General features: G+C 48.0%; 1 protein-coding gene across 1 annotated transcript; it reads left to right on the forward strand.

The window, feature by feature from the left end:
* Positions 1–13708: 13708 nt before the first annotated feature.
* On the forward strand, positions 13709–57958 carry LOC144106885 (salivary peroxidase/catechol oxidase-like). The gene is made up of 15 exons (XM_077639832.1): positions 13709–13754; positions 33173–33327; positions 34968–35124; positions 37561–37784; positions 39792–39989; positions 43084–43236; positions 44510–44611; positions 45234–45344; positions 45749–45884; positions 46451–46654; positions 47472–47603; positions 48588–48806; positions 51512–51681; positions 53441–53549; positions 55124–57958. Exons 1-15 carry the CDS (start codon positions 13747–13749, stop codon positions 55185–55187), a joined length of 2142 nt encoding a protein of 713 aa, XP_077495958.1. The 5' UTR covers positions 13709–13746; the 3' UTR covers positions 55188–57958.
* Positions 57959–65163: the final 7205 nt, after the last annotated feature.

The raw sequence follows: 65163 nt of genomic DNA on the forward strand, positions 1-65163 counted from the left end.
ACATTTAGTAGACGTTTCTCTATAGACAGTCTGTAGACTATGAATAGACGAAAAGAAATATCTATAGGAAGGCAATAGAGTCTATAAGAAGTCTGTAGACTGTCTATAGACCATTTTTGTAAGAGCAGTACTGCAAATGGTCGTGAATAGCCAGATACCTCTGATGTTCATGTCAGAAATACTGACCCATTTTGCTAAAAACCGATTTTAGAGCGAAAGCTACTCCTCCCGTACAAAGCTGAAGGTCATGTGGCTATGAAATTTGACCTTCAAGCCAGGAGGAGCGGAGGCTTGGCTCTGACGTCATTCCACGTGACTCGCCACACCGCGCCACAACTATAAAGTCTGTAGACTCTATAGACAAACTTTAGAGAACGGTCTATAGGCAATATAAATGATATAGACTGCCTATAGACAATATATCGAATTATGGCCATTCACTTTTAGTAGACGCTTCTCTATAGACAGTCTGTAGACTGTCTATAGACCATTATTGTAAGAGCAGTACTGCAAATGGTCGTGAATAGCCAGATACCTCTGACGTTCATGTCAGAAATACTGACGCATTTTGCTAAAAACAGATTTTAGAGCGAAAGCTACTCCTCCCGTACAAAGCTGAAGGTCATGTGGCTATGAAATTTGACCTTCAAGCCAGGAGGAGCAGGAGGCTTGGCTCTGACGTCATTCCACGTGACTCTCCACACCGCGCCACAGCTGCGCGTGTTGTCGAACCACGTGACTCGCTGTGCCTCGCCACAGCTGCGTATGCGGAGGCGGCAGCACTCTCGCAACAGCCGGAAGTCGCGTAACGCGCCGTTCGCTATACAAATGCGTGCGGCGTGCGCTTATCTTCGCACAAAGCCATCCATGGATGTGCAACGTGCCCGAACTAGTGCTTCGACGATGTATAGCCACCGTCAAGCGGCATCTGATGACCTCTACGATATGGAAAGACGTCAAATTGGATAACCATGCTTAAGAGAGCTTTCGTTCGTCTAACTAGGTTCAGTCGGGTTGAAGCACAGCAATTTTTTTTATAAATGAACTCAGCGTACCTTTAGCGTTGTTTTTTGGTTCAGTCCAACCCCTTAGCTATAACGAAGCAGCGGTTACAACAAACAGTTTTCGTGCCCGCTTCGACGGCGTTATAATGAGCTCCAACTGCACTACTAACACGTGTGGCATAAATACATGCGATTTATATTGAAAGCAGGCTGATGCCGCGGCGCTAGCCGTTTTAAGCATGCAATTATTTACACTCTCATACTGAGACCGCGGAGAAGCTTACGCGAAATTCGAAGCCGAAACTTTCCGAAATATTCCAAAATTTTTCATCTCATTGTTATAGAGCAGAAAAATAAATTACTGGCGGTTTAGCGTTGCTAACCGCGAAATATTGTGCGAAAGCAGGTCTTTGCGCCCCGCCGCGGTGGCTCAGTGGTTAGGGCGCTCGACTACTGATCCGAAGTTCCCGGGTTCGAACCCGACCGTGGTGGCTGCGTTTTTATGGAGGCGAAACGCTAAGGCGCCCGTGTGCTCTGCGATGTCAGTGCACGTTAAAGATCCCCAGGTGGTCGAAATTATTCCGGAGCCCTCCATTACGGCACCTATTCTTCCTCTCTTCTTTCACCCCTCCTTTATCCCTTCCCTTACGGCGCGGTTCAGGTGTCCAACGATAAATGAGACAGACACTGCGCCATTACCTTCCCCCCAAAACCAATTATTATTATTATTAAAGCGCGTTTCATTTCCTTAAGTGACTTGCGCACTGATGAAAGGTGATGAAGACGACGACGTGCAATGCACAGCGCGAGAGTGTGTTGCAGTTTAGCTCCCCCGCAGTGGGCATGCGACATCTTTATTTAGGCCAACCAACCAATCAACCAACACAAGGCGTGATCGGCTACGGCGATAGCTTACTATGGTGCTCCCGTGCAGTGGCCAGCCAAGCTGGTCTGTTCGCGCCGCCGTGGGTTCTAAACCCAGTCGCAGCGATATTTACTTATTTCTCCAGGAAGCCCAAGGTCATCCTCGTTCAAAGTCTGGTTTCTTTCTCGTTTATTTCCCGCAACACGTGACTAACTTCAGAGGCTTCGCCACACACCGGCATTTTCCCAGTTAGGAGGTCGATAGTGGGGAAATTATTCCGGAGCCCTCCACTACGGCACCTATTCTTCATTTCTTCTTTCCCTCCCTCCTTTACCCTTCCCTTACGGCGCGGTTCAGGTGTCCGCCAATATATGAGACAGATACTGTGCCATTTCCTTTCCCCCAAAACCAATTATTATTATTATTATTAGGTCGATGGCGTTTTCGTACTAAATAAACCTTCTCATCCCAGCGCCCCAAGCAGTACTCGAACCAAAGTCGGCGCAAACAGAGCAGTTTCGCTTACTGATTCCTGTGACCAGTCGAACATCACCGCGGCGTCTCGACCTAGGTGTAATTTTTTAAAGCTGTATTTATTGCCACAGAGGAAAAGGGGGGGATGGCATACGAATAAAAATGAAATTCCTCTTTCTCCTAACTTCCTCTCTTTCTCATTATGCCTAACGCAAACACCTCGAATAATAAAAAAATCGTGATTTCGCAACCGGTAATGTGTAAAATCAGCGCCAGCTGGCGTGCGGTAATGTTTATGCACAAAAAAAAATGCAGTCTATGCGGGGTAACTCCCCCCTCCTCCTCCTCCATCCTCTCTCACTGCGCGTTCGCTCCGTTTTGCATGTCCGAGATTCTTGGACAAAAATTTTGAACATCAAAAACTGTTAGGCACCTTATGAAAATCTCGAAGGTAATTGCCCACTCCTGAGATGTGTAGCAAAATCTTTCAAAGTTTATCCGTCGCCGGCATCACGCAGTTACGACTGGCATAGAAGAGTAGTATGGATCGCTGTTGGCAATAGCAAAAACGTTGACAGCGAAAAAAAAAACGCAAGCCTGCCGACGGGAGATGTGCTTATATATTGACTGTTCTAGTGAAATCTCACAATACAAGAAAACGTGAAAAAATGCGCTCATGAAGTCTTTTCCTTTCAAAATGCTTTTGCCCAATATTGTCGGGTATTAGAGTTAGCAGGAGGGGCAAGGCACGGGCTATGTCCACGGGGTGATCACGTGATCGCGCTCCCATCGGATGGCACTCTGTGTGGGGTGCTCTTCTTGCCTTCCGTCTGCCCTTTTTGTGCCAGTCGCACTTGGCTGCATGCAGGCTTTTTGACGACAACAAACAAGAGTTGGCCGGCAGCCTCCACCTGATTAGCTGACGCTGTAAAAAGGTTTGCTAATGCAACAAAGTCTATAAGAGACCGATGATGTGGTCGCTGCATCCAGCATGCACAGCACGTAGCAATATCCGGCGAGAGACCCGCCGCACCCAGGTGCCGAATGAGTACCCCGTCGGTTTCGGTGCTGCCCATACCCTAAGTGAGTGATGAATTTAAATAAAAAATTCCCCAATTTATCTAAAACACATGTGGCGTTGTTACTTTTCAGATTTTTTTTATTGTTCCACCCCTAATGTGATAGAGCCAGATGTCTCTTTAAGGAAATCAAATAAAATAAAATAAAACTTTAGCTCGGACTTAACGGGATAGGCATACGTGACACCTGGAAAGGAGCACGACAAACCTCGGAAGTGTGGTTACTACGGAGGGAAGGCCGAGGTGAGCGCAACCATTTTAACCCCGGCCTGGATCCTCCGAAACTGATCCTTCTTTGCACTGGTAAGACCGCAGCGGAGGATGGCAGCTCTTCCACTTTACTGAAGTTTTTTTGTTTTTGTGCGCAAACCGTGTCCTCGTCACATCCTGTCAATCGGCGTCTGCCTCCTCCCATCATCATCATCATCCCTCATCGTGACCCTCTTTTTTCTCCTCTTCCCGTTCCCCAGTGCAGAGTAGCAGGCCAGATATTTATTTTTCAGGCCAATCTATCTGCCTTTCCCGTCAATAAACCCTCTCTCTCTCGCAGCGGAGGATTACTGCGCCCAGATTGGTTTTATTTTATGGGTGCTTAACGTCCCAAAGCGACTGAGGCCATGAAAGTCGCCGTAGTGAAGGGCTCCGGAAATTTCGACCACTTGGGGTTCTTAAGCATGCACTGACATAGCAGAACAGAAGGGTCTCTAGTATTTCGCCATCATCTAAACATGGCCGGGATCGAACCTGCGTCTTTCGGGTCAGCAGCCGAGCACCATAACCACTGAGCCACCGCGGCGGCTAATATTTGCGCACAGAGGGCCAACAGCACTGCCGCTACCTACCAGTTTAGAATAGATTGAAATTTTCGATATTAATGTTCACATTCTCGCGGAAAGCCACGTGAGTTGACGTGGCTTAACTCACGCTTTTTTAAGACCGAAGCGTCGACTTGTGATAAAGCATCCGCCTAGCTTTCGTGACGTGCTGGGTTCGATCCCCAGTGCCGCCGGGCACCCACCGGTTTTCTAATGGGTAGAAGATTTTCCCCGGCGTGGTGCTCGGCTGTTCTGTGGTGAGATGCTTAGGAAAAAGGGTCTTCGACCAAACCGTTGCCTTGACGGATGAGAGATAAGTTAAAGCCTAAATCCGCCTCGTTCGGTAGAAGCCCAACTTGTGGTCCTTTTCTACAAACCGCTCCTTTCTTCCCATTCGAAGCCTGCGAAGAGGGCGCTATAGCGATAATGTGCTTCGCCAACGCATGCCAGCTAACCTTAACAAGCAAGCAAATCACCTGATTTCCGCGGGATGCTCAGGATCTAATAGATGCCGGTTTCAGGTGCGGAAGGCATGTTAAAGGAGATCCTCAAGATCCATCCCAAGCACTCCACAGAAAGGAAACAGAACACAGCGGTGATGCTACTCTACATGCAAGGTGTACCTCAGGGGGTTGCCGGCCTAGCGAATGTGAGCTCGGCTTTTTCTGCCCCAGACAAGATGTCAAAGTTGCGCAAGATGAACCCATTCTCCAGCCTTTCCGGTCGGTGCAAGAAGGAACATCAGAAAATGCTGAATGCGTAGAAGATGTGGTGTAAAGGATTCCATTCACCTGTGGCAATGCATGCATTGCGCAAACCGGAAAGTGCCTAATGAAAGGCTCAAATAAACGTAAATTGAACAAGATAGAAACGGTCACGTGTCCGCGCACTGTCATGAATTTGCGAGAGCGAATCCTGCAATCCATTGTTCAGCAAATGCAGAATAGAGGCTACACTCTAAACACGAATTAGCCTAGTAGGAGTAAAAAGGGAGTATGCTGTTCACTAGCGCCCTACCTCTTAGAGGCAGGGCATGCTACCCAGCCACGATCAAGACATCCGTCAGTGAACATGCGGAATACTTACGGTTGGCAGTGAAACGAAATTGCCTCTTCAAAACACGCGAATTGCTAGCAGTTCCGAAGATATTAAACGAGGTTTCAGTCACCTCTATTTGATAACCTCCAGGCCTCCGGTGCCACGTTTAAAAGCCTCCTCCCATTGTAGTCTTCATCACGATACTATGCTTTGCAGTCGGAATATGCATCCGTTTCCAAGAGTAAGCATTTCGTAAATTGAGGGGTCCGGTATTCGGGCAGCATTCCATGTGCCCCTAAAAGGGAATGTACTAGAGGACAGCTCACTTATTTACTCCCATATAAGCTAATCCATGCTTAGAGTGTTCTAAAAGGGATCACGACAGCCGTGAGATTACAGAGGCAAATTTGGTACGCAAGAAACCAACGGAGAGAATAAATGCGGCATTGTTAATCTTTTGGATAAAATAAATATCGTTCCTAGATGACATTACGATGCGCATACGTCATGTTTCTTCTTTTTTGTATGTTCTCGGTTCTTTATATGCCTCCATGTGATGTCCCTAAGTCAAATCCTCGTCGTTTCGTTATAGCACCTTGGGAAATATGGCAAACCAACTGGCTCAAGAATCTGTTCTGTTTCACCGATCAGGTTCCCGGTTTGATTGAGGCGTAGAACTTGGGCCACGAAATGAGAACTGAGAACTGACACGCCGCCGCAGCGGCACAGTGGCGATGGCATTCGTTATTGTACAAGAGCTCAGACGCCGGTGCCTTCCCAGGTGCCGGCATTTTGATACAGGCGAAATGTGAAAACACATTTGCCACCTATTTTTCAAAAGCACCCCAGTTAGCTGAGACTAATCTTGCATCCTTCTTCGCGTCATGTTTCACACTTCGAAGTATTGCTTTGACACCTTAAAATCCGTTAAACATTAATCATTAGCCAAGGCAACCTGTAAAGTGGCGCTGTCGTTGAGGCCCAGTGCTCAGAGACTTCACTCTTGGATCAAAAACTGGTTCTGGGGGGAGAGAAAAATGAAAACTCTCCGGATAATACATACTGGCGACTGTAGAGGAAAACAAAGCAGACCACTTTGTGCGCGAAGTCCTCCTTGTGACCGCCTGTCGTTGTAAAACCCCCTTCGCGCGCGCGTGTGTGCGCACCATGAATGAAGGAGAAAAAAAAGACTCGGTTAGCACCTCGGCCACGACGACTTCGGGACGGTCAGGGCATCCTTGATGAATCCAACTGCGGGGGTGAAAGACATCCCGTGGAATGAAGTCAGAGAGCAAGCGCGAACGCGTAGCACCACTTCTTCGTCCTGGACCTCTCTGCTTTAGAATTAGGCTCACTGTAAAAACTGCCTCCAAAGAAGCTGTTCCCGAAGAAAAAGATCGAGTGGTATAAAAGCCGGAACGGCGTGGTTTCGGATGACCCATTGCTTCGTAGCGTTTTGTCTATTCCGAACAAGATTTCAGTCTGCCGAGGTCTGGCGGACGACAAATTGCCGTATAGCTTACATAGTACCAGTTATTAGTCACCTCCAGTACACTTCGCTCTTTCTCCAGTGGCTCGCAGTGAAGAAAATGTGATGTTTACATCAAAAGAGAGCTTGCAACATAGATGGCCACGCACGCAACGCTTAGCGAGCATTTACCATCCGAGCGTTGCTTGGGGCACCCCACACGTGGCGTGCACCACGCCACCGAGAAGGGAAGGGTGGTGCAGGTTTAATTAACGTCTGCGCCATTTCTGCGCCTGCATTGTTGCGCAGCACCCTGCAGGCATGACCACAGCCCTGTCGCCAAGGCCGCGAAATCTGCCGCTTCATCTGGAAAGCCAGTGGCGAACTCTTCGCCGCGTTGCATGGCAATGAAGGCAGACACTTGCTCCGCGATGCAGATCACAGCCGCGAGTCGTCTTGCCCTTTCCTTCGCTTGCGCGACCACCGTCGCCGCCCCGAAGCCTGATGTCCCGGTAGATGCCTGCAGTGCTCCGCAGTACCACGCATCTGGACGAGACAGACAGTCTCGGTTACCAATTTTCGCGAGAAGGTGCAAAGCCCAGCTAAGTCTACGACGTGGAGGATTTTTCGCGGGAAAGAGATCAAGCGTCTGCACAGTTCGCAGGCGTACTCAGTGATTTCTCAAAAAATATTTTGTCGCGTCATTTCACCGTGACTACGTACTGCGCTGGTCTTGGAGAGAATCCTGGTAACCCTACGGCTTCTGCAACGGGAGAGCTTCACGGCGGCTTCGAACGGCGTCGGATACGAAACAACCCCAGGGGTTTTGTAAAAGAGCTCTTCCGGCGTGTACATCGTGGACCTATTGCCAAGTCGTCATTGGAGTCTCTCCTCACTATCTAACGGTGCAGTAAGCGGTGGGAAACGAGAAATCATCGTCATTCCATGGACATCTCTGTCAGCCTGCACCATACTCATCTAGGAGGCTGGTTTTAAACGCCCGATAAAAAGTCGCTGCTACTGGAGGAATCTCGTTTTACGTTTACGTTTCTGAGTTCTCGGAGGTTCGGAAAATTCGTCAGCTAAATTTCCTCGCAAGGTTTTGGGTTGCGACTTCTATATGTCGTCGGGACATATACTTTGTCATCTTTAGGAAAGCCCTGAACATATTAAAACGCTCCTATACGTACAGCTCTCGCTTCTGCATTTGCTACGGGCGCAACGGCCAAGTGTGAAACGCACTTTATTTCGAGGAACTTAAGAGTGCTGCCGCAATTTGTACACAACGCATTAATGAACTGCTCGGTGCTACAAAGCGTGCTTTGCAATGCCACACTTAAAGCCTGCTCGACAGCCTCACAAGCCTACCAAAGACAAACAGCTGAATCAAGACGGAGGAATGCACAGTGTCGTCACAATTTCGTACCGTAATGGCGCGAAGGAAGCGTTCCTGTAGGTTGGTTTATTAAACTTCCGCAAGTGATGTCGGAATCCTGAAGTGATGCCGGAAACTCCAATACTCTTTGCGTTATAATAAGTGCTGCAGAGAAAACCAGTGGTGAACAGGAAAGCGGTACCAGACGCAGGTAGAGCTCATGCATGCTATCCTAGGGCATGCTAAAATGAAAAAAATTCACTTCCCTCAAGTGACTACGAATCCCAGCCAAGTACAAGCAGAAGTAGTGGGTAACCTTCTACAAGGCGTGTATATGGTGCAGTCGCACACGCGCAGCGCGTCGTAGATGTAGATGATATCGTGCTGCCAGCAGGACATTATAACACGAGTATTTTCATGTCACATTGGAGCCTTTCGAATAGCAAGTTGTTAAAATCTTGCACGCATCAGCAATCATCCTATGCTTTCCCTTTTCTCAAAATGCGGTCTTGTGCCCACAGTCTGTAGTTCGTCAATTAAACTTAGCTTATAAGGTTATGTTTTCAGCAGTGTAATCTAAGTTTTTCCTGCTTCTGCCTTGGGACGCGTTATTCAGCCAATCGTCCCATCCCAGCATAAAAAAAAAAGATCCTCTTCAAGCAGCACCAAGATGGTTTATACAATGTTTTGTCGGGACAGTGGCTATAGTTCAATAAATTTTCAGCTGGTAAATGCGCTTCCACACGAGTACGCATATTAAAAGCGCTAATAGTGGCTCATGTATCAGCAACAGCCGGACTTTGTTTTGGCAACTCACCGAGAGTCCTTTGGACATTTAAACAAGGGTCCTTTGGGCCACGTGTTGTTCAGGCGTGAAATTCCTACTTCCAGCTTCTTACACCTTGCTTGGTGCCATTCAGAACTCAAGCCCCCTCTGCAGAATCTTGACCAAAGGCTTATGAACGCGTTAAAGGATATGGGACGCTAAAGCGGATTTGAGCCCAAATTCTGTCGATTCCTATGTCAACGCTTATATATTTGAGTTGTTTGAGTGGTACCACGTTCTTCCCCGTATTCCTTCGATTTTGAATAATCCGTGACGACATCAAACGCCACGATTTCTCGAAGCTATCTGTAGATTCCGAGAATCTGATGACGCGTCTGAGATACTTGCAGCGAAAGCTGTCAGCACAATGTCAAAGGGGCGTTAAACGCGCTCAGTAAGCATGTGACAAACGCGTCAAGTAACAGTGTTGTCTCCAAAGATGCCGAGGAAGGACAGGACAAGGCAGGTGATGAGATGAACCGAGATGATCATGTCTCATCAGATGAAGACAATGAAGATGATAGCCTCGCTGTCGCCTATATCTAAAGGACGAGGAACAACTTTATTTTGAGAAAAAAAAACAAAACAAAAAGAACTCCAGGAATTTCGGGGTGGTGAGCATGCCCAAATAGTATCTCTGATAATACCCAGGCACGAAGCATACTTTACCACGGGTTTTAACAGCCTATTCAGTGGCAGTTGCAGTACCACCGTATACATTAAAAGAATAAAGTGGCTAGTGAAACATTAAGTGCCCGACCCTAGTAAAGGACTCAACAAAAGCATAAGTACTTGCAGTGTTTAACCTGTGCTCCACTGCGGCAGTAGTTCTACAAGGGCTCCACGCGATCTGTCAATGTAATTAAGAGGGTCGTGACGTCAGCATCACGTGACCACGAGTGTACCAATCATAGGACACCAGAAAGTTTGAAAATCTGAGGACTCCCAACATTTCGAAGTTAGCCAGCTCCTCAAAAATTCCAAACGGCCCCAAAAACTTTGGAAGTAGGCCCACCCCACTAAATGGATTACAGTGTATTAATTGGTCGGATTAGCATAATTCCAAATCACAATCCAATGGAAGGTAGTCGAACATTCTAGTAGGTGAGGACTCATGCATACCATATAAGGGCAATGGAACCGGTTCCAACAGAAATTTTGGCGTGAAAACCGGAAGAACATTAGGCATACATACATTGTAGGCACCATAGCAGACAATCTAAATGCTGTCGCATCTTCTTCTTTAAGAGTGTGGTAAAGAAGGCCCCCCAAGTTTTCTAGAAGATAATGGTGACATATAGCGACAGCTTTTATTTGCCACTTCCAGATGGCGCTGCCATTCTCAAGCTCCCGGAAATTGGCAACTGGGTCTAGTCACTTTCGTAGTACAAACAAATGTGCAAGTCACAGTTTAAACAAATGTGCAGCTCCCACATCATCACCGACTCGCGGTCTGCGTTTAGCTCCTTCATCAACGGCCGAATCCCCAAACATGCCCTCCGCATTTTGGGCGCCACCTTCCACCGAAATCATTCCGTCGTCTGGGCCCCCGACAACGAAGGTCTAGAACGCAGTGTCAAGGATGACACCCTAGCTCGCGATTACACCACACAAGCGGCGACTAACAGTAGAGTCATGTACTCCTTTCGACCTATTACTGTATGCGCCTTGAGACCTTACGTCTCAATCGACACGTCTAGCCTCTCCTCAGAAACACTTTTCTTCGCAAGATGCTCACATGCTCCGCCGAATCCAGACTTTCGCTTTCCCTATCCTCCACCATCTACACCGCCTCCACCCAATACCATATAGAATGCATGGCCATGGTGCGGCGCCACGCCTACATTTCTCTATATCACGTGGACATGCACCCATAAATCACACCACCTAACCAGTAGCTCCATCAGTTTTTCTCACGCAGGTATTTGTCAGCCTGCATTTTTTTACTAGTAGTGTTAATACTTATATGCTCTAAATTCTGTGTCAATGAATACAGTTCCAGACATTTCATGTGTATTTCTTTTTCGGCTTCAAAAACATAGATCAAATTAATCATATAATGCAGTCACCATTGTTCTTCTTCGCATCTTAGGGCCAGGTTGCACTGATTTTACGGAAATTTCGTATTTTCGAATACAAAGTCGCCTGGCTCTACACATCAAATTTTTAAGTTGTGGAAGCTGCAAGACTGCGCCCGGGTTTCGCTGCCACCTTGTGACGTCACGGGCTATACTTCAGCAGTCAGTGTATCACTGTGTTGCTACACAAAAACGGCATTTTTTTTCAGCAAAAAACTCTCACCCGTCGCGGTGGCTCAGTGGTTAGAGCGCTCGGCTACTGATCCGAAGTTCCCGGTTCGAACCCGAACGTGGCGGCTGCGTATTTATCCCGTGTGCTGTGCGATGTCAGTGCACGTTAAAGATCCCCAGGTGGCCGAAGTTATTCCGGAGCCCTCCACTACGGCACCTCTTTCTTCCTTTCTTCTTTCACTCCCTCCTTTGTTCCTTCCCTTACGGCGCGGTTGAGGTGTCCGCCGATATATGAGTCAGATACTGCGCCATTTCCTTTTCCCAAAAACCAATTATTATTATTTTTAAAAATGCTCCCACAGTAAACTTACATCGAGCGTGTACCAACCTGTCTGACCTCCATCTCAAGTACATGCGCCGCCGTTGAGATTGAAGCAATTTAAAAAACCAAGAACCACGAATCGTGCGTGTCTTCACGGTGCTCAGTAGAAATCAGCGACATTGCTTAAAACGTGCGCTTCGCTTGCGGACGCTTGCATCACGGCGCATCATCTCCATATAGCCTTCGCTTTACCTTCTATCTCGCGTAGTCAAGACACGTCCAGTTACAACTACACATTCTCTAAAGACGCCATCCTGTCGCCTAAACCACCGTGATCTCGCCCCACGCGCTGCCTGCCGGACGGACATCGACGATGTACGGTTCTTTCTTTCCACATTGCAGCAACCATTCGACACACTACTTTTCTCGGGACTATCTAAGGCTTCGCGGTTTGACCTTAAGACATTTTGCCAGAAAACTAACTCTAGTCAGTTTGCCCCAAACACCCGACTACGCTCGGTGCCCATAGCTAATAATTATTTCATACTTGCTTTCGCCTGCGTCAAGTGCAGTTAACTCCTCCAGCATACACTTCGGCTTGGCAAAGTCGTTTCACTTCCCCTTTGTTCGGGTCCCCGTTGTTGTTCTATCGGCGTAACCGGTTTGCATGATGGTAAAGGATTGGGATCAGTATTGGCACAACTTTCGAAAGAGATATTTTTATTATTCAATGGCGAAAGTATTTATGCAACGAATGACCGTCTTTCGCCCTACTCAGCGAATAATGCATCATCGCTCAATTCGCTTTCTTGCCCGTTATCTCTAATATACATGCGACTAGTCTAATGGTACGAACTGGGGTAAACGCAACTCAGATCCACCAGCAGTGAGTATAGAAAGTAAAAAGTAGAAAAAAACGTTATTGGCCGCATTTTCTACCACTGTGACGCAAAGTAAACCTAATACGCAAAGAGAGATTAGTTCAAATGCAGCTGACGGTTAACAGGAGATTTGTTTAAATGCAGCTGGAATTTTGCTGCAAGAAGTCGTGCCTAAATACCAGATCCAATACATTCTTAAGCACGAAACAGTGATGCAAGTATTGTTTCGGACTTCATGTCATGTTATGCTAACAGGATGAAAATAAGTCCTCAATAATGACGCGTTTTTAAAAAACGAATCATCTACTCACAAGAAGTAAATAAAGCATTTTTGAGAAATTCGCAAAAGACAAAATGTATCCTCAGACTCCGGCCATGAAGAGGCGTTGTGAATGATGATTTTGTGGCTCAGCAATGACAGATTCGGACTTAATTGTACTGAAGTGCATATCACAACAGCGCATGCAACAGGGACACCGAAAATAACACAAGGCCCACGCCTTGTTCTGCCTCTGCTTTCCTGTGTCCCTCATGCTCGAGCAGTTTTAATTTTCACTGTGGCTTATACTGGGCGCCACCGAATGCCAAACATCGTCCTGCCTTCTCTGCCGAAAACACGTGTCACCCAGGTCCTGTGCGGAGACCCTACAAGGGATTGTCGTGCTTGATTTGCAATGATTCACGCATCATTCCAGAAAGGACTATTGCGCCGATACTAGCCGAATAAAGGAGTTGAGAAATGGACCTCCCGTCGTGCTCTCTACGATCCATCTTGTAGTGTCGCAGTACTTCCGAGAATGACCGGGCAGCCCTTTTCCAATAGGAACAGCCCTTTCTAGCTACTGCACTTAAATCGGTTAGCACTCTTAGGATTAACCCCGGAAGTCACGGTTTGTGCCCGTTCCACACGGGGGACCCCAACGGATAGTACGGACAGAAGCTACGTCCGACTGGACATCGCTGGTGTGCAGCCCCGTGTCCGGACTTCCGGGCCACATGGCTGACCCTAGAGGGGCGACGCCGACAGGCAGCCGACCGCCAACGTCCGCTACCTCTTCGAGACGTCGCCCTCTCCCCCCCAGGTCTCCTTACGCGCGAGGGAGGAGGCCGCGTTTCCGACAGGACGAGGTCCGCGACGACAAGAAGGACGGCGGTCGATGACGTCCGCAGCGCCGGCGTAAGCACTACGTGGCGGAGAGGCGCCCTCCTCGTCCGGCGCTCTTGAAGCTGCAGCGGCGAAGGCCAGGGTCAAGGCTGGGAGAGGCGCTGTGCATCCTCCGACTCGCCGCGCCAGTCTGCTCGCTGGCCGCCGCTGATCCGCACCTCGACGCACCCCGTCCCGACGCTGCCATGAACAGGTGAGCACTCTTGCATCCTCCGGGCGCTCCCTCCACGCTGCGGGGGACCCAGGACACCGTGCGCTGGACTTGGACGTCGGGGACCATCGGAATACTACTGTGTTAGCGCAAGAGGTCCCAGGCCGGCTTACCACGCGGATTCGTCGGTGCCTCCTGTCGGCTCTCGGACTTTGGCTTTCGCAGTTAGTCGGAAGCGTTTCTGCGGATAACGGTTTTGTTAGTTACTACCGCGACGGGGCTTCGTCTGAATGCAAAGAGGGTCTTTGCCGTGGTCTCGACCCGCGTCTCTTCTCCTGCGGCACCGTGTGCAGTCGCACGTGACTGCTCGCTGATGCGCCCGGCGAATATCTATACTGTGGTTGTGGCGGCGAGACATCGCCTGGACATTTAGCGTTAGTGGCACAGGGACCCGAGAGGTTGTGTGTCATGATCCGTGGCTAACGGTACACTGAATGAAATATCGTAGCGCCATTCCATGCCTTCAGCGAGACCTGGGAAGACAGGCGTTATGAGAGACCCTATATCTAGGGTTCTTGTCTCGACTATAGGAAAAGAGTCAGGTCACGTAACACGAGCTCCGAATAGACTTTCACAGCACCCGCCGTGGTGGCTCAGTAGTTACGGCACTCGGCTGCTGACCCGAAAGACGCGGGTTCAATCCCGGCTGCGGAGGCAGAATTTCTATGGAGGCGAAATTCTAGAGGCTCGTGTACTGTGCGACGTCAGTGCACGTTAAAGAACTTCAGCTGGTCAAATTTCCGGAGGCCTTCACTACGGCGTCCCTCATAGCCTGAGTCGCTTTGGGACGTTAAACCCCGATAAACCAATAAACCAAACCAAACTTTCACAGCGTTCACATACTCTCGGACTTTATTTAGCGCTTCATATTCTGAACCCATGATATCGTCATGCATTAATCCATGTACTTCTTTTGAGGTGGAGGGAAGGTAAAACATCCAGCCATGTCCATATACTCGTATCTTTATTGCACCTAGAAGAAAGAAAAGATGAATGTTCCTAATTCGAACGTCAAGTACGTGACTTTTCATTACAGAAGGAGCATTTGTATGGCAGGAACCGTCAGGGACAATGGTTGTCAACCGCTGTTAAGGTCAAAACGAAAATCGCTCGTTTTTTTTTTTTGTTCAGCAAAATTCACCCAGCAGGTCAAGCTTCGCGCGGAAGTCCGACAGATGGTGCGACTTGGAAAGCGCGTCCCTAACGGGTTCTAGCGATCAGTCCAGTCTACAGCCGGCCATTCAAACATTCTCTCTCCTTTTTCCTCTCTGCCTCTCTCCTGTGCTTTTTTTACACTTCAAAGCTCTACCGCCGCTCTAGCTTATCTCATCTGCCATTTGAACTGTCGTGGTTAGAACAACCAGCCTAAGTCCCAGATAAATAACTGCCCAGCGCAGTAGCGCCCGACGCCAAGAAACCTCTGCACATCTGCAAATCCCAGCTGCTACTGCGCGTATCTGGGCTGGGATCATCTTGCAGGGGACGAGTGGGTCGGCAGAGACAGTACATACGGGCATTAGTTGATGGATTCGTTGGGGCATCGTTTAATGGAGTGCTCGACCGCCAGACGGACGATCATAGCGCAAGGTTACGGCACAGTCATCAGTGATGGCTGCTCAATCGACGGCGGATGCACAGTTATCGATGCCAATGGACACCGGATAAGCGCTCCAGACACCGGGAGGATTTTTCCCGCGTGGCCGCGATCTTCGACAAGCGTTGGAGACGCCTGTCTGACGAGTTCAGGGCGACCTAAACTTACGTCAACTTACTGTCCTACGTCCTGGTATAAAAGAGGAGCCGAACAATTAGCGTGAGGTCTCATCACTGCTTATTCCTTGCATATTCGTACAGCCATATATCCTGTAGGTCAGGCCTTTACAAAAACAGCCTGTGGGCATCTATGGGAAAACTGCTCTGTAAGCTATGTGTGTCAATGGCCTTTAAGATCATCTTTACATTACCAAAGAATTGCTTATTGCCAGCTATTGAAAAATCTGTGAAACTCAAGCTATGGTTTTTGAGCCATACAGCTATTTTTAGCTGCCTATTGAAAGTATACTCGCCTGAAACTACGACTAAAGGTGGGACTCGGAAAGACCATAGCTAATTAGGCTAATAGCCGCCAGGGTGGCTGAGTGGTTATGGCGCTCGGCTGCTGGCCCGAAAGACGCGGGTTCGATACCGGCCGCGGCGGTCGAATTTCGATGGAGGCGAAATTCTGGAGGCCCGTGCACTGTGCGATGTCAGTGCACGTTAAAGAACCCCAGGTGGTCGAAATTTCCGGAGCCCTCCTCGACGGCGTCTCTCATAGCCTCAGTTGCTTTGGGACGTTAAACCTCCAAAAACCTAAACCTAATTCAGCTAATAACTTACAGTCGGACATAGTATATTTTTGTATGGGAGCTTGCGGTGCAGCATTCTTATTTACAGAGTCATTCACTCTTTAGACTCGTCGTTCGAGCACGAGAGAGCTGTTTAATGAAGAACAGATTTTAGCCGCCGTGAATATTCGCTGGCATGCTACTCTACGTACGGGAGGGAATCGGGGAGTAAATATGAAAGAATGGTGATGGAAAAGAGTGCGGTCATTGAAGTGGGTTGTAGCGCAATAGTTCACTGGATGATGGCTTCCTTGGACGAGACCGAAGTCAAGTTCTGTGCATGTACAGCCAGTCGGGTGATCAAGTGTTCGGGCCATTTGAGTTTCTCTTAAACACCAATTGCGTATAGATAGGCAAAAAACGCTAAAGGTCACTGCGGCTACCCGCACTGGAGGAATGCGAAAGCATTGACGCCTCTTGGACACTCGTCGTCTCTGTTTGCCCCTCTTTGAGTCCATCGTCTAATTAATTAACCAATTAATATATGTAAATCACTTTTTGATCGATTAATCAGCACTCATCAAACACATTTCAATTCATTTCAAAATTAATTTTCTCTTCTTTGCATATTTTTCCACTGCTTTGCCGTCCACGGCTGTTTTCCCGCCTACTCACTATATCAACGTCCGCGCTATTTTGACGTTTTTTGGACATCGTTGGCTCTAATTAAATAACTAATAATCCTATCCACGTCAAATTTTCTGCGCATCATGCTCACATCGTCCTCTGTCGATCACAACCATTCATTTGATGCTATCTCCTCTGAGAATGTCACAATCGCTGCGGACACGTTTCAGTGACACGCTTTAGTGACACGACCCCGTCGACCTAGCCTAGAAATGCTTTCGCATTAACCAGAATTGCATTGCACATCGCTGCTCTCAGTAGCAGCCTAAAGAACCTAATATAGAGTACACGGGGAGACACGTCGTTCGCGTATGTAAACGTCCCGTGAGACAGAGCGTGAACTTATCAAACATGACCCGCCATGCCAGTCCAAGAACGCTGCATGCCGCTCTGTCTTCCACGGCGGCGGCGTTGCTCGAGACCAAAACAGCGCGGCGCCCATCATCACCTGGCACACACCGGATCTTCCGCCGTCCGGAAAGCCGAGTGATCTGCACGCTCTCTCCCTTTGCGTAACGCGAGGAGCGAGAGTGCTTTGCGGCGACACATTTTCTCCGGCGGGATATAAGCGGAGAAGAAGAAGCTGCTTTCCCCCTCCGCCATAAATCTCCGCCCCTCCAACGCTTACGCGAATCGTGGCCATAAAACCTCCATTCTGCATACCTCCATCTCCGCGTGCCTCTGTCTTCTTTTTTTCTATCCTTTTCTTATCTTTTTCCTCTTTTTTTCTTTCTCTTTCTCGATGCCTCTTTAACTTTCCTTCTCCTCGATCTGCCTCGGAGCCGGCGGTTGATAACATACCAGATTCAGCGACGGCCGCTTCTTGCTTTTTTTTCGTCTTTTTTTCCTGGATCCAGTGATTCCCATGATGAGCGGGGTATGGGGGAGGGGGGGGGGGGGTGAGACCGGGCGCTAAATGGTGCATGCAGTATTTGCCGTTCCTGCGCATGAACAGCGCGGTGGGATCTTACAGAAAAAGAATTCCCATTAAGGAAATCCTTCTCGGCTTCTCATACCATTACTCAGAAAAAAAAAAATTAAGAGTAGAGACTAATCCGTCTAGAGTGGTGGTCATGCCTGCCTTTTCTCATTCTTTCCTTCTTTCTTTCCTTCTTTCTTTTTTCTTTCTTTCTTTCTTTCGTTCTTTTGCTCTCTTTTTTTCCTGGTTTTCTTGTTCTCGCGCAATCGCCTTTGTGTTCTCGGTGATCAAAATCGCCCCTCAGCTCCGACAAGATGTTCACGTCACTTGCACTAATATTACAGGGCGATGAGCGTATAACGTAGCCGCAGGAAAGAAATAAAAAAAAAACTCTGCGGATGCAAAGAAATTTTGATCTGCCGGGTATCTGGAGTGCGCTCGGTCTTCCCGGCGGAGAGTCATTGTTGTACAATAATTGCTATTGCAAAATGGTGCGTTAAAGCGGAACGATCTGTCCCGCTATTTACCGTGCGCTGATGGCCTTCTGGCCGGAAAAAAAAGCGTCCTTAGGCTCATGTTTATTACAGCAATTTCGTTTTTTTTTTCTCTCATCTGGAATCAGAAGTTGGTAAAAAAAAGAATGTGAAAACTCGAGCGCGTCCTTTACTGGGCACACGAGAACCATTGTACCCAGCATGGTATGGACGGTGGGAAAAATGAGTTCCGCCAATGGCCAGCCTGTATTAGTGCATGGACCACATTATGAAAAGGTGTCAGTAATAACACACTATCGACACCAACATACAGTAAGAGACTTAGAACGACGCCTTTTACGTTAACCCGTACCGTATGGTCGTCATTGAAGGATAGCCCAGGGAGTGAGCGAGTAATAACTGAGTAATAGGAAGCCCTGAGAACAAGAAAACGAAAATCAATTCAAAGGGTGGCCGTGGCTGCAAGCACAAAATCTCACCGTGTACCAAACACTACCCATTGATAACTCAGCTACCTTAATTGTAATCAGTAGCAGTCAAAAGCCCCGAAATAGACGATCGTGTCTATTCTATTCACTTGCTGGCCTGTTAGTCTTTTCCTCGAAAGGAAAATGTAAGACAATCGAAAATTGTAAAACGCTACGATGTAAAAGAAAGCGTAATGGGTTCACTGTCAGATGTGCGTGCAAAGCGTTAGCGTTATCAGAGTTCAATTATTTACCCGTTTCGGGGAAAAATTTCTGAACGGCGCCATTAATATTCCATTCGTTCACGCCTCATAATTCATTGAGTGGAGACGACTGGATTTTGCGACTGAAAGAGAATTCTACAAGTGTTACGTGAGACAACACAGTGATGCCTGGGGAGATAACGCGAAAACTTATTTCGCTCACGCAGTTATGTGGACACTGTTGTGTTGAGAATTGATGGAATGCCATTTCTGCCTCGCGATTTTACAACCTCTCCGCAGTAGGGTAAATTGTTTTTTTTTCGATTTGTCAACATGACATGAAGTGCCCAACATCCAACTTTTTTTTTTTTAGTGTCAGGCGCAACACTTATTAGCACGTTTCTGACGAGGTTGGAAAAGGAGATAGATTACCGGATTACAGGCTAGGCACACAATTTATGATGAGAGCTTAATACTTGATTTTACTGGCATAAGGACGGCGTGGCCAAAGAGTATCTGGGCTAAAGTACGTGTATTTCACAAGGCGTAGTTAGGGACCCCTTTTTCTTCCGACCCTTTCTCTTCCAAGCGTTTCTCCCCAAAGAAAGTCCAGCACAAGGCCAGGGCAATGATTACCGATTACAAAACCGGAGGATATCCGCCGACACTGGGGATCGAGACAGCGCACCCGCCAAGTGCTGCGCGTATGCTGAAACCACAAGGTCACCGCTGCGGTCAGCCGCACAAACGTTCGCGACCTATGACGTTCACTCGAGGCCAGTGCCAAAGGTCGACAAACGCAAGAGCTCCATGAGTGGCGCCTACTGACCAGGTGGCTGTTTTGTTTATTTATTACTACATCCACTGTATATGGCTGAGTGTCCTGCGGTTGTGTCGCGTTTGTTTATATAAGTACTTCCAGTGTGAAGTGCCCTCTCGTGGGGAATGACAGTATCAGTTATGTAGCTACACGGGAGAGGTACGCAATCCAGAAGCCATAGATACTTGACTGCAGCCGTCTCAGTTCAGTCTCAGTTTAATGCAAAAAAAAAAACAATTTTTCAGTCGCTCCTTTTTATTCAGCAATGGGACACACGAGTAAAATTAAGCACGCCTGTATTCATGTCTATAACGCGCAGGCGTTACATTTTACATAGAAGGCGCGACTGCTCCAGCTTGTTATACGCTTCTGGCTTCGCATTTCTGAGCAGACACATAGGCTACAAAACAGAGTTGGGATAGTAGGCTAGTTCGAATAGTTCGGACAGTATGTGCCTCCGTGAAACTGGTCGCTTTCCCTGGCAGCAAGGGGCCTCAATAATGTTCTCCTGGTTTTGGAGGTAAAGACTTCCTCCGGAGTTGAAACACTTCGAGACCATTGCCTTGCACCGGCTAGCCACCTGCCATGCTGCACTAGCAGGTGCAAGGCGACTGAATGTGACGTCATGACTATAAGTAGACTCCATTGGTTGGAGGGACATCTTTTAGGGGCCTTCGCTGCTTCGTTCTTGAGTTGTATCCAACTGCAGCTCATTTCACCGACACGCTGTCAAACTCCGAGCCATGAGCATGTCAGCTAAGGACTAGCGTACCCTAAATTGAATGAACTTGAACAGCAACTGGGTTGTTTTTAATCACTGCTTCGCCTTGAAGCGGTGTACCCACCTCTACGGAGTGAAAACCTGACTAACTTTTGCGTCATGTTTAAGTAACCAGTTTGTAAATCGCAGTAATACCGCAATAGTTGTTCGGTGAGAAAAGTGCAGTTATCAGTGAACTGAAGAAGCAGCTGTAACAGGCCTTTGTTCCTGGTTTTTGTCACCATGGTATTATAATTTAGCCCCTTGTGGCCAGTGAACTAAAAAGTTTTTGAGTATATGAGGTAACAAAATCTAAGGTTTTATAGGTCATGAATCTTTAGGCGTGGTTTTTTTCTATTTAGCTAAATTAGAGAGGAGGAGCCAGCTCTCCCAAATGTGCTGACATAAGACATCTTATTAAATAAAGTAAAAAACCTAGGTACTTTTCTTTTCTTAGTCTTTTCAGGCTTTTCTGCTTTACAAGCCTCTATTTTTGCTTTCTTCGAAGCACTTCTACGGTGGCTTTAAGATTAATGAATGCCTCATCAAATTTACATCGTTCTGCGACCAGATAAATTGTTAGTGCCGAATTTCGTCACTATCTCATCGGAAAGAAACTAACCCACTCGCTATAAAATGGCTTGAAACTAGTTGGGAAGCGCTTTTTGTTACTTTATTTTTGCGTGGAAGCACTACTACCTGTATCTCCGCTATATGTACACTCGCTGTCGAAGCTTTCTGGAGCGCAACTCTGGCGAAGAAATTTTAATTTCTTTGCATTCAGGTCACTCACTGTTACCGCAGAGGTGGCATGGTGGTTTGAGCATCCACTTCGTAAATGAGAGGTACGGGGTTCGATCCCCAATGCCTCCGGTCACCCATCGATGATACAATCGGTGCAAGCGTTCTCCTGGCCAGGTGCTCAGCTCGTTCGGGGTGAAATGACTAGAAATTGGGTCTTTGATCCCACCCTGTGTATATGAAAAATATATACTGCCATGGCGCAGCATGGCCAAGCTGCCTTTGCTCCATTAAAATCCACCATCATCATTGCCAGTACTTTAACAGTTATAGATTGCATAGTTACAACCTTTAACTGTTAGAATTTTCATAGTTACAATCGGCTGCATTATGTATAAGAGCCTGCGCGCTGAGCGGCGATGAAATTAACATTTTTTCGCCACTGTTGCGTTACATAATTCATTTCACTGCGGGTGTGCTTGCTAACTTTTGTGTACTTTTTTCGCAATCATTAGCGCACGAGGCCACCCAGAGCACCACTCCGAAAGCACGGGGCAATGATAATTGGTTTTTTGGGTAAAGGAAATGGCGCAGTATCTGTCTCATATATCGTTGGACACCCGAACCGCGCCGTAAGGGAAGGGATAAAGGAGGGAGTGAAAGATAAAGGAAGGAAGAGGCGCCCGTAGTGGAGGGCTGCGGAATAATTTCGACCATCTGGGGATCTTTAACGTGCACTGACATCGCACAGCACACGGGCGTCTTAGCGTTTTTCCTCCATAAAAACGCAGCCGCCGCGGTCGGGTTCGAACCCGGGAACGGGCAGGTGGATAGAAAGATGCGCGCCCGCATAAATGACACCCAGCCAAGGGAACACCACTGCGGTAGCGGCGCATTAATTCCCCCACTTTTTTTCTCTCTTCCTATTTCATTGGGCGTCGCGACGCACAACCAGTTTCTTATGGGGCAGAGCAGTCTGTCTCCGGAGAAAACTATTGTCCCCAGCGCCGGCACCCGGCTAATTTCCAGGAGCAGTAAGACATGCATAGCCTGGCCTCCCCGTTTAAGGCTGGCGGGCCGTGCGGCGCGGACTTGGCCGCGCCGCACGGCCCGCTAGCTCTGCCCGCATCCACGTGTGCAGTGAGGCGGCCGGCGCGGTCGGCATACTGATGGCGTGCTTTTCTCCGCAAAGGCACCGCTATGTCCGAGGCGCACCGTAATCCAAGCACGAGTAAGGATAAGAAGAAAAGTATAAGGATAAGAACCTGGAATGTGAAGAGAAAGTGCGGAGCATACGAATACAGAACAGGTTACCCTTTTCCGTTTTTTTAACGATAGTTGCTTTCTTCTTTTTTTTCTCTCTGTTCTTTTGCAGTCAGCTGCGCATTTAGGGCTGTGCGCGCGCCGGATTTGCGCCGCTGTTTCTTTTCGTATTTCTTTTAATTCACTTTGCTGCTGTCGAAGCCAACAAAATACAAGGAGTCCCAAATGGAAGGCTGGGCCGTATAGAGCCGTTTTGCCACCAAAACGCGAGCGAAGCGGTAACGGAAAGTCTGGGAGCGCAACACTTTAAACAGAGAGGAGTAAAAAGAGAGTATAAGCTCTCGAGTGCACTTTATTTTATAAAACAGAGGGCGCTAGAGGACAGCTTACACCCTTTATTATTCCCATATAAGGCGTATTCGTGTTCAGAGTGTAGTGAGTGCGCTGAAACTGCAGAATTGAAGCGATCAGCGTAATAGGAGGAAGAAATTGAGCAGCAGATATTGGGCCGGATTAACCGTTTTTGAGCCCTGCGTGCTTTGCGGCCGTTGGTGAAAGACCCATTCCCTTCTCTCCGTACCACTCTTAATACGTCACAAATCCGAACAGCGTCGTCAGGCGTCGTTGCACACACTTCCGATGCGTTTCGTCCGTTTGGTTCGTCTGCGCCGCTCGGCAGACGATTTCGAAATTGTAGCGCATGCGCACTGCCACCATTGCCGGCTCTGCGTAACCGAGATGGCGCCGATCAGCCCGATTCTCTGCAGAATTTTCGTTCAGTTGTAAATATTTATTAACTTTTCTGAACAAGTTAATAGCCGTTTAAGGATGTCGCCATGATTTCAAACCTGTCGAATGCAGCTATACGCAATACAATCCTCTTTTCACTCATGTTGATGCGCATAAAGGACGACACAGTTAAACCGACACTGAGGGAAACTCCATATAATTTTTTTTTGCTCTCAGTAAGAAAATCTAATTATATGGTTCTTTCTCGGCACGTTAATATTTGTCCGGCAAAAAACGAAGCATTTATTGTCGATAGATTTTAACCGAAAAATTTCCCTGCCACTCGATTTTGTATTCGTGACGTCCACACTCTTTTGAAGTGAATGGCGGCGTAGCCAAAGCTCTGATATGCGTGACGAAAACAAAACCGTGTTGACGCGCCCAGTTTAGTTTAGAAATCAGCCGGTGATGGCGACACTTGTACTTCATTTCTTTACTTTTCTTTTAGCTTGTAAAAGCACATTTTCAGTAAAAGTAGCGCCTTTATTGCTGGAATGCGGTAATCAACAGATGCATGGCAACTATAATTTGTGTTCAGCGTTCCTTTAAGGAAAAAGAATTACCGTGTTGCAAACGTTGCATTTCAAGGGCACGCAATTTTTTTTTAACTGCGGTAGCTTTGTCGGGTATAGCCTTCCGCAGAGCACTTTCATGCTGCCAGTAGCGACGTGCTTCACGGGGATTATGTTTCAAATCCCAGCACTTAGAGTGGACCATAATTTGGCGGTTAGCTTATTATCACCGTACTAACTGCGTTCACACGGGCTGCTGGACGCGGCGCTATGCAATAATATGAAAAGGTTGCAGGGTGCCACTGATAGCCGGCAGCGCCGCTCATAGGTGGCGCCTTCGCCTGGTGGCCTTTTCTTGGGGGCTTCCGTGCGAGCTAAAGATTTTCGCGCAGGTGCAGAACTTCTTATTTTGTTAAAGTCAAGATCCTGCTTTGTTGCAAAAGTCTGATCGTTCGAGTGCAACCGCAGATATCAGTGGTTTCAAGCGTGGCTCCACTTCGCCCTGCAATAATCGTTTTCCCTGAGTCACATCGCTGTTGCTATGGCTAATGAGCAATTGTTTATTGAGCCCTCGCGTGATGCACAGAAACACGTAGAAAAGTTAGCGGCGCTTTCCTGTATTGTGCGGTGCAATCAACAGCTGTCCTTGGAGAGGTATCGCTTAGGCCTGACGCATTTTCAAAATGCCTCAAGCTGCAGACTCTGCATTTTTTTTCAAAAGTTTCTTTAGACTGTCTATAGACTGTCCATAGATCTTTGTCTATAAAGTTTATAGGCTTTCTACAAGCAAATTTCATAGACTGTCTGTAGGCAATACAAAAGATAGATAGATAGATAAAGAGGAGGAGGGAAAGGCAGGGATGTTAACCAGAAAGGGGTTCCGGTTGGCTACCCTGCACTGGGGAAGAGGGATTAGGGGACTAAAAGGAGGAAGAGAGAAGGGACAAAGGCATAACACACACACGCACAACGCAGACAATGCAAACTGTAAACTCTGTAGACAGTCTATAGACACTCTATAGATTTCTGGCCATACACTTTTAGTTAACTTTTGACTGTGGACAGTCGATTGACTACAAATATACAGAAGAATATATATATATATATATATATATATATATATATATATATATATATATATATATATATATATATATATATATAGGATGGCAACAGGGTTCATAAGGAGTCTATAAAAAGTCTATAGAAAGGCAACAGAGTTCATAAGGAGTTTATAAAAACTCTATAGACCATTTTTATGAGGATTGCGCTGGGTGAGTCACTTCTTGCTTTCATTACGTCATAAAGACGTTCCTGACGCTGAGGATGTTTTTCTAAACATACCGTAATGCATGCATTCTTCAAACATTCATGGAAATAACTAAATCAACAAGGGAAACGGACTAGTCTGCGAAGCTTACTATCAACGTGTTTCGTCAAGTCAGACCCCTGTTTCTTATGTGAACTGGTTAAAAAATACCCGTGGTCGTGCGCTAGTCGTATAGGAATGCACTGTGACGTGATACTAGAGCCGGATCTTGCTCCGCCTCTCTTAAGAAAGACCTGTTGCTACCATCCCTGCAAGAGGATGGAAAGTCGAACGAGTTGGTTGCCATTCGACTCCCATGCATGCTGAGCTCTTCTTACTGTTGTTCGACATCTTGTCGGACAAGAGTAGAACAAGACTGCGCTGCTTGAGGCAACGGAGTGCTTTGTCTCTGCTACCCGTAGCCGCCCGAACGCTTCATCATGTCGGCGGTTTGAGAGGGCGGAGGCGTTCTAAGCGCACTGCTTTCGACAGCTGAAGCTACCTGTGTTAGTCGGTGGTTGTACGTCTTCTTCTGTCAAATCATTCGTTCCGGCTCGCTACTGTGTTGCGCATTCAACGACACCTTGCAGCTTCTTCTCCTCGCAAGCGTACTCGTACATGAGCAAAACAGAAATCCTTTCTCACGCATAGATACGTCTGAGGGCGTGCCCACAGAACCTGCCCGCCTTAAGGGTCGGTTTTAATGGCAATGTCCCGGCAGCTATGTCTCCGTTCTGTTGGCAGCAGAAATCGTCATTGATAGACAATTTTCGCTTTCACACGGTGCTGGTTGCTTTCTACCCACAAAGATTAGTTCTGGAAAGTGCTACAAGCTACTGCCGTTTCTCTTAAACCTCATTTGCACTCAGTGCCAGCGTTCAGCTCTACCTGTGTCGCTGTATAAAGTTTATCGCGTTTGAGAAGCGCAGTATTATGGGAAACTAAAGAGCACGAAGTGCATTTACATAGTGTTTGCCACCTGTTTAGATATGCGGCCTCTGCGACTGGCGATACCTGGGGCTTACTAATAATGCTACAACTTGAAAAACCTAACGTGGCCAGAGCGGGCGCTAGTTGGTGTTTCGTAGTGGAGATACCGCGCTAACTTATACCACATACACAGAACAGCAACAGACGAAACGTGTCGTCTGTTCTTGTTCTGCGTAAGTGGTGTCTCAATAGGTTAGCGCGATATCTCCACTTTGAAAAACCTCTTCGTCCTAAATTTCACTGCAGCTAAAGAACTGAAAAAAAAAGACTCCCTGTTCTTGCGCTGTCCTCTTGTCCGAAGAAGTTTCAGGGAATGCTGCCGTGCCCCCCCCCCCCCTTCCTTTCGAAACTTGGATTGTGCCCAACCTCATCCCCGTAGAGTGCCCACTCAAATGCCATGCCCGCCCGGACATGCAGTCATAAAGGACACATTCTGACCCCTACTCGGCTCACCTGAATAAAAGACACATAGGACACCGAGTGAACGCGCTAGTTTTCAATCCACTGCAATTCCGTGCATAGAGTACCGCGCCAACAACACACCACCTCCCGCCCCGGCTGCATTCTCTGCCATGCACCTCTAGAGTACAGGTACACGGCACTGCATTCACCTCCAGAAATAGCAACGCCAGCGCCGCCTGTTCGCAGTCGGAGGAGCTAAAAGGAGGCTCGCCCTCAGCATTCTTGCCTTATCGAAGCTCGCATCTGTCGCGTCAGGGTGCGGCCTCAAAGGAAAAAGCCAAAAGCGCTGAGAATAGAGAGGCTTAACGTCTCTCACTCACTCCGTCTGTCTGGCTTGTGTCCGCAAACGTCGAACTGTCGCATTAACAATGAGGCGCTGTTTGCTAGCGTGCTCGTGGAAATTTTGTTACTTTGAAGAAGCGACGAGAAGATTGTGGCAGTCTCGTTCAGAAAATTTATTTACATATACTGCAGCCAAATTTTGCCGATAGAGGGAATGTGGAGAAAAAATAGCAATAATAATAGCTAAGAAGTGTCTAAGAAACAATGAGTAAAAAAAAAACTGAACCGCTATGTTAAGAAGAGGCATAACAAAACTATTCGAACCAGAGAGTGATGCAATAAAATTACAACAAAATCTCTGAGTGCACAGCGGGATCTACGGGTAAATGAATGCAACAAACCAGCTGTGACGGCCACCTGTAAGCCTTAGTTATTTGTAGTGAACTGTAGTGGTAGCGATTAGGGGTTGGCTGACTCAGACCGCAGATGTATACAGAGACCACCCACTGCATGCGAAGGCCGTGGATTCGGCCCTGGCAGTGAGCGCGGAGTCCTCCTGCTTCGATAAAGCATTAAGCGGGGTCTCAGCTTGTGACTTTACTTTGCTCGATTTTATAACGCGGCGCTTTTCATAAAGCCAAGCATTAGGCATTGCATTTTAAATGCATCACCTTCGTTTATACGGCACAACCCACTGCGGCCCTTCCATCTGGACGTTGACAAATTTGGTCGTGTACGACTTTTTTCGTTGTCATGTGAATCAAAATTAAGGCAGGCGCTGATGCACCACTCGTTGTCAGCTACAAGCTCCCCAGAATCTGACCTCGTTGAGTCCTTCTCAAAGTTGTGTGACAATTAAAGCTAGCCACATGGACAAATATCATCATCGAAACGGGCGACTATTGCTAGCGCGTACGCAGGGCTCCTAGATCGTAGCAGTTACGAAAGTCCGCTTCAACGCCTGGCTATTACCCGTGGTCACTTCGCGGATATCGTTAGGTGAAGACGCCTGCTAGGAGCGGCAGATAAAACTGCCGCCGTGTGTCGTCATTGACTTCAGAAGCGCTGAAATGTGTTACTTATTCTAAGCTTTAATTAACCTTTCCGACTGTTATACCTATGCCTTTTTGCTACTGCGTCGGTTTCACTGATTTTATTGGCGGCGTGATTATCAGTCATCGCAAGAGTCTGGAGCTTGTACACAATTTATTTACTGCCTACGGGCGTCGAGACAGAGACTAACCTCCGAGTGTTGACCCCGTAAAAACACCGCATTTCAATGCCCGAGTCTTGTGAAGAGTTTCGTACCTGTCGTGGTGAAAGGTCTGCTCCGAAGCCATCGCTCTTTTAAGACAAAACCTCTAGAGAGCATGTAACTTTTTTGCAGAAAAAAAAAAGTCTAATGAATCGAGCCTCACTAAGTTGAAAGAAGTTTTAGTGACTCGAAAGGATATATTGCAGGCCTCATTGTCATCATCATCTGCCTGATTACGCCTACTGTAAGACAAAAGCCTCTGACATATCTCTCCAATCAACCCTGTCCTGTACCAGCCGCGGCCACCTTATCTCCGCAAACTTCTTAATCTCATCCGCGCACCTTATCTTTCTGCCGCCCCTTGCTAGGCTTGCTCGCTGCTACCTTATTCCACGAGTACTTATCGACGCATTACTAATACGGAGCAGCCAATACGGACAGAACACAGGCCGAGTGCGCCTTCGTTGCCATTGTTGCCCCATTTCGGTGCGCGCTTAAGTCTTAGTTACGGTTAGTCCCATACACAGTTTAATCATTTCCTCGCTCAGTTGAAAACAGGCGTCGTCGCAAAGTCTCTGGGTCGCGCGACCACTCCTGTATACTAACGACTGCTGCGACTTACGCCGCCAGAGTCCTGGCACGAGACACAGTCAGCAGAAAAATAGTTCGCGGGCTTCGATGACGTCTAGACTGATTTATTATGCCTTCGCACAACAGCGTGCGCTCACACACACGCACGCGCTTAAGCGCACAGAAAAGCTCGCGCGAAACGTGACCGCCGCGTCAAGCCGCGCGTCGTGTTACGTCACCAGAAAGACCGGAACTCGCATAGCCCGCCGCGGCCTCTATGGCGACGGGTTCAAGGAGAGACACGCAGGTAGAGCCGGCTGCATAGAGGGGCAATGATGCCGCCGCCTCCAAACCAGGAAGTCGAGATCGAACAATTGGTTCGAGGTCATCATTACCGTCTGCCACCCACAGACGACGGCGACAAGGAAGGAGCCGAACGATAGGCCGACCCATTAACCCTCCCTCCACACCCTCTATTCTGTCCTTTAACGTCTTTCGGCAAATTCCCCCCTCGAAAAACGCGCTTACGCGCGGAATCTGCCGATCGGCGAAATCGCCGGTTGCCTAACGCCCGGACCCAATCAGCCGCGCCCCGATAATGAGGTCGACCCCGGAGTCGCAAGCTGCGACCGGCGGACGCATAATCTTTTCAACTTTTTTTCCTTCCTCCTTGACATTTATGCTCTTTTTCTCAGAACATTTCGGCTACCCCCCTCCCCAATTCCCCCCTCTTCCCGCCCAAGTGGTTGTGCTCGTGCACCTTTCGAAATACTCCTGGGGGTGCCCTTTCGGGAATCTACGTGGCATCATTTACTGGCCCCTTTCGTTACTCGACAGGCTCGCATGCGGCTCTGACCAAATTCCGCCTCGCTGTTTCTTCAACGCAACTTTCTCTTCTTATTCTTCTGCTGCTCTCACCTCGATTTCGCTCACACTGCAATCCAAACCCCGTCTTCGACGAAAGGATGCATCACGAAACGCCCCCGGCGGTATGCGTCTGACGTCAGATCACGTGACACGCGCCAAACGCGAAAAAGAAACAATGTGCAACAAGGAGCTCCTATTCCTAACCTTCCTTATCTTTCATTTCTTTCTTTTAATGATTTTTGCCGTAGTATCGGTTGCGTTTCATCACTTCGCTTGCGTCCGGGGGGAGGGCAGGGGGTATGAGGAACGGAATTCTGAGGAGCTCCGCTCCGTTCGAGAAAATGGCCTGAAGACGACCGGTGACGCAACGCGCCGCCTAACCCTTACCCAGCCAAAGAACAAGAAGGTCGCGTCGCGTCTGCGGGCATCGGAAAGCGGCCGTCTCACCGAAAAAACCATAAATCAGACGCGGGCCTGAGAGGCAGCCGTCAATTTGGCGTCGTCCGGGGCCCCCAGACGGAGCAGCAATTATGGTGCGGTCAGCGAAGTTTCTACAGCTCTTGGGGCCGGCCTGCCCGACTCTAAAAGGAAACCGTTGCTTCACGATTACCACCTCGGACCGCTTTCAATCCTCCGTGCCCTGCGGGGAGGCCTCCGGCGGAAGCTCTGCTTACCCGCTCGTCGTCGGAGGGCGGTATCTTCTGCGCATAAAAAAAAAAGCGCCAAGCACGAAGACGACGGGACAGCGAGAAGAGAGAGCAGATGGGGAGGCTGTCGTAGACATCACGGGCGACGCTGCGTTCCATTCTTCTTTTGCCGTCGCCTCTCTTCTGCGACACTGACCTTGTCTTGTCAGGGCGTCTGGAACGGCAACGCACTTGTCAGTGTCAGGGAACCATTACCGGAGATTGCTCGCGCACCACAATGAAGCTTTGAGAGAGGACGCAGACGGGGTTATCCGCGTCGAGTAAGCGGAGCAGGAAGAACTGACGCAATGGTTCAGTGGTCCAGTTACGCTCTGGGCAGTGTTCGGCGGCGGGAACGCTCCTGTCACGGGTGCACTTCAAGTGCCTTCAGGATTTGGTCCTTTCATTCGAAAAGACATGATTCGCTGCTATGCGACACAAACGTCTTCGCTTCTATCGATCTTGGGGGGGGGGGGGGGGGGGGGGGTAGCGGTTATCCGAAACCGTTGAAGCCCGCTGGAACTGCCTTTGAAATTCGGCTTTTTGGTGATAGGTGGATACCTTGATGCAAACGGATTTGAAAAGAGTCTTGTGACTGAGGCGTATTAGACTGCAATGCTTACTTGAGAAAGTAGTGACAAGGCTACTTATGCAAGTAGTGGTAAAGGGCTAATAGTTCATATACACGTCCAACATTCTTCGACAAAAATTTTGAATATTGAAAAACTGTAAGGTACTGCTATGAAAATATAAGGTAATAGTCCATTATTCCGATATGTAATAAAATGTTTCTTTTAGAGTGTTTCCATCGCTCGCATCCAGCAGTTAAGACTGCCATAGAAAACCGACGGGGAACTCTTTTGACGATAGCAGAATTGTTAATAGCAAAAAAAAAAATGCAAGCCTGCCGACGGCAGATCTGCGGATATATTGATTGTTATAGTGAAATCTTATAATATATGAAGAAATTGGGCTCATAAACTTTTTCCTGTTCAAAAATGCTTTGGTATATTTTTTTCGGATATGGGCACGGCGGAACAACTGATGATGAATTTTTATGGCGCAAGTGCAGTTTACGGAAAGGTATACTAGTAGCGACTGTAGCTTACAGAAACCTCAACCTCTAAAACTGCTGAGCACGCTGTTGACTGTGGTCGCATGCGGTCACCCGCTTAACATCGAGTCGGTTGAACCCCTCATAACCTCGAGGATGGCACTCGGCCTTAATTGAAGCATCTTCTCCTAGGCTTATTTGAAACACAAGACGGCGTGTACGTTTGACATTCTAGATGGGTTTTCGAAAAAAAAAGTCAGAACTACGGTACCCTGCGGCTATGGGCGGCGTTACTTATGTAATATCCTCGCGAATTCATCGCTGACATCACACCTGACAAAACTGAATCTGCAATATAAAGCGGAGTTATCACAGTGGCCAGGTAGGGGAGGCAGCTATGGCGTCCACGGTCATCTGCATAATACCGGCAACTCCAGGAAGCATCTTCTTCAGGTACTGCTTTAGCAGTAAAAGTCCGTGTCCAGTCGACTCATCACGAAACACTTGTGCTGGGCGCTACGGCATTCAGGCGACCAGAACTGTCGTTTCGTAACACGATCTCTCGGCCAGGACGTTGTTCATCTATGGTGCCTTATTGAGTGTTTGGGCTTATCAGGTATATCGCCAATAATGTGGCACTTCTCAGACACCCACAGCGGTGGCTCAGTGCGATTGGCGTTCGGCTGTTAAACCCATGGACACGTTACCGAGTCCCGGCCGCGGAGGCCAAATGCAAAACTTCCCTTCTGGTGTTCGATGTTAGGTTACATTATAGAAGCGCACGTAGTCAAAGTTAATCCGGAGCCCTGTACTAGGGCTACTCTTTCTGTCCCTGCTTCCTTTCACCATCTCATTCGCGTGCCTTCCTACGTGGCACGGTTGAGCTGTTCACACAGAGCGCGACAAATACTAAGCCTTTCAAAACGAACGAACAAGGCAATACATAAACCACAAGGGCTGCCACATTCATGAAGACGATGGGCCGCGACATTCGTAATAACATCGGCCCGGCCTTGGCTGCAAGAAAGCCCGGCTAGTGACAGCGCTATACGCTGAGCGATCGTAATAATGAAATCGCCTTACCGGAACTGCTCTTATTTTAAGCCGCTCCTCTGCATTTCGACTGACAAGACAGGCAGGCAGATGGACGGACGGACGGACGGACGGACGACGGACGGACAGGCAGACAGACAGACAGAAGGACGGACGGACGGACGGACGGACGGACGGACGGACGGACGGACGGACAGACAGACAGACAGACAGACAGACAGACAGACAGACAGACAGACAGACAGACAGACAGACAGACAGACAGACAGACGGACGGACGGACGGACGGACGGACGGACGGACGGACGGACGGACAGACAGACAGACAGACAGACGGACGGATCGGTGGACGGACGGACGGACGGACGGACAGACAGACAGACAGACAGACAGACAGACGGACGGACGGACGGACGGACGGACGGACGGACGGACGGACGGACGGACAGAGACAGACAGACAGACAGACAGACAGACAGACAGACAGACAGACAGACAGACAGACAGACAGACAGACAGACAGACAGACAGACAGACAGACGGACACCCACGCATGGGTGTTTGTGCGCGAGTGCGTGGCAACATCCACGTAGCTCTAACCGAAGGACTTTCCATAAAGAAGTTTCAGCACCATTTCTCACTATCTTCTAAGCATATTCACAGCTCTAAACTGTAAACCTAATGTCTATTTTGTAAGTTGCCACTTTTGCAAAAGAACAGAAATAAGGACGCTTTACCTCTAGAATGTTAATTTGTTGTTCCCCTTCAATACTGGAGCGTAATGCCCGTGCATTTATTGCCGTTAAACCCTCGGGGTCAGCAGCAACGCGTTGCTCCGCAGAGCGCCCTCTCCTCTCTCAAGCATTGCCGTTCTCTCTCCTCCGTGCATGCAGGTGGCTGCTGCTGCTCATGATCGCCGAGGTGGCGGTCGTGCGGTGGGCCGGGACCGACCGCTCCTCGGACGCACGGATTCTGCGCGAGACGGCGCAAGAAGCGGCCAAAACAATTCGCAAAAGGGCCGCCTCCACGCCGCCACCGCAGCACCCAGGTACGTATGGCGCGCCGTTGTGCGCATGCGCACACTGCTACGCCGTTCAAAGGGTGCTAAGGGCGATTCTCATGATTCTCATCACTTTGATACGATACTTTTTTTCGGTTAATTCCCTCGCTCCAGCCATCACAGTTGGTCCACTAGCCAACAGCCAGTAGATAGCTCAGGCACGTATTCAATGAGGGTCCAAGGGGGCCCGGGCCCTCACTGCCGAAATCAAATTCATCCCCCCCCCCACACACACACCTCATTGCCAGTTAGACGAAATTATTTCGACCCCTCCCGAAAAAAAATGCAGGCTACGTGCCTGAACTAGCTACTAGCGACACAGACGGTGGTAGCCGATTTCAGGGGACAGGAAAGAATAAAAATTCGACGCACCACGTCACCTGGGACTGTGAAAGAAGCCCTTTACTACCCAAGATAACTAGCCCTAGTGTAGAGCAGTAGAAGGCCTTCCTGACTGACTCCAGCCCGATCACACAACTTATGCTGGTGACGAGCGCCAAGGCGGCGGCGGAGGCCAACAGGCTCCTGGAAGACCACTGGAAGCTCCAAATCATTCTCTCCCCCACCCTCAATCCCCCAAATTTTCTCTTCCCAAATAAGTGTTTTTATTAGTACTACCAGGGCCCTTAAGGAACTTGCGTGCGAGTAATGCGAAAGCATTGTAATTGTATTCCGATTCCATTCTAAATCTATTCCGATTCTGTTCCCTTGTAGCCGGTGTAGTTGTAAGTACTAGTACTCACTATTACTGGTTAACATTTCCTATTTTCCCGCCTTTGATGGCGTCGCACCGTTCGACCAATCGCGAGATTAGTAACGACACCGCCTTTTTAGGCCACGCCGGCTTTTCCTGTCGATGAGCCGCCTAATGCCTTCGCATTAAAAATGTATCGTAACTAAATGCGGCCCCCTGTTTCAAAACGTACACACGCGAACTACCCTTGTTATAATATACCGCTGTCGAAACAACATCGTGCCCAAACGCAGTGCGGACATGGTGCCTGTGGCGAAATCTTGGGACCGTCACTGACTAGCCAGAAATCTTTCAACGTATTAGAAAACTTATGCGATGTGTAATGATTCCTGAAGGTAGATATCTTTAAACGCATTGGTGCTCGTGCAGCAAGGAGTAGTAGTAGTAATAGTAGTAGTAGTAATAGTAGTAGTTGTTGTGGTGGTTAAATTAAAATATTAATAAAAAGGAAGAAAAAGATTTTTGCTAGCCCCGGCATCTGCCGTCGATACTGAAGCACCAAAGCTGGGGCAGAGGAAATAAAGGATAGCAGGCAGAATGGAGAAATGAAATGAAAGAGGTGAGGGGACAGGAAGAGAGGATGGGGGAGAGGTAATATACACAAACTATTTACACAATAAGAAATGTGTCCAGTTTGCGCGCGCGTGATTAGTTCATGATGAAGCAGCAAGGAGTGATGTTTAGCGCATAGTTTCTTGTTATTTAGCGTTGCTTCATAGCGAGCGTGGACAGTGTTGGCGATGCTTTAGCAATGCTGCGCTCTGCTTCCTGCTTGGAATGTGTCAGGTCTCTATATCTGTTCTACACGTAATTAAGCCGGTGATAAAGCGCACGGCACATACATTAAGTGGTGTCCCTCCCCGTGTAACCGCAGTGCAAATGAGGGGCGGCTCGTACAAGGGCGCGCCCCCTGCCGGCTGTCCTGGGGCCCACATGCGTCACGTGACCAGCCGGGGACCGACGGACACCTCGCGGCGCAAGGCCCGCGCCGCCACCCTCTTCGAGGAGACCACCCGGCTGCTGATACCCAGGCAAGCTGCTCAAGCTTTCTTGTGCTGCACAGGCTTATGGACCACGAGCTATAGACAACAGAGCATAAGTCGTTACACTAATGTCGATGGCAGTGACATCATGCCCTCTGTAGTTGGTGCACAAGCGTTTAAAACGTCCCAGCCACGTTATAAAGGCAATTTCAGCAAAAAAAAAATGATGAATGTGATTACCTCAGCTAATCACGGATAAACAAAGCTAAAGCTGTCGGTGTTCATTCCGTTCATTAGCGTTGGCGTTGACAACATTCTCGATGCAGATAAATTGAGGAAGGGCGCATAACTAGCTCCCTGGGTCAGTAGACCCCTCAATCGCTCTTTGAGGTACGTGGCGGTGGTGACAGAGAAGTGGGCTGCATGAATTAGCGCTGATAACGTTGTGGCAGACACGCGGCACTGCACCTGCAACCTGAAAGGTTGGCAGGGTGGGCGCACTGCCTACCCAGGTTTTTGCAGTTGGACACCAGCGCTATGTACATGAAAGCGAGATTGAGGTGTCGACTAAACCAGAGATCTGGTTGTGCGCCTTTCCTTTCGTGAAAATTAAGTCTCTATAACGTTGTCAACGCCAAAGGCCCCAATGAACGCCGGTTTGTTTGGTTTTGTAGCGATAGCTACATTACGGTAGCATTTGAAGCCTTCAGCGTGGCGGCGCCGTGGCGGTGGCGGCGCCGCCACACTGTAACGTGGTCGGGAACGTGGTGCGGAGCAGCTGCCGGCGGCGCGGAGCCGTGGCTGATCACGTGGTTGGTCACGTGACCAGCCACGTGGTGCGGGGCAGCTGCTGCTGCCGGCGGGGCGGCGCGCCGGCGAAACCGAGCTGCAACAGCTGTGCGCATGCGCCGTGTCAAGTGGGACGAAGATGAAGAAGGAACGCCCAGTGAAACGTAGCGGTGAAAGACTGACTTTGCAATTCAACTGAGCAAGGTCCACTCGGCCAGCTGTAGCTATCGCGTCACTCCAGGTTTAACCAGAGCTAAACAACCGCCAAATTTTGGGGAAAGTAAATGGCGTAGTACCTGTCACATCTTTACGCACCCGAACCGCGCCGCAAGGAAAAGGGTAAAAGAGGGAAGGAAAGAAGAAAGAGGAAATTGAAAATCAAATAAGGTGAAAATAATTGGTTTTTTGGGGGGAATGGAATGGCGCAGTATCTGTCTCATATATCGTTGGAAACATGAACCGCACCGTAAGGGAAGGAATAAAGGAGAGAGTGAAAGAAGAAAAAAAGAAAGAGGTGCCGTAGTGGAGTCCTGCGGAATAATTTCGACCGCCTGGGGATCTTTAACGTGCACTGACATCGCACAGCACAAGGGCGCCTTAGCGTTTTGCCTCCATAAAATCGCAGCCACCGCGGTCGGGTTCGAACCCGGGAACTCCGGATCAGTAGCCGAGCGCGCGCACTAACCACTGAGCCAACGCGGCAGGTAAAAAAATGAAATAAATTAAATTTGGTTTTCAGGAAAGGAAATGACGCAGTAATTATCTCACATATCTCGGCGGACACCCGAACCACGCCGTAAGGGAAGGGATAAAGGAGGGAGTGAAAGAAGACGGGAAGAAAGAGGTGCCATAGCGGTGGACACCTGAAAAATTTCGACCACCTGGGTTTCTTTAATGTGCACTGACATCGCACAGCACAGGCGGAATTGTAACTTGGTTTTGGGGGAAAGGAAATGGCGCAGTGTCTGTCTCGCATCCCGGCCGACACCTGAACCGAGCCGTAAGGGAAGGGATAAAAAGAGGGACTTTTTGTTAAGCTCTGTAGAAATTTGCCTGGCCGGACATTCTACTTAAGGTTTTCAAGATAACAGACTGAATGACAAAAACACAACCGGGACCTTGTCTTTTCAGGTTAGGCGACGTGTTTTGCTCATGAAAGCCGCATAAATGATAACAATATATTAGAATGGAATTTGCTGTTCAGCAGATTCATCGTAATCATCATCAGCCTAAATATGTCCCCTTCAGGACAAAGGCATCCTTCCCTGACCTCCAAATGAGCGACACCCCGTCCACCCCTCCCCACTCCTCACTTACCAGGTGCCGCAAACTTATATGCGCAGACTTATTCTCATCCATCCACCTAACCTCCCGCCACCCCCTGCTGCGCTTGCCTTCTCTTGAAATACATTCCGTTAGTCTAAGGTACCATAGGTTATCGGCTCTTTACATTACATGTCCTACCCATGCTCAATTTTCTGATTAATTTTCACTAGGGCATCATTAACCCACCTTTGTTCCCTGACCCACTATGCTTTCTCTCTGTCTCTTAACGTTACCACTACCGTTTTCCTTTCCGTAGCTCAGTGAGCTGTGCTCAAATATAACATAAACCCTTTTCGCTAGCCTTCAAGTCTCAGCCCAGATTAGGAGTGACAGAAACAAGCGAGGTCATGACGCGGCTCGGTCGTGCAGGGTGGCGGGTGGCCTGAACGGACTGCAGAACCTCCAACCTCTGGTGGGCAGAGACCCCCTTCTGCTGGCGGCGCAGCGGGACTGCTCCACCCCCGCGGTGGGCTCCTGCGACCCAAACACGCCGTACCGGCGTTCGGACGGCGCCTGCAACAACCTGGCCAACCCGCGGTGGGGCATGGCCTTCTCCTGCATGACTCGGCTGCTCCCTCCTGCCTACAACGACGGTACGTGTGCTTCGTATATCCTTGGACACTTCAATCTGTTTAACCTCTCCTTGAGCTTCTTGGACTCTTCGCTTGCTTTTGTGCGCACTTGGCGTTCTTTGCGTTGTAGCGAAGCACAAGTATGGACTAGTTAGTGAAAAAACAGAGCTCAAGTAGACGCGACAAACAACAGGAGCAAGACACCCCGCGCGCTGTCTCGCAACTGAAGGTGTAATGAAAAGGCGAGGCAATATGTGCAGAGAAACCACCGGGAACTGCGAATATCGCGACCGCGTGCAGACAATGCCAAAAGAGAGGCATAAGAAAGGTTTCTAAGTAACGAAATTCTTCTTGTTGTGTAAATAGTTTGTGCATATTACTTCTCCCCCTGTCCTCTATTCCTGTCCCCTCACCTCTTTCATTTCATTTCTCCATTCTGCCTGTCATCCTTTATTTCCGTTGCCCCAGCTCAGGTGCTTCAGTATCGATGGCAGATGCCGGGGCTAGCAAAAATCTTTTCCTTCCTTATTATTATTATTTTAATAAAAACCACTTACTACTACAAAGTGGTAGAGAAGGTGGAGAAAAAAAAACAAAGATTGCTCCACTAAGTTCTCAGCTCCTTTACAGCAGGCAGTGGCAGGGTACCGCTAATTTCCCGTATGCAACTAAATCAAATAAACTAAAAATAAACTAAAAAAAATTGATTCCAAGGCTATCGCGATATCGGCCAAAACGGGCCAAATAGTGTCCACGTCATGCCTTCTTGCGCAAATAAACCGTATTACAGGGCAGTTTAGTCTGAAAAGTTTAAGCCTAAAGAGATCACTTTCAAACCGAATCAGACTCATTACTGGGGCAGCAAAGGTTTACGGAACGGGGGTGTTTTTACTGGAGTTTATTTCGGCAAAGCTCCCGCAAGCCAATCACCTAAAAAGCCAGCGATATTGAGGGGACATGCGTGTTCCACCTGCTCGTTTGAATACCTGGCGGCTTGGTCGCCGGGCAACGCTACAGTAAACGTGTTCGTGAGAAGATCGTACAACTGTCTGCCGTAAACGTTTACTGACGACTCCAAACTCGCGCAGCGACACCGAGAAAGAGCATGTTGCGAGATGTGCACGTCGTCAGTCGTCAGCACGAAATGGGACGTGCTACAGAGACTGCGAGGAACCAAAACAGCATAAATGATGAGCGGCAGGCTGAAACTGTGATGAGGGGGTGTTTGCGAAAAGAAACGATGTCTATTGAGCAGCGGCGGCCATTGGCTGATTATAACCGGTATGTATCTGCGATTAATTTACAAAATGCCAGCACTATACATGACAGAAAGAAATCGCCCGAACACAGAGCTCACCAAGGTAGTCTTTAGCCACACGCGTCGTGGTCTCCTGATGACACTGCCAAATAAGGGGGCCACCTTTCACGCCAAAGTGTTTGTTAAGATTTTCACATACGATAGCATTGAAGATAGCATTAAATACGATAACATTACAGAGTCTACCGTTATATACACCATCCGAGGTCGCGAAATTGCTCCAGAGAGGTCACGTGACCTCGTGACTTCGTCACAACCTGCCCACCGGGTTGTGAGCAGCAGTTTCTAGACAGCGACCTAGATAGCATCACAGTTCCCGCCAGGAGCAACTCGGGGCCATCCGGTGTCACAAAATTCGCTGATTGGTGGAGAGAGGTATGACGTAACAGTCGTCGAAATAAACAATCAGATAAAAAATTTCTTAAACGAAAATGTCAGCACCGTGACAGCATAGAGAATACTTGCCACTGCACCTATCGGCTCGAATATGGCGGTTGACGGAGAGATAATTTCAAAGAAACTGATGAGAACACACACAGAATCTGAAGAAAGAAGCTGAAACAAATGTTAAATCAATGCTATCACATTCCAACTTTAAGGGGGACTTAAATATTCCCAGTTTTGTTGTCTGAGCCCCGGTCTTTTCAATGACGTCGAGTGAAACTGAATTGAATGGAACTCCTTATACACTTTTCTCTTTCATGGCGTAGGCGTGAGCAGCCCCCGGCTGGCCAAGAGTGGCCTGGAGCTGCCCAACGCGCGGCTCATCTCGTCGCTGGTGCACCCGGACCGGCGGCTGCCCAGCCCGCACTTCTCGCACATGCTCATGCAGCTGGGACAGTTCATCGACCATGACCTGGCCCTGGCGCCGCTGGAGTCGGACCCCGGGGAGATCCGGAACCTCGGAAGTGCGTACAGCGTTTGAAACGCCCTCTATCGATCACTCCTTCTATGCCAAGCGTTCGACTCACAGGTCGGGCATTACGAAGTTGAAGGGGCCCGGTGATTACTTCGCTATAGACCATGCTTGCCGGCGTCCAAGGGGAATCGTCATTCCTTCGTTATATCCATTATTTCGTTACAACCGTTTCGTTATAACGAGGTGCGACTGTATATCTGTTTGTCAAAGAGTCTATCAGTCAGACCGTCGATTGAGATTCGGCGACCCGTTTTAAAAAAAGAGCTTAGGCGCTACGCGCGACACAAGACATGAAAAAAGAGGCACGCATGGATCCTGTATTCTTGCGCCGAAGATCGCTTTTAGGATGTTCAATATTCGGACTGCTTCTCCACGCTTTAAAAGTGAGATAAAGATAATTTAACGAAGGAGAGACTTTGCTGTCGGTCTGATCAGTTGTAGTCTGGCCTGCTTGCTAGCATTGGCGATAGAGAAAGGAGGAATGTTAAGATTGCTGATGGAGCAACGCAGCTCGTCGACGGAGGCACCCAATGAACTGATTATATTATTTTTATTTATTATTATTTTTCATGGCGCGCTCACTGTTGGAGCAAATGAAAGATTGCAGATACACCCCAGCTTAAAACCTGATAAATTGGAACTAAATGGAGCGCTTACCTCTCAAGATAAACGGGTGGTCTGTGCGAAGACCATGACAAGGATACCAATGATCGCCTTGCAGTTAATTTGTGATTGAGTAAGGGTCGGTCTCTTGAGGGGCTCAAAGGGGCACAAGGGCTAGTCCCCAATGGCAGAGGATTATGTCTTCGTATGCGAAATTAATTTGTTTTGCCTAATGAGCGGCGAGATCAATACCTTGTAGTCTATCAGGTACAGCGTGATGGCTGACACTGCTTATGCTGCTCAAAATCCCGTAGAGGCTCATGCTCGCGCTCTCAAGGTAGGCTGCGTACGGTCAGCGGCCGCACCCACGTAGCATACATCGATAATCTAAAAGCGCCGGTGAAAGCTTAAGCGCGTGGGCGCGAACATCTTGGAAGTCATGACGTCATTTCGTACTAAGCTTTCGGATGCCAGGCAAACATTCTTGAGCTTAAGTTTGCATATCTAGCTTTGTCCGTTTAACAAGTCATTATGCTGTTAGTGTTAGAATACTTTTTTTTTCCTTCTACTTCAGCTTGAACACGACCACTAATCCCTCCGTTTACATTCAGCACCGATTCAGGTCAGGGTATGCAGAAGAGGCTGTGCTTTCATATCCATTCGCGTTCTATGCTACAGTGAGATTGGCCGTATACGCATTTGAACAACAGGTGACGTGAGCGCAAAACAACAGCTCTTACAAACACGCTGAAGGGCTTTAGCGAATTAGGCCTTTCGAGAGCGCATTCTTGCGAACCTTTCAAGTCGTAGGCTCTCAATCTGCAGCTAGACGGACAGCCAGCGACAACCATATCGCGCGCGCAAACACACTCGATCGGCCAGCTTTATTCACACGGAAGCTCAGTGTGCTCGGGAGTAAACTATAGCCTGGATTCCGTCTTGTTGGGAAGCAAGAGCAAAACAAACAAGGCGAAACCAGAGCCAAGCCCTAATTTAATTGAGGCGCCCGACGTTTCCGAGCCGGGCTCAGATTTACCCCCTGCCGCTGCTGCCCCCAGAGACGTAATGGGCGAACGAGCCGTGCGGAGCGGTCATATGCCCTGCGCGCCTGTCAGAGTCCTCCAAGACATAGCCCCTCGTGGAAGGCTCCCCGGGGAGCTTTCACTCCTTATTCAATTAGGGTCGCAGCTTGGAGCGCCTTGCTTTTTATTCGCCAGGCTCCTTGTATGCTCAAGGCTGCGCAGCATCGCGCGTTGTACAATGAGCTTGCTGCGTTACGAATACATATAATTCAGTCCCCGAGCGCAAACATGGAAGCCATGATTTCTGATCCTTTGCAAGGATACTGAAGCCATCTGCTGCTATCGCAAGAATTACAAATTTTCTCCGTACAGATAAAAAGGTGTGAGGATATTGTGCGTGTATTCGAGATGTGGTAGACACGACATGCTTGTTTATGGCAAATGAATAAATAAAAAAATCATCGTTATAGTCATGACAACGGTCAGGATGCATTACTGCAATGCTCTAGACACTGACGCATCTCATTCTACGTACCGGTACTCTCGAGGGCTACACAGTAACTCCGTAACCGGTCTCAAACCAGTCATCTCGCACAGCAAATGAATATTAAATGAATGCAGACGAAGTAGATTCCAGCAGTAGTTATACATATAGCATTTTTCGGTGATTTCGCTTGCCTTCATAGTTAAGGCAGCGCATGATTCATATCGGTAGCCCTGTACACTAAAAAAAAGAAAAACAGGCAGAAATGACTGAACTGAACAAGGTAGTAAATAGGTCGGTACAAACATCGCAGCCTAGTCGAAACGCGGAGAGGTCGTCATGCTCGCCTCCGTCTGTGTCAAGACAGCAGCGGCGCCACACGGTTCTCTTTAGCACCGTGTTACCTTTGCACCTTTAGGATACCGTGTTACCGTTACTGGAATACCGGGAGCCCGCCCACCGCCAGTGCGGCCGCGCTGATTGGTCCCGATGCGGCAGGAGCACGCACAGCTGCCGGGCACCTAACGCCACCTGGCGCCCTCGAGGCGATATGCGCATGCGCACTGACAACGAGCGGGTTCCCGGCACTTCGGTAACGGTAACAGTAGCATGGTACGCGGTATGCTAAGGTGTCTATTGTTGAACCGCGAGGAATCGGAGAGTGACAAAGGAGGCGTTCTGTTTTCTTCTGAAATTTTCCGGGCGCTGAACTTCTCTACACACACTGACGGTTTGACTCTTGTGGGTACTTGCGTGTGTAATAACATAGGCCTGCTAGCTCACAAAGCACTGCCACACGCAGTAAGCTGTGCACTAGAAGAGGACAGTTTACTCCCTTTTTATCCCCATATAGGCGTATTCGTGTTTACAGTGTAAGGCTGCAGCGATTTTTCGACGCTACGAGAGTGCGCGGGGAGGGAGGGTTGCACTGTCGAAAGCCTGTATGCACCCAAGACGTCTTCCTTCGCCCGCAGACCCGAACAACCCAATCGACTGCTGCAGCCCCGAACGCTACGTGCTGCCAGAGTGCTACTCGATCCCCGTGCCGGAGGGAGACACCTTCTTCGGCCGCCTGGGACAGACCTGCATCAACGTGCCGCGCTCGGCGCCCTGCTCCTGCCAGCTGGGTGAGCTCTGACTCTCAGCACGGCGTATTGAGTTCCGAGACGATGGACATCCTGTCCTGGACTGTTAACAGAATACTCGCCACCACAGTATCAATTCTAACTTCGCCGGATCTGTTAGGGAAGCAAGCGAGCTGGGTTTTCTTTATTCCTTTATTTATTTGTTTATTTATTTATTTACTTCTTTCTTTCTTTCTTTCTTCAATACTGCAAAACTTGTACAGGTCCAAGCAGGATGATAAGGCTTTCGTGATGATAAAAAAATTTGAGCTAGATGTTCTAATACCGCAAAGCGTAGCAAGAGGCCCTCTTACAGGAGCCGCCTCACAGAAATTTATTGTGAAAGACTTGGTTCAGACTTAGCACAAGGACGTAGAAAGAAATCTAGTCTGCCCTCGCCGCTCCTGTTTTCTTTTTCTGTTCGTCTGCTTGTTTGAAAGTGGGAAAGAACCGATAGCGTGTAACCAGATGGAGAAAATATCTTTGAAAATAATCGATTGGGACGGATGGGAAGGGGCAGTTTGCATCAAATTACAAGAGAAAAGCAGTGTCAAGCTTTTCTGCTGCTATATATAATCATGCATACTCCACTCCCGTAGTCACCTGCTAATCTCGTATATTGATCTAACGTGAAACAGACTTGGACTTCATCATTTTCTCTTTATTCCACAGGATTATGCGAATATCCAAGAAAATCTAGAATGAGAATCAGTTATCTACAATATCCATATTCGATTTCCGAAAAATCTCAAGTGTCACAAGCATTTGTTTGTTTGTTTTTGTTTCCAGCAAGTTACATGAAAGCTCTCTGCACACTCCTGCGGCATGAAATTCAATATGGCTAGACATTTTTGTAGCACACGATGTTATTATTAGGCAGCGCGTGCTACTTGATGCCCTTTTATATCAGGATAAGTTTCCAGCTATTATTATTGTGAGCATAATTAACGTGCTCCTACTTAGACAGTTATTTAGCCACTGCCTACATAAGGCGAAAAAGATAATCGTGCTCTTCTCTCTACCACTGCACACCCAAAACCTCTCACCACGACTTTTAAAGAGCGAGTGTTAGCCTATAGACCTGTCCAATGAACACTTCCTGGGAGCCGCATATTGCTCGCTGGGCTTTTGTGAGCACCTGGCGTCAGCGTGGCGGAAGTCGCAGTGCGAACTCTTTGCACCTGTTCACAACAGTCCAAAGAGCAGGTGCTTTGAAATCTGTCTAACGTTTCCTGCTACCCGCAACCACTCACGCGATGACTCTTTCGTCCGGCAGGACCTAGGGAACAGCAAGACTCGCTCACGTCGTACCTGGACGGATCGCACATCTACGGAAGCAGCGACGAAGACACAGCCCGCCTCAGGCTCTTCCAGTACGGTCAGTGTCCTCCTTTGCGGTCTGTTCCGCCTCCTGGCGGTGCACACGTGTAAGCTGATACGCATCTGCAAGAACTTTTGAACTCTTCTGCCTCCTCTGGTGGGAAGAAGTGACAATGATTAGCTGCGTCACCCCCCCTCCCCCCCCCCCAACCCACACAGGCAGTCATACACATAAATTCCAATAGAAAGTTCAGTCCAGTCTCCCGTGGGTAGCATGACTGATCATTCATGCCTGCAGAGTCATGACTACGTATTAGTGGGCACGTACTCCATAGTCAGTCTGCACAGCATGGTCAGTGGCTAGGTGGTGAACACAGGAGTTTTAAAATCGGACATACTACGACTACGAAGACGTTTACCCCGGAGGAAAGAGAGGAAGAGAAGAAAGGAAAGGCAGAGAGGCTAATCGGTCATAATGGGTCCAATAAGGCACCCTACATGCAGGTAAAGGACCCCGTAGAAAGTGGTCTGTACAGCTGTAACCATGAATTTCTTTAAGGATATACACTCTACCATCACATGGGGAGAGACACGTTATTACTCCTACATGGTTCGCTACGACCCGGCAAGGGGCGTTTCGTCACTGCGCTGAACTCTGTTCCGCCGTCTTATTCCCGCAGGTCTTCTGCGGACACAGTCCCTGGAAGGCGAAGAGCTGCTGCCGCAGAGTTTCTTCCCAGCTGAGGACCGCTGCAGCAACCTTGAGACCGGAGAGATCTGCTTCCGAGGCGGTGAGTAAAGTTCATTTCGATTTTGCTTCCGCACATACGGCCGCTCAACCCCGTTGAAGCTCAATACTCCGTGATAGGGTATTCGAGGCTCCACCCTGGCCTTCAGTATGCGAAAAGAAACAAAGAAAGCTGCCTTGATAAGACTCCGCAATACCAGGTACTAAGATGCGAGACTTCTCAGAACTTGGCTCTTTATTCCACCACAGTAGAGCGCAGAAACTCGAAACAGGAGCAGTTCACCAAAGAGGGTAGTCTTGGTAGCCATCGTAGTGCAATTTGTAAACCGTTTAGCATTTCCATGCTTCTATTAATACAAATTACGTGACATGTGCACCTCTCTTGTCGTTGTTTAGCAGCACAGCCCTTGCACAGGGCAACAAGGAACTGACTGTGACCATACGCAGGTGACGAACGTGTCAACGAGCACCCCGCCCTTACCAGCATGCACACGGTGTGGCTGCGGCAGCACAACCGCGTCGCCCGCCGTCTCCAGCAACTCAACTCGCACTGGGACGACGAGAGGCTCTTCCAGGAGACACGGTACAGTCAGCCTACATTTACACAATGCTGGAGAGACCTTTACGTGAATCTGTACGAGGGCTCAGAAGGCCCGCGCTCAAGGCAGGCCTCGGGGGCAGTGCCCTAAAATCATGGAGAAAGTAAAGAACACGATGACACCGTAATCACCGATGACACCGATGACACAGCCCATCCGTTTCAGATTGCCCGCACTGTGTCTCGTACTGCAACTTTTTCAAGCTCATTTTTCCCCCCAACTGTTGTGGACTGGAATGCCCTACCCACCGATATCGCTGCCATCACGCACCCGTCTGTATTTTCAGATGCTGTAAACACTTATATTTCATGGCAGTGACTTGTACTTGTTGATGGATATGTTAACCCACCCCTTATGTAATACCCCCTGATGGGGGTCTTTAAGGTGAATGAAGTGAAATGAAGTGAATTAATATAAACAGCCATAAACATCAAACAAAGTTCTCAGGTGGGTTCTGCGCACACAGAGGAGGTACACTTCTGTACAAGGCCAGCAAAGGAGTCCAACGAGGTGTACTAAAGCACAACTGCAAAATCAATGCGATTCGCAGGCGTTTCGTGAACGCCCAGTGGCAGCACATCGTGTACGCGGAGTGGCTGCCACCCATCATGGGCCCCGACGCCATGGTGCGCTACCAGCTGGTGCCCACGGGCCGCAGCCGCTACGCGCCCGACGTGGACGCCACCATCCTCAACGAGTTCGCCGCGGCCGCCTTCCGCCTCGGACATACGCTCATCGACGGCGTCTTCCAGAGGTATGTGTGTGTGTGTACGGGACGCCGTCCCTATAACGTCCAGTCACCGCATGCCGCACTGCGCGTGGACACCGTCACTTGTTGTTGTTGTTGTTGTTGTTGTTGTTGTTGTTGTTGTTGTTGTTGTTGTTGTTGTTGTTGTTGCTGTTGTTGTTGTTGTTGTCGTTGTTGTTGTTGTTGTTGCTGTTGTTGTTGTTGGTTCAAAAGCGATGGCACATGCCCACGTTGGGGGATTGGCCAGGGTCTGGTGCAGACCCAAAGAGGAGAAAATTCATCCAGGTTTGGCTCAAGCGGCAGATAAATATAAATAGAAGAATCCGTCACTTTATCTTATTTCATCTCATATTGCCTTTCTACTTTCTCGGATAGACATCATCATCATCATCATCATCATCATCATCATCATCAGCCTGACTACGCCCACTGCAGACCTCTCCCTGTCTCACCAATTAACACTGTTCTTTGCCAGCTCCAGCCACCATATCCCCGCAAACTTTTGTATATCATCCGCCCACCTAACTTTCTGCCGCCCCCTGCGCAATGAAATGTGGCTATTTCTATCAAGCTGTTCTTCACATCGCTATCTTCCTCAAGTACACGGCCTGCATGTTTCAGCAATATGCGGAAAGCATTGACAGTGCCTCTCTTGAAGCCTTTGCTAGCGTAGAGTAAAGGCCTCGAAAACGGAACACCGATTAGGAGCGCGTCTCGGGTCCCATGGGAGCACAATCGTGGTGGCGTTCTTGGCTTGTGATGGCAGTGTATGTCCAGTGGAAACTTGTAACCGGACACTCGCCTCTTCTCCATACCCGCCCAGGATCGACATCGACGGCCAGCGCAGTCCGTACGAGCTGCAGGACTTCTACTTCTTCCCATTCTACCTCTACCACGGGGACATGGACAACATCATCCGGGGACTGCTGCGGCACCCGGGACAGCACTACGACAGGTATGACACTGGAAGCCCTTAAGTGCCTCGCGGGAGCGACTCACGGCGCTTAGTGTGCCTTTACTCCCTACACATTATCTGTGCGGGAAGAACAGCCGACTCAATGATACGGCCGGTTGACCTTTCTTCTTTCCTTCTTTATTTGCCCCTGCTTTCGTGAAAGACTAACATTAATAGCCACATCTGGATGCAACTTTCTCACCTTCGTGCGGTGATGCACACCAAACAGAAAGGAGTAAAAAGGGAGTAATCTGTCCTCGAGGGCACTCCATTTTATCATAGGGAGTGTGCTAGGCGACACCTTCCTTTTTACTCCCATGTGGGTATATTCTTGTTCAAAATGTAGGCTGGACGAAAGGCGCTTTTTAAGGCGATATGCAGAGTTTTCCGAGGCACACACACCTCGTGGAACGAAGCGACCACACTTTTTTATCATTCGGGGCTTGAAACTGACGTGCAACAATCAGACCTTGCTCTAAGCTATGCGAGCAGCGTCCGCATCTGGAAGTGCTGCGTGAGGATTGCGAACGGAGTGTTAGGCTGCTGCCAAACAAAGACGAGAACGTATAATCTAAACGTCGAGGCTCTAACTTGCTACGAACTTCTCTTTGACCCGTGTTCCGGACAACGTTGCAACACTATTTATGTGAAAGCGACGACTTGCATGGCTACATTTCCATCGTGAAAGCGTGACACCAAATGCTTCTTTCATTGCATAAAGAGTGCAACTGCTATCAGTCTTTTTGCAGTTTTTTCCGTAAAATTTCATTTATATATATTTATTTATTTGATTGATTACTTGATTAATTGATTGATTGATTCGATTGCTTGTTTTATTAATTAATTACTTTATTGATTGATTGATTGATTGATTGATTGATTGATTGATTGGGACACCATTTCCGTAATGAGAAGCTTTGCTTTCTTTAACGCGCACTCGCGACAATGTTCGACCTGCCCTAATCACGCCACCCGCGCGCGCAGCTTCATCACGGAGGGCGTGACCCACCACCTGTACCGGCTGCGCAACGACTCGTACGGCCTGGACCTGATCGCGCTCAACCTGCAGCGTGGCCGTGAGCACGGCCTGCGTCCCTACGTGGACTACCTGCAGTACTGCACCGGCTTCCAGGCGACCACCTTCGAGGACCTGCTCCAGTACATCCCCGCCCACATCGTGCAGCTCTACAGCACGCTCTACGAGTGAGTGTGCCTCCTCTCTCCTCCTCTGCCGTCTTCGTTAAAGTCGATTATTAATCGAATTATATCGGTAAAATAATCAGAAGACACTATACCTGTAGCCTTGCTCACTAATCCCATAAACAGCTATGTCATGCGTGGCTCAATTCTTCTCCACCTGCAATCAAGAAACACATGCTCAGTTTTCTCATATCACCCGCGTGCACACGACACGCTCTCTTTCTAGTCCTATGATCACGTGCTCTGAAGTTGTCTTTCCGCAAGGCCTAAATAACGCAGGAACGAAGAATTGTTTCCATTTGTTAACTGCTCCGTAAATTTCCACCAAATACGCTGCTTTTAGAATAATTGGTTAAACACAGCAGGGTGGCGGGAGCCGAATTTTTATTTCGTACTTTAAGCTTTCGAACAAAATACTTACCAAGATCTACAAAATTTTGTATTCCCAAAACATCATATTAGTTGTGAAATTAATGTATTTCTATAACAATAGTTATAAAATTCTCGCAGGCTATGCATTTTATGCTTTTAAATCAATAAAATGGACAACCATTGTTTCACTCTGTGTCGTAGCGTTGTTTCATACCGTATTTGAGCACCTTAGGTTTAAGCACATCTTAGGTTAAGCACATCACGTGATGACCCTTAAACTGGTAGAGGTTGTTTAGAATCGAAGCGAGTGTGCATCCAGTATTTCACTTCTCTTTTTTTTTTTCTGAAATGGTACTTTCAGAAGGTGGGTAGTCCTCAGAATCGGGAGCTGCTTAATTTCGCGTTGACGTAATAAAGAGCACCGTTTGCTCATTTCAGAAGCCTAACGTAATACGCAAAGTAAGGTGTCCTCATTATAGAATTCAACAAGAATGATTCTTACAGCTGCAATATTTGATTTTTATGGCAGAGCTGTGATGCTTTAAAGTTTGTGCCAAACGTTTCTCAGATCTTGTCATTCATAAAATTTTATTTGACGAGAGTTTCCTAAACGAAAACTTTAGCGTCTGCTGCCCCCAAGTGATGACAAATATTATCTCTCAAAGTGCCGCTTCGATTTTGTTTATTCTCTTTTTTTTCTTTTTGCATTGGTTGTATTAACGCATCACTGTGCGTCCGGCGTTCATTAGAGAAAATATGTTTTAGTAGAACCCAAGCAACGCAAAAGTTGTCTCCGCACCATCTCATACCCCTACCCTTTATCGTCCAACCAAAGGCTTCAGCACCCCCTCTCGCGTTACCTTTTCTAGATACATTTATCCGTTCATGCAATCGGGCCGAATGCGCGGGGCGCATTATTTAAAAAATGCGTAGGCTTCCCTGCTTACTTACAATGCACTGTGGCAAAGCAGAGCTCAATTTTTTTTTTTTTTTCAGAACTGTCGAACTAGGGTTTCTGCATACGCTTCCTCCTTTTCCTTTTGTGAATATTTGTATGCATCTGCAAAAAGAGTGGATAGTACTCCCTCCGTTTGTTCAGCCCTATACTTGCTGGCTGAGGCAAAATTATTTTCGTTCTTTTCAAAGCATCACCATATATTTCTGTTCTGTTTATTCCCGCCGGCCGCAGCTGGGGTGCTTAAACTAGCAGATGGCAGTTGCCGCAGCCGGCACCCATGTATTCATTCATTTTTATTTTTTAGTAAGCTTCTAAGAACAACTCCCCAAGATTTTAAACCGGGGTTCCTGTACGCTCTCCCCAAAATCTGTCGATTTTTGACTGCGGCAAGATCATAGCTCGTCGGCCAGCACGTTCAACGTGTGCGTTGGGCATAGGCACTGAATCGGGCAGGAATCAAAACGAGAACAGTTTAAGCAGCCCTGAACACACACTTACACATTTGTATGTAAGGATGCAGGCGAAAGTTTTCGGAACATCTGAAGTATATAGAAAAAAAAACAAAGAATATTGATTGCGCGGCGGTCTAAGCATGCAGCCAAGAATCGAAGAATTGTTGCACTTTCCTGCTTAACCTGCATAATGCACGCTTCAAAGCCTCGGCGCGCATTCATGCAACGAGAAAATTTAGCTTTTGCGTGATTTCGGTGTTCCGAATACTTTTGTGGGCACCTGTACTTATGGGATTGGCCGCTCTCAATGGCTAGCGTAATTCGTGAGTTGCGACGTCTATAGAAGATCATTATTACACTTTGCACAGTATATTATATTTTACGACATATAGTATTGTAGATAAATTTCTCTTCCCCAGTGCAGGGTAGCCAACCGGAAACCCTTTCTGGTTAACGTCCCTGCCTTTCCCTCCTCTTCTTTATCTATCTATCTACTATACGTGTTTAGTTTTGTCATGCGAAAGGGTAGAAAGCGTGTGTGCTTGTACATGACTCCGAGAATTTTTGGCTTTTATATTTTTGCGTTTAGCATATTTTCTTTTTTAATTGCATGCACTGTACTTTGCGTATATTATCAGTTTCTCAAGTGGAGAATGTCGCGTGTCATGTTTGTTTGCCATCCATGCCAAGACAGGCACAAGAACCTCGTCAAGCTACTGTGCCAGTATAGCATCTTTATGTTCCTGCCCTCGTAAATTTTTTTCGTTTCGCTTTGTAGGAGAAAAAAAAATGCCGAATGAAGCCGCATGTATGAATTAAAAAAATCTTGCGCTCAATTTCACGAGTTTGCTTCTCACAACGGTACACTTACTTTATGCGAATAGCAACCATATGTCTTATTACCCCGTGTGTGTGTGTCGTCCTAGTGACGTGACGGACATCGACCTCTTCACGGGTGGCGTCACCGAAACGAGCGTCCAGGGTGGCCTGGTGGGACCTACGTTTGCCTGCATCCTGGGAACCACCTTCCGGAGACTCAAGTTCGGCGACCGCTTCTACTACGAGCACGAGGGACAGGCCGGATCCTTCGCACCGGGTAATTGTAGTCACCTCAATCACCGCGCAGGATTTGTCAAACAAGTGTCATAAGTGTTGTATAATATTGTACGACGTTTTATACGACAAATTCATAATTTTGTAAAAATTTTTGATATCCGTATGATATTCTAATGATATATGCATGGTAATTGTATGACATTTGTACGACAAACCTGTTTGAGGCTATGGCATCATACAGCTTTTTTCACTGGAAGGGGGAGTACATAAATATACATAGAGCACTTGGTGAAAGATTTGCAACACAAGACAAAGAAGAGTAAAACAGAGACAAAATTTTCAAACAGTCAAAGGAAGAAAATCACAAATGAATCGGTCAGGTACTTCAGCACTTGGAATCTGAAAGCAAATCTACAATCACAGCTGTATTATTACGGAGCATGCTTCGGCGATCAAACTCTTGTCACACCTAACACTGGCGAAAATTAGGAAGTACTTTACACGTATGCTAGCATATGCCGCTGGTGCGCTCGCGTATGGACCCAAGAATTCATAATATATTTTCTACGGTAGGCATGGGAATTTTGCAAACATCGAAGCGTACTCCAAAACAATTCGTCTCACCGGCACGCATATTTTAATGTTCAAGGTGACACAGTGCCAGCTCTTTAAATTTGATAAGATCTCGCTCAGTGCCGAGCGAACGTGGCAATTCAATTCATTTTTAAATTGTGTTAGGTTAAAATAGCTTATTAAAGCAGCTTCATCCATGCAGGCATTGTTTGCTCATAGAATTGAATAAATGAATAGACGCATGGGCTGGTGGGAGAATTGAATGGCGTGGATAGGGGAATTGGAATAACTATTGAAAAAAATATAGTGGTGATATTTTGCATCGGAAGGCCGTTGTGGGAAGACTTAATGATAATTTGACTCTGCTGACTCTGATTTTGTTGATATACTTTGAAGACCTAAGGCAATACGCCTGCTTCTGGACATATTACAATGTACTGATTAGATAGTCTGTCGTGGACACCAAACTGCAGATGCGTATTCAAGTTTGGTTCGAACAAAAGTGTCCTATGACAGCTTACGGATGGAAGGGGTGACAACAACAACATTCTTGAGCCTATTATTTTCGACCTCTCAGAAATGATTTCCGTGATACGTTCGGATCAGGTTAAATTACTTGTAATTAAGACATCGGGGTAAATTTGTAGTTCTGAAATTTTGACTGGACTTAGTGAATACGCATGGTTGAGGTTAAAGTGTTAGGAGGAAACTTGCATAAACTCGCATTCAGAAATATTGAACTGCATCAGCCATTTGCTACACCAGTTATCTATTAGAAATACGTCGTTCTAAAGAATGATCTGTCACTTCGAGAAGAAATTTCCCGGCAAAGAATACAGTTGTCCGCAGGTAAGCTTAATGACGATGAAATACCACAGGGAAGGTTAGAGGTACAGATGAGAAAAAAAAAGTGGACTGAGATCTTGTGCCTTGAGGAATCCTGGAAAGTACCTTGCCTCAGTCTGAAGGGCGCCCTCTAGTAACGATGTACTGAAAGTCGTTGGTAAGGTGGCATTTAATTCAAGATAAAATTATTGGATAGAGGCTGGAAAGCATCAGATGAAAAATCATCAAACAGAAAAGTATAAAATGAAAAACCATCCTAAAACCGCATTCTGTTTACGCAGTTCATCGCAACAGACCACCTGAATCTGCCGTCTTTATTATTTGATTGTTTGATTGGTTGATTGATTGATTGACATTTCATTTTGCTGTCCCGTTTTCAGAGCAAATTCAGGAGCTCCGAAAGACTACGCTGGCCCACATCCTGTGTGACAACTGCTACTCGCTCACCTCGGTGCAGACCAGAACTATGTTCCGTCCAGACCTCTCAGAGTGAGTGCGCGCGCGACCGCGGCGTTCCTTTCTCTTTCTTTTTTCTCTTCACTTTTTACTCGTCACCATCTTGGTATCTATGTCAGAGAAGGCTACGAGCCGCAAAGAGGCCAAAATATTTTGGCGTGTTCTTTGCAATGACGTATATGTATTCACTGACTATGGATCCCACACAGTACGCGTAATACAAAAGTGTAAATTAAAAAAAAACGAATTGTTGTTAGTATTTTGGCTGCAAACCAAAGTACGGCACCTAAAACATTCGAGCATAATGCAGTTGACAGGAGTGCCGTGTCATACTGTACTCTAAGGTTCCCACCTCGCACTCGAACGGCAGTAGCGCCGTAGCTTTTCGCGACAACGGCAAGCAAGCTTTCTCGCAGAGTATAAAATATTGCAGAGAAACAAGCTTTACAAAACAAATCGTAAGAAACTTTTGTTCAATGAAAAGTATCCGAAACGTCACGCACGATCACCTCCGAAATTATGCAGCGCAAAAGTTGGCTCACATTTCTCAATTTGCTGAATGACGTTGAGAGTAGTTCACAACACATCGCTACCGACGCAACGTACGCACTCGCACGATATGCGTGGCCGTCGTCTTAGAAATAGTTAATAGTGGTACGTTTGATGGACAAATTGATCGTCGATCAATTAGAAAAGACTGATGGGAGCAATGTACCCATATATTCAATTCTTAAAAGCTATTTTAAATTCTTCGCTTTCGTAGCGTCGATGAGTACATTCCTACGTTGCATCTTCAGTGCGCAAAGCCTCAGAGTTGGACCTTACGACTATAGGTATTGCGCCCTATTTTCCGAATAACGGAATGTCTCTCTTCCTCCCCTGCTCTCCACCTATTTCCACTTTCCTCTGCCATTGGTCTCAGAAGGCGAGAGTAGACGAAAATGTTTTCAACTCGACATCAATCCTAGCTTAGCCGCCGCGGTGGCTGGTGCTCGGCTGTCGACCGAAAGACGCGGGTTCGATCCCGGCCGCATCGGTCGCATACTGATGGAGGCAAAATGCTAGCGGCCCGTGTACTGTGCGATGTCAGTACACGTTAAAAGAACCGCAGGTGGTCGAAACTATCCGGAGCCCTTCACTACGGCGTCTCTCATAGCCTGAGTCGCTTTGGGACTTAATATACCAAACCAAACTATCAATTCTATCCTCTTTCTTTGCCCATAGCCTGCATGCGTTTAGTTCATGTGTGGTAGTTTGCAGCATGTGTGATAGTTTGTAGCATGTGCGGTAGTAAAATAAGGTTATCTTTAGCAGGACACGGCACATAAGCGCTCAGATCACTTTTCGCGAGTCCTGGGGACTTTTTATCTTCTATAGAAGATTCATTTGCCAGTTTCCTCAATGTGAATATGTACCATAGGTTGCCAGGATATGTGCCATGAATCATAATTGATGCCCATGTCTATTCATCGTTGTTGACATCATCACCATTTCTTTTCCCCCAAAACTAATTTAAACATCATCACGCCTGCCTCTACACGTGCAATTGAAAAGGCGCTCACAAATAACTACGTGCATTTTCCTCCCCTTTTTCATCGCCTCTGCAGCAACCCGGAGGTTCCCTGCACCAGCCTACCTCGACCGGACCTGTCCTATTGGCAGTACCCGTGACATCCTCCGCCACAGCCGCGTTTCACAAACACCCGTCTAGTCATCCGGGCCATCGGTGTCTCGCGATTTTCCGGTCTTGCCGATCTCGCCGCCCGGCTGGGACACCCCGCTGGCAGACGTGCCGGCCAAGAAGCCTGCCTCGGAGGACAGACAGCGTCCGTTTCCAAAAGTCTGCACTCCAGTCCTGCTTCCGAGTGCGTCCTGTTTGTATAGGACACTGGTGTCCGGACGCGCCTGAATTCTTCTGCCGCTGTATACAGCTGACTCCTTCTTACCCCTGTGCCATACTGATGGGCGATGCAAGCGATGAAAACTATTGCGGGGTCTTTAATTGCCAGTAATGCCGCGTCTTGGCGCTAGGATAACACACGATTCCAGATCTAAGGCGGTCAAGACCTGTTGAAGAGCATGGAGATGAGAACACTGATGCTTGGTTCGCAGAGTCCTTCTGGCAGGCAAAGCAAAGTGACCCCTGAGATCGATCCTACTTGTCCGTTTAACGAAAGCTGTTCATCACCCAGTTTTAAACGCCTCAAAAATGCAGATCATACGGAAATGCGAAATAAGAAAGAGCTCAGTCATGCATCCGTTAGAAGAACGGCATTGTATTCGACCTGAGTGGCACTTTCCTGCATTGCATTTAACTTTATTTTTTTCTTTCCCCAAAATCCTCCCAGTGAACATCACGTACAAAAATACGAAGTAAAAAAAGCAGAATTGCTGTCGTCTCGAAAAAACAGGTGGCTTCGTCTCGGTGGTTACCGCTCACCCTAAAGGTCGCTCTTCATGTGGGAGCTATTCGGAGAGCAATAGGTGGCCCTACACTCTAAAATCAAAGGAGTAAAAGACAAGTGCGCTAGAGGCCAGCTTACTCCCTTTTTTACTCCCCTGTAGGCGTATTTGTGTCTGGAGTGTACATCGCGGGAATCAATCGCTTTCGCATACATTTACGCACCGCCTCGGCAAGACCGGAAACTCACGCAAGCCCTCGCGAGGCAACACGATTGCCGGAAGTTCGTTCAGGGAAATCAGGATGACGAGAGCGTTCAGTGCGGAATTCATGTCACGTAGGTTCTCTCTTCTTTTTTTATGTCTAGCCGGAAACACATATCGGCTGTGCGGCACGGCCTTACATGTTTCGTCGGGGACGAGGTGCCATACGACTGCTCATTTAGGGTAAAACAACTTCACAAGTCCTGACCTTGGTCACCGAGTAAGCCGAACGTGAGATGGATTCGCTTCGCTCACCGAGCTTCCTTCTGACAGAAAGCCTCACACAACGCCCCAGAATCAGTTAAAATGATTTTACTATCTTCACTACCGTGCGGTACGTTCAATGAGTTGTACTTTCGTCATCAATCCAGAAAAAAAAATAATAAACATTGCTCTCTTAAGCTACGACCGGAACGCAAATCGTTTGCATACATATAGATGGCTAGCAACCGACGTCACAGCCATCGGCATGTTGGCGACCAGGAGCACGACGTAAACCTGCGCATCTTTGTAATCTGCTTTTCTTCACCTGCTCCGACTTGCACTACACAAGCCGTGCGTGCTCATCCATCACGGCGCCTGTGACGTGCAACCATCTATTCGGAAACAGAAACGACACAATGACATCTCAGCACATTAGGCATTCCGCCCCCTTCCTGACGTCATCTCAGTCCTGAGTTGGGATTGGCTCTTGGCTCCAGCTCCGTAAGGAAACGCTGCCGACACCACCAACGACCGCAGGGAATCGACTATCATGCAATCAGCATCACATCTTCCGCATGCATCGTTTTTTGCAGTATTCGAATACTGTACCATTATCGTTTTAGGACAGTGAAAAGATAAATCTGCATCAGCTCTTTCAGGACTGTACAGCACTTTTTTTCTTTTTATTGCATCATACATTCGCACAGGAACCGCGGGTTAAGCGTACATTTTTTTATGCTTTCAATACAGGCTGGTAGCTATGTCTTGAATACTCTTCACCTGTAGCCTCCTATATTACAAGGAGACCATGCTTCATCTCGTGGAAGCTGCGTGAGATAGATCATTGATCTATGTCTAGAGCGAGCACTCGGAGGCAGACTTGTCTATACATGTCTACATTGCGAGCCTGGACTCAAGAGACCTCGCTATGGCAACAACTTCACGCGACTCAATTCTGCACGACTGAGGCCTCTGCATGGAGAGCACGCTTTGGCAGGCATGCAACCTGCCATGGTCAGCGCACACAAACTGCTTGTGTGACTAGTTAGCAAAGTCATCTCACCGGCACCAGTCTATCGCAAATATTTCTGGCAGATAATACCAAATTACGCAAGGAAACCCAGTCCGCTCATGCAGTCACCCTACTTTCTTCAATTAGAAATTGGAAGATGCCAGTTTTTTCCAGTCTTCGCAATAGAACTCTCCATTGAGAAAATAAAAGTTCCCTGCCAATACTGGAGTGGCCAATTCCGTCCTTGTCATAAAACAGTTCTATAAAAAGAGCCAAGAGCAGTGAGAGTCGAGATTTATAACAAGGAATATATTTTGTATGCATCTAAATATATGAAAACAAAAGATATTTATTGATCATAATACACGACCTATGAGAGGTAGCCGACACGGGTGAACAGTTTGTTGCATGTGCCAAGAGTAGAATTTGTGTCTTTTCAAAAGAAGCACATTTCGGTCTCTGCCAATGGAAGTAGTGTACGTGATGGAAGTGAGGCCAGGCAGTGGCTATAGGGAATGAGGCAGCGTTGAACGATGTGATGAAAAAAAAAAAGTAATGAGAACTGGATGTATCATGATCATCATAGAAGCCTGAATAAAGCACATTCTACAAAATCATAAGCGCCTGTTGCTCACATTACTGGAAGTGTTCTTTTCGATAATATTACATGTTAACTAAGTTATTTTAAGCATACCCAGCCGAGCCTAGCGGCTAAATAAGTGAAAAAAGGATGAAGAAGACAGCGTTCTATCAATATGGCCCCATCCTTTGTTCAGCTGGAAAAAAACAGAGGGGGGTAGGTCCTAACTATTAGTTGTTCTAACCTGGCATTATACTCCCCTCGCTGTGGAACATCGTTGTCCTCTTGCTGATGTGCTCTTCCAGGAGTATCATCATTCATACTATGCAGCAGCCTGAGAAATTAATACCAAGCCCATGATTGCCCAAAGTGACGGGCCGAACGCGGGTAGTGCAGAGGAGGGCATAACCCCGGGTCGACGCTTGGCCAACGTCACGACGCGTCAAACCGTCGGTTGCCGGCATTTTCAATAAAGTTTTTCCTACCTACCCCATAAGATGAATTATCTAACGAGTTTCAAACCGATAAAAAGTAAAGACGTCAGTCTGGACACGTGCTGCTCCGGATGGTGCAATAAAGGGGGAAATGTAATGTGGCACACTCCTTAAACAAGGCTTTTCACAGCCTGTAAGGAAGACCAGAGTCACCATTACCCCACGAAGGCACCTAATGTATTCTTTGAACGCTAGCAACATTCCAATGCCCAAGGTTGATGAATTGTGGAAAGTCTAATGCGTCCTTTAGAGAAAAAAGGCAAGGTGAGAAGTGGATGCAATTTCCAATATAACGAAGCATAGCCTCCGCGGCATGTAGGTTGGACGAAACGAAGGCGCGTGGGCATGATGTGCTTTTTTTTTTATGAGAAGCGACCGGAGTGCACTAAACTGCTTATAACCTTACGAAGCCTGCTTGGTCACGCTTTTTAGGCGATGCGGCAAACGATAGCTATAATTATCGTATAATAACGCGACAGGGTTAAGGAGCTCGTTTCGCGGAAGATCCGGCGTCGTCGCCGGTGTCAATGACCACGAGCGAAAAACCCACGAAGAAATCCCCAAAGAAGCGACCTAGTAGAGTTGCGGGCCGCCTATGTCACGTAACCTTGCGGCGTCATCACAACCTGTCCCCCGGATTGTCAGCAAACTGCACACCGTGGCAGGTGGCAGTGAAATTAATGGCTGGTCGCGTGAAGTTGTTCGAGAAGCACAACCTGGGTCGCACAAGCCCCACCAGTAGCAGCACCTGCCATCGCAAGGCAGTGCCGCATCGCTTAACCGCTGCACCACTGCGTCGGGAGTGGTATAGGGACTCCCAGGGATCTATGAATGTAAATTCGGGAATGACCAGTTCCGCATGTGTTGGCATTAACCTGTTAAATCTATCGATCGTACCCTTTAGGTGGAGCCTAAGTGTTCCCTCCAATTTTTTTCCGCGTATAAGTCGACTCTGACCCCCTACCCCTCCTTCCCCCAACTCGCATCCCTTAGTGTCCAAAAAAAGCAAGTCGACTCCAAATATAAGTCGACGTTTTTACTACCTCCCTCGCAGAACCTCCAATTATGAGGTACGCCAACTGCAGCGTGCTCTTAGGGTTAACAGCGACGCGGGGAAAACAGTCGAGCAACTCTGCTCCCCGCGGAAGCATACATAGTAACACGGAAAAGCTGGTCATGGGAAACGAGAAGTCGCAATAGTTCCGGACGCGACCATTGCCTTTGCGGCATACCGGACGGGACAAGTCACAACAGTCGTTCCCTCTCAGTGACCGTTAAACTACGTGACCTCGCTGGCTCCTCAGACTGCCATTACCGAGGTCCTTTCCCTCCGGCGCTGTGCACTGCCTCCTGATGACTTCATTCGGTCGCTCGAGAAAAGGAAAGGCGCATATCTGCCTCAAAATGTAGGTTGACGCCACCGCCTACTCACAACGCGATTGAGGTGTCCACTGACCAAGTTACACTTGCTATTCAGAGTCTTCACGCACGTACACAGACACACACCGCTGAATCCCGCGGAGTGCGTATAGAAGTGCGTTCGCTCTAAAATGGAAAGGTCCTTTTCAAGACATCCTAGACACAATTACGTCCATGCAGTAGATGAAGCAATGTTTAGTTGTTTCCGGAACGTCACAGAGGCGGTAGTTCACATGACACAAAAATGCCCTTTTTCTGAAACCAAGTCTTCATGGGCAATTTTTTCCGTATGTAACTTGCACAAGGAAGTCTTGGTGCACAGTGAAGGAAACATCTTTCGCATCCGCGTAAAGAGATGTCCTGGCAACCCAAAGTACAATGAGCGGTAAATATATGAGGAGGGAGAAGCATCGTAATCAAGTCTATGTAGAAACGTTCTCAAGACACTGAAAGTAAGAGCTATGTTGAAAAACGGACTGCCAGAAGACGCACAGCAAAATATACCTCATGCATAAACCCCATAAACTAGGGTGGTCAGAGAAGATTGAGGACAGTCGTTTTGATCAAAGCATTAGCTACAATTTGTCTGCAAAAATTCTCGAACTATAGGGTGGGAAGTGTTGCAAAAAAACAAAGCAGGCAACAATCTGCCGCACATAAAGGTGGACTGAACCTAGCCCACTCGCGCTGACAGGTCGTAAAAGATAATCGCGTCGCATCGACTCCATGGAAGAACCTCAAACAAAAGTTGCGAAAATCCTATGGGAATGATGAATAGAAACCCTGGCAAAGTGAATAGTGTGCAAAACATAATAAATTTTTGTTGCTAGAAACAAGTTACAGGCGGTATCTTTGCCGAGTATTGACGGACCATGTGGGACAAATGTCTGAACATTGAGCTGCACATACGCAATCTTTCCAATAGCTTTCACTGTGCCTGTACGCGCTTAATGGTGCAGCAAGGTACTTGGGCGGTGCACACGACCATGCCATGCCGAAACTCCGCCAAACAGATCATTTAAGCGAACAGCTTCATTCACGCTTGGCTTGCCTGCGGAGAAAAACGCCAGACCATCTACATTAGCTAATACTTTGCGCTAACTCTCTAGGGTACTGAAGCCTGGAATGGCATTACTGCACAATGCTGATACATAGCGGCTCTAAGTAGAGTGCCAACAGAAGTGCCCGCATTGCCATTCGCACCGACGCTCTTCACGTCACACGCCTACTACGACGAGTCAGTCGCACCCCAGAAATCTGCCAAGACATCCACCGTCTAGCGGCACGCATCCCGTAGCAAATCCTTATTGAGTGGGTCCCGCATGACCCCCTGAGCGCACAAAGTCGCGCAGATTCTGCGACCCACCTTTCGACCCCAACCTCGTCTTTGCCTCGAATCCTCACTCTGGATGCAATCACCCTCCTTTTAACAAGAAAGGAACACCTCCGGCGCCGCACACGTGCTCTAATCCCTCCGTGTGCGGTAACCCTCCCCCGCGGTCTTACACGTGAAGAGGAGGTTGCGTTTCGGAGGATACGGGTCGGGGTTGCCCTAACTCCAGCTGTGACATGCAAGTGGCCGCATTTCAAAGACTTATATCCCCGCCCCGGGTGTCCATTCTGCAAGAAAAGAGACTGTGAGGTGGATATCCACCACCTGCTGTGGGACTGCCCGGCGCTGAAGCCGACGAGAATTCGGCACCTGGCGGCAGTGGGACTCTCACCGGACAATCCGGATTGCTCTATTGCCTGGACACAGGGTCCATATCATCGTTCACTTCTTGACTTCATCAAATCAGCCCACCTTTTTTCGTTTATTTAAGCACCTTACTCATCTCTCACTTCATAGTTTTTATGCCCTGAGGCAATAAACACCGCTTCAAAAAAAGAAGTGGTGATAATGGACACCCCTGTTTGAGAGACGAAAAGATGGGCACAGGAAGTGAAAGGGCACCATTCACAATCAAGCGGGTAGAGCAACCATTGTAGTGAAGACGAACTCCTTCGTAGACAGCCGCCGCGGTGGCTGAGTGGTTATGGCGCTCGGCTGCCGGCCCGAAAGACGCGGGTTCGATCCCGGCCGCGGCGGTCGAATTTCGATGGAGGCGAAATTCAAGAGGCCCGTGTACTGTGCGATGTCAGTGCACGTTAAAGAACCCCAGGTGGTCGAAATTTCCGGTGCCCTTCACTACGGCGTCTCTCATAGCCTGAATCACTTTGGGACGTTAAACCCCCATAAACCAAACCAAACCAACCTTCGTAGACAATTGAACCAACATTAACGTGTTCTAAATGTAAGAACAAGAAATTGTGCCACACACGGTCAAAGGCCTTCGCAAGGTCAGTTTGTAACACTGCCAGTTGTTCCTGAGAGTTTCTGCAAAACTGTAGGTCTGTTCGGGCAATACGTAGGTTTGAATGGGACGACCCTTCAAACCACATGTCTGATGAGGCCCACTGACAATCGACATTGCAAACTGTAGGTGCGATTCGCCAGAACTTTTGGAAAATTCTTATGTCCACATTAGATAACGCAGTGTGCCTATAGAACTTTACATATTGTAATTTTCCTTTATCAGTGCTTTTTAGTATCAATACAATGTGACTTTTTGTAAACGTTTGCGGCAGAACGCCGATATTAAAGACTAATGGTGAAAATCTTAAGTAGAATGGGGCACAAGAGGGGCTTAAAGGCCTTTTAAAATTCTCCAGAAAGTCTATCAAGACCAGGTGTCTTTAAAAGTAGCAAGTGATCAATGGCGTTTTCTGGTTCTGCTAAAGTTAAAGGGACACTTATTGTCGAGTACTCATTCTCTGAAAGGGGCTTCACAAGGGAGACGAAGCGTGCCACACCCTCAGCATCTGAGGCTTCGGAGAAAGCTGAAAACAGATACACGTAGTGTTTCTCGATCTAGTTCCGATATTACTAAATTTGTGCTAGTCACCAAGGCACTAGCACAGTAAAGTGCTGATATTCTCTTGGCAACCACATAACGGCGCTCATCAAGCAAAGCCTGAAGAGTCGGTTCCTCAGAGTGCAAGGCGCAATTGGCGTGAGTCTGAATGCAAGCAGCCCTGTAGCGTTCCGCGAGAAACTTGAAGCTGGCACTTCACATCAGCGATTTCATCCGAGTACAAACCAGGAGCGTCACGATCAAGATCATGAAGGTTATAAAGTGTTTTGCGTAACTACTTCTATTCGGCTCTTTTTTAAGAACCTAACCGAACCAATTACAATTGCTATGGTTCGCACTTCGTGCCTAAACACCTCCCAAGCTGCATGAGAAACAAGACTGGGGAGCTAAATTTACGCGTGCTTTAAAATCCTCATTGCTAATCAGTGTAGCCTTGAGCTTCCAAAGAGCCCAGCGAGGTTGGAACTTAGAACGGCTGCATTCAGCAATAAACACAATAACCACGTTGTGATTAGAGAAAGACACTTACTTTACGCAGCGCGAGATGCGTCGGGAAGGAGAGCCGGAGATACGTAGATCCGGTCCAGACAGTTATGCGAATTTCCTTGGATATGTACCGCCCCACTATATCTACTCAGAACGCAAGGTCAGAATAGGGTATGCTCCTTTTCAGAAACAGGAGAGAACCCGCCGAAAGACCCACACAGTGCGACACGCGAACATTGTAATCTGGTAGAAAAGGCCGGAGGGTTTCTTCTGTCGCGTCATCACTCTCTATCCTAGCCTCCTGTACAGCGACAAAGTATAGCCCACTGCTTGAAAAAAGGCGGCGCTGTTGCACCTGTTTTTGCCGAGTACGGAGTCCACAGACATGCAGAGTAGCGAAGTTCAGTTGCTGGGCGGTCGCCATGATGGGCTGCTGGCACTCTGATTAGGCATCCATGACGTCAGTCAAGGAGTGAGTGGGCGAGGCCTCTCTTGAGGCCCAAGCACCCTGCACCCTTTCTCCTAGACCTTGAGCGACGCGATGTCTTGTTCTTGTACGTTTAGCAGCGGGGCTTATGCCTGGCAGGAAGAACTTCTTCCGTCTCCTCAGAACATCCAGATGTGGGCGACGCGCACCGCTTCGCAGCAAAATTTTCACAGCATGGGTCTGCATTTGATCATTCACCAGGCTGCCGAACACAGCGCTGATTTTCAGGCTGTACCTACTGACGCCACCGGATTCCACTGCAGAACGCAGACTATAGGCAGTGTCGCAGCAAGCCCAACTGCACTACTACGGAAGTGGCACACGTGACAGACGTTTCTGCTGCAGGAGAATCCGCGGACAACTCGGCGTCAGGAGACAGCTGCCCTTCTGGAGTAGGCTGAGATGCAACAAGCGCGGCACTTGAGTCCGCATCTTCATCTTTCGACGGGGCCTCATTAATCGCTCCGATAGGGGCTGCTCCTGATAGGCCGCCAGTCGCATCCAGTGCCTCATAGCTAGCATCCATGAAATGCTCCTGTAGGGCTTCATCCGTTGGACGGGGCCCTCCCCGCAGCTTGTCCGCATAGGAAACGACTGCACTCTTCTCTAGAGCGGCCAAAACACCTGCAGTCATCACAGCGTGAAGTACGGAAGTGGCGGGCGACATGACCTATACTTTATGGCACCGTAGACACAAGGGCGGCCTTCTGGGCCACAAAACCGCGTTACTTCTTGGCGAATAAAGGTGAACCTAGTGTATGCATTTCCTTACGACTGTATGCTAATGAGTAGGTGTCTCATGAAAAAGGCGAAAATATTTAATGAGCCTCGCAGGAGAGCTCACGACGAGACAGTGCTTTCGTATTCAAGGTACGTAAGCAGTCGCAATTGCCCTCCGTAATTTTGAGCCTTAACAAGCTTTTTGTAAGGTTCTGAGAGGCCTATCGAGTCGAGGCACCACTTTACCAGAACAGATAATTTTAGCCAAACATATAAGGCGAGCATTAGAATACCATCAGTGAAAACTGCGAGCGAAGACCGTGCGAATTAAATGTTTCGTAACGCCTCAACTACCCAGTAGAGTTGTGTTGTTCTATGCACAGTTTTTGTGCAGACGAATTTTGAGCGACCTTTTCAAAGCTAAGCAGAGCTAGGCATCCACTAACACACGGTTGTTGTTGTTGTTGTTGTTGTTTCAAATACGACGGCATATACCCACGGTGGGGGATTGGCCAGGGTTTAGTAAAGATCCAAACAGGAAAAAACTTATCCGGGTTTATCTCAAGTGACTCAGAAATATAGAGGAATCAGAGAGAAAAAGAAAATAACGAATTTTGAGCGATCTTGAGGAAATCGGAATGAAAATCGAGGCAACAAAACGATGAG

The sequence above is a fragment of the Amblyomma americanum genome, chromosome 10 (genome assembly GCF_052857255.1).
Source record: "Amblyomma americanum isolate KBUSLIRL-KWMA chromosome 10, ASM5285725v1, whole genome shotgun sequence".
NCBI classification, from domain to species: Eukaryota; Metazoa; Arthropoda; class Arachnida; order Ixodida; family Ixodidae; genus Amblyomma; species Amblyomma americanum.

Bases quoted from the DNA above. Each gene is read 5' to 3' on its own strand.
- LOC144106885 (XM_077639832.1), top strand. The intron at 47,604-48,587 runs GTATGACACTGG...CCGCGCGCGCAG, and splicing joins CCGGGACAGCACTACGACAG to CTTCATCACGGAGGGCGTGA. The intron at 53,550-55,123 runs GTGAGTGCGCGC...TCGCCTCTGCAG, and splicing joins TTCCGTCCAGACCTCTCAGA to CAACCCGGAGGTTCCCTGCA.